Raw genomic sequence first — 72,089 nt, forward strand, 5'->3', positions numbered from 1 at the left:
TGTCACACCGTCACGTGATGTTACAAATTCACTTATATTATAATAGTGTATTTAAGCATTAATAATATACCTTAGATCCAGGAAATATAATCCATGTCGTTTACCCGTGGGTTCCTTTTCATTGATGAGAAGCCTTTGGGCTCATCCATGTAGCTAGAATTCTCTTTTAAAGACCCATTCGATATGTTGTATTCACATTGATTTAATGTAAACATAATGAGCTATTAATATCATAACGATTCTAATTGAGTTATTTGTAGAAACATGTGAGAATGTCTCTTTACAATTGTAGACAAAGAAATTTTGGTGCAATAAATTCCATTGAACAAGAAAATAATTAGGGTTCGGTGGATTAAATCGTGGGCCCCGTAATTCGCCCATGTGGCGTGTGACTCATCAAAATCGGATTAGTTGTTAAAAATGACACATGGCGACATCCGACGGAGTGCATCAAACGGTTCAAGATGAAGACAAAATTAAAGGAAAGAATCTTCCGTGATTGACTTTGATTTAAATCAAATATTAATCAGGTCAATCAATTGAAGATAATCTGGTTAAATCGCCAGATTATGGGAATTGATTTAAATCAAATCAAAATCCCACAAAATAAGGTTTTAAATAGGGAAAGTTATTTAGGTCAAGCATCCTACAAAAGCCTATAAATAGGAGGCCTCAAGACGGGGGTCAGGGTCAGAAAAAACCTAGCACTCAGAAGAAACAGAAAACTCTCTGCATTCTTCACCCTACTTTGGAAGAGCCACCAAGCACAACAAACACGTGCCGGTTCCTTCACCATAGAAAAATCCCAAACACCAAACAAGCTTCGTGCTACCCGTTTGATCAAGATCAAGTCTCTACGACCCTTGTATCAAACACAGATTTTCTTTAAACACTTTGGAGATCGAATCAGAGGATTCAATACAGAGATTGTAACTCTAAATTTCATTAATACAATATTATTTTGTACACGTGTTCTTGTCTCATTTGTCACAGGAATTTCGTGTTTACAACAATAACTTCCTTATTTATGAGTGAGATCATTGTTCACTAGTCTCGCATATTGTATTTCTATATTGCCATTAGAGTTGTACATAGTTCGGGCAGCGAGCTTGTTGCATGCATGCGTTCTCAAAGGCAACCTCCACGGGCAAATCCAACCCTACCCCCAGCCTCGAACGTCTTCTGCTGAACATTTCCAAGTACTGCAAATTTATTATTAGCATCATTTCCAGCAAAGGCCAAGCAAACCTGGGAAGCACTGGATGAGTAAAATATACCCGTAGCATCCAACTTCAACTTCAGCCCTCCCTGAAAGTAAAATGCTATGTGTGGATACTTCACTGTCACATAACTACTAAGATCATAGCATTTATCCAGTACCGAAAGTGCCCGAGTTAACGGATATTTTGTCAACGCTTGACGAAACACATCCCGCAAAGCGCTGTAAGCCGCCGCAGGCAAGCGGGTTATGACAGTCCCCGTGTCAATGATGGTCCCAGAAGATAAGAAAACCGAAGGTGAAATCCACAATTTATGTCCACCAACACTGATACCGACCAGGTTGAGGCCATAAAAAGATGGGTCTTGAGAGACAGTGGTGAGGGGCGTGAACTTTACGGGCTTAAAAGCTCTGCGGTGTTTGCCAAAACCAAGGTAACCGGTGGAGCTTGAAGTGGAGGGTAGACAATAAGAGAAAATGCGGCCATACTTGTTGGCTGTTTGTTGGACGAACGAGATGTTATGGCGCCCAAGTCCAAGAAACCGGCGGAGCTCCCAAAGTTGCCTTGGTTGATTTGGCCGCATCCAAAGAGGAACTCATCGAACACCTCAGTTGAAGTTAAGGTGAGTCTTTCTTTGCTGAAAAATCCAACAGAGAATGATTTGTCTCCATATTGCATGTCGTATATACACGTAGAGTTGTCAATTGAGCAACGAGGTATTTTGTGTGTGACTGGAGTGAGCTGAGAGCAGACATTGGATTTACAGGAAATATTGACATATGAAGTGGAGATGGAAGGGTCAAAGAGGGGCTCCATTTGTTTGTAGCAAGATCGAATGCATGGCCGACATCGAGTCCAGGAGAGATCGCTTCCTGTGTCAAATATGAGCGAAAGTTGCTTCTGAGGTGTGCCTAGGCCCACAGTCACAATGTAGTCCCCAGAACTCACTAAGTCACCGGAATTGACTGGCATTGTGGTGGCATCGTCGCTGTTCATTTTCTTTGAACCAAGCCGAGAGTGGATTGATATGACCCCGGCTTGGTCTCGGTCGAGGATTTTGAGTATGATTGGGAGTATTTTCTTTCTGTATTTGGTTGAGTTCGGAGCAAGGGCCATGTTTGTGTACCACTTTTAGTGCTGATGCTTTATTCTCCTCACCTGGATTGAAATAGGTGATTCTGAATTCAAATGGTCAAATATTCATAATTAATTTCACATATATAACATTACTCATGAGGTCCTCAAGGAAATTAATTAATTTTTTTTCTTTCAAGCTTTTAACAGTTTATGATTTAGATTAAATTTAGCACATATTTCATGAACCAAAATATATAAGATTATGACTTTTTTTTTCTGAAGCTTTTATCAATTGTAGTTTAAAAAAAAATATATATAAAAGCAATAATTTAAATTACTCTAATCTACCTCTACCACATGAAGGAAGTTGAGGTTCTACCCCAAAACCAATTGGCAATGGGGGGAGTAGCCCAACTCCTTATAAACCCTTGCTAGGTTTCTCAACTTTCCAATGTGGGACTTTTTACCTTCACATTCTCACACCACCAATTACTAGTTAGTTGTTATCTTTAAATAAAACCCATGTCGCAATAAATTAAAAAGTCATTTCATCGAGTATATGCTAGTAAAAATCAACGGAAAAAGAAAAAGAAATTTTTAAAAAAATTTTGTCATCTGGAAAGATTGCCTTTTCGTTATGGAAAGATGACAATCTACTTTTCCATTACTTCTAACGACTACATGCACATAGAGGTAAGGGCATTTCATAGTTATGTGAATAACCTTTGGTGGAGGGGCTGCAGGTGGTTTCGGGTAGCAGAGACTTGACTTCAACTCTATGAATATGTTGAACAGCAAGGTCAGTTTCCATGTCTCTTTCTGCCAAGGAAATGCCAGGTTCCGAAGGGAATAGATTCAGGCATAGAAGAAGAAAGCAACGAATGAAATACTTGAGGAAGCAGGAGGTGGAAATATTAAGAGTTTTCATGACTGATAAGCTTTCCCTCAAAATTAGCTATGTTGGTCCTGGAATAATTAAGCATACTCTTTGGCTTTTATAAGATAATTGGACAGAGTGGGTAATTATTAGTTCTTACATTTCACTCATTATGCACCTTGACCAAGAGTTAACATAGCATATTCCCACTAATCATGCAACATGACTAGCAACATTAACAACTGTGGGTGCATATTCCCACTGGCGGAGGTAGAGTTTGATATTTTGGGGGGCCACAAGCTTAAAACTGTGGGATTTTTTTTATGTAATCTATACTATACTCTTTATACAGCCAAAGAGGTGAGAAGATGGTAGGGGGGCCAGGCCATCTTAGGTTTATGAATAGCTTCGCCCCTGTGTGGGTGTATGGTAAGCATTGTACACAACTATGTTTTTGATAATATTGTATTATCATGAGCATCTCCATCCATTATCAAATCAATTTTTAGTTGAACATGTTAGCCTTACGGTTTTTAATATTGTTGTGCATATTTTGATGATAACAAATTGTTCTTTTATGTAATGTATTTCAAGTGTGATAAATTGTAAGGAGCAGGTATTCCCAAATGGATCAAAATTACTGTACACACTGGAAGACATTTGGAACATTGAGCAAGAAGCCGACATTCTGTAAGTGTATGCATTTTGAGTTTTTCTTTTGGCTTCCCTTGACAATATTGTAATAGGACATACATTGTAATTACCCAAGCTCAAGTTTAGATTAAGAATAGTTGCAATAAGTGTTCTTATCTCTGGCTGCTATCTTATGGAAGATCAATCATATTGGCAAAGGTAATTTGTGCATTGTATCATATTGCATTCATTAGAGTTCTTAAGATTATGACTAGTCATCTTGTTTTCGTATGACTAGTCATCTTTTGCATCAGTAAGTTTTCCAGTTGGATCCTACCAAACTTTTTTGTCTTATTCTACGAAATTTCTCAGCTGCCATGTGTACTATTCTGACCTATGAATTTTTGGGTAAAAATCAAATGATTCCTCATTGGGTAGCTGTCGATTTTGAGGTGAGGTTTTGAAAAGGTTTCTCTATCCTTTTGCTTCTTCTTCTTCTTCTTCCTCAAGAGAAAACCCCTATTTTTATCTATGAGTCTTCTAAATTGATTTTCAAAAACTGCTTTTGAAATGTGAAATCTGCATCTAGCTAGAACAAACACATTCTCATATACATCTATGTCAGATTCAAGATTGATTTCTTCAAGAGTATGGTTTCTTGAAGAAATTGGTCACTTTTCCTTTGAATCCAAATTTTTGGTTTCCGTTTGAGTTTGAGTTGGCTTCTTGGTGCCATGGGATGAAAGAGCTATAGAAGGAGCTGCCATTGCCATGAAGGATTAAGCTGCTAGAGAAGAAGATTGCACAAAGGAGGTATAGCTCATCTTCCTAAATAGATCTAGGATTTCTTGAGCTTGCTTGTGTTTCTTTGTAAGAATCTTCTTTACTTAGTGGATTGCCTGGTCAGTTGATGATCCGCAGTTTTTCCTAGTGGTGAGTTTTTGGGTGAACAATTTCTGTTTTGCAGAATTGTTATTTTCTGGGTTTGTGTTCTTGATAGTTGACTAGTCATCGCATGATGTTCATATATTTCTGGGTTTGTGTCTTGTGGTTGACTAGTCATCATTATCTGCTGGTTGTTGCTTACTTGATTATAATGCTTTCACACACTTTCACCATAGTTGTTGTTAGCACATAAGATGCTTAGATTGACGGGTCATTCTGAGTGCCTAGGTTGTCACTGGTAATCTTCTAGGCTTGCAGGTACAGATTGGTATGCTCTGTGTATGTGTTCTTGGTTATGATTTTACATGAATAGCAGTTGACTAGTCATAAGTACATTTGGTCAAGGTTTAAAGTGTGAGAAGATTGCTGTGTCTACTTATAGTTTGTAATTTTACCTTTCGTCACCTCAGTACCAATTAGACACTTAAGCAAATATTTCTTCAATACAGAAGAGTTAGGTTATTCTTGTAAAACTCTTTGTGGATTGAACATCTAAGGCTCTTTACCTAGATTGACTTTAGGTCCCTTCATGCATTCATATCCTACATGAAAAATTGTTTTATAAAATATTGGCTAAGTATGAAAAATGGTTTTTTAGAATAATCATTTTCTCAAGATAATTTTTGGCGGCTTTTATTCCGTACACATCAAATAAGAAAACTTGATTTTATGAGATTTTTATATGAAGTATATATTGACTTAATAAGCCATCATTTTTAGTCTAAATCGTATGTTGAACTAAAATCGATTTTTCATATTTTGATTTGGTGGGAATTTGATTTTCTAGTATTTTTGAATCCAAATAGGACTACTTCCTTATTTACATAGTAAACTTAAATAAATGTCTTTGTCCTTTTGGAAATGGAAATAAGATAACATGTACACTATTCCAACGGAAATAGCTAACTGTTCCAATGGGTCTATTTCATAACATCTATTTTTCTAACGGCTCACATATTTCTCAAACGGCTACATTCCTAATGGCTCTATTTTTCCAACATCTATATTTCTATACTTATAAATATGTATTTAGATTAATCAACATATTCATCTATGCTTACAAGCATTCATCATACTCTGAATATCTTTTTCTCTTGAGCCAATCATGTTTAAATTCATACAAGAGTTCTATTGTTTGAATTTCTTCTGCATTACCTACTTAGGAAGGAGAGTTATCTTTGTGTGAGATTCAATTGTATATCCCTCTCAAATAGGAGAGATTTTTTGTTCTGAGAGTTATTTCAAACTTGTAAAAGGGGTTGGTTTGACCTTGTGAGGTGAGAAGGGTGTCTTCCACCTTGTGTGTTAGAGTGGTGTGCTCTACTTGTGAAAGAGTGGTGTGCTCTAACTGTGAAGGAGTGGTGTGCTCTAGCAATGTAAAGGTTTCAACTCCATCTGTAAGAAGTTTTTCCAACATAGTGGATCGAACTCTCAAGTGGCGTGCTTGAGGACTGGATGTAGGTCAGGTGGACTGAAACAGTATAAATCTCTGAGTTTGAATCTCTCTTTCCCTATCTCTTTATTATTGTGCTTGTCAATTTACTCATCCGCATTTAAATTTAAATTTAAATTTGCAATTAACCTTATTCATCCCCCCATCTCTAAGGTTGATTTCTTGGGCAACATAATATGCTTTATATTTGACTTGTATGATATTGAGATAAAAGGTAAAATGCCGTTTACCCCTGAATTATCACGCTAATCTGACTTTATTCCCTTCATTATTTTTTTGTTCACCCAATTAAGACTTAAACTAATAAGAATAGGCAATTTTAAGACTTCATGTTCAGTTTTCACAACTCCATTCAATTTTCCTTCAATCGCAGTTTCAAGTTTATCATTTTACAAGGGAGAACACCAGAGAAACCTAAAATAAAAATATGTATAAAAAAATAAAAAATAAAATAAAATAAGAAGGGAGGGTCGTGGTGGGCCGTTGGTGAGAGAGAGGGAATGACCCAGCAGTTGGTCACCAACAGAGGCATTGGAATCCGTAAGCCGCCATCCCCAGCACCACTCCACAGCAGACAACAATTTATGAATGTTTCATAAATGATAATTAAGATACCAATAAAGTGTTAGTTGGATTGGCCAGATTTTCGATGTGCTCTCAAGTGGTGTGGTGAGTTCAAGTAACTATGATACTCGTGTGTGTGAGTTTACCTCTTCCCCTTCTTAACTATGATACCCTATTATGAAACTTTGCTTCTGAAGTTTTGAGTAAGAATTTTGGTTTGCTTTTTACTTTTATTTTTTATGGTTCCCTTGGTTGCTTTCGAGCTGTTGTGCTTGATTTTTAAAAACGAAATTGAAAAATTGATTGGTTTGAATAAGAACTTGGGAGACTTTGGAAAAACCCAAAGGAGAGAGAAAATTTTTAAAAGAAGCCAAAATGGACAAAATTGCCCTTATTTATTTTTTGATTTCCTAAGGAATCCTTTACATTTGCATGTCTTTGGTTTGAAAGTTGAGAGGTTTTTCTGTCTTTTTTGAAAAAGCTTTGACTTTTTTCAAAAGTGAAAGTTTTTTTATGGGTAAAACCTAAATTTACTTAAGAACTTTAGATTCATAGATCCGAGAGAGAGATAAATGAGTACTACAGATCTAGGTGACAAAACCTAGTGACCCAAATACTCGGTCTCATTGCTAATGGGCTCTGTGGCAGAGCCACTTTAAGGCCAAGGATGGCCTTGGCCTCACTTTTTTAAATTTCATATGTATATATGAGTTCTTTTTTATTCAGGAATTTCTTAAATAATTTTATTTGAAGAACACTCTTTAGGGTATCTTACTGATTTTTTTTCAACGATTCAAACCATTTATTTTTTAAGTCTACATTCATAGATTATTCTTGTAAAAAATTAGACAAATCGAAAAGCGTTTCGATATCCAATTCTATCCTATAAACTCAATGAATACGGTGCTTCAAGAAAGTACTAAAATTTCAATAACATAATTGAGTGGTCAAACGATATCGGATTCAAGTGATTTTTTATAGAGGCGATCTTTGAATGATTATCTAAAACATGGACAGTTTGGATTAGTGAAATACAATGTAAAGTGGGCCCTACAAAGGTGTCCATCAAATAAGCTAATTTGAAGAATTCCTCAATGGAAGCTATATATATATATATATCAGTCCCATTCTATTAAGAGATTCCTCAAATAATTTGAGGGACACCCTTTAGGAAACCGTTTAGATATCTAATTGTGTCTTGCAAAATCAATGAACATGTGCTTTAATATAGTACTAAAATTTCAATAATTTAATTGAGTGGTCAAATTATATCGGATTCAAGTAATTTTATATAAAATAAATTGACACTATATTAATATACTTAAGGAGAAAACGATGTGGCCTTATGTTTGTAGACGTGGTTTAGGATAGTTGGCTAAGATAATGTGCTCGCTCCTTGCATTCGAGTTCGATCCCCCTCTCTGCAGTAATTTAGAATATCGCTTTAGTAAACTTATAAAGTGGCCTTGGGTGCAAGAGACTTATATCTCAAGTGGTTAAGAACGTTAACTCTTGCATTCGAAGTCCTTAGTTCAATCCCCCACCTTCTCCCCCTTTCTCTCCCCAATATTACTTGTATTAACAGAAAAAAAGAAGAAAAAAGAATAGTGGCCTTACGTCTGAGAATTCTAGTTGGTTATGATTTGGAGTTTATTTTCCATAACCATAAAGAAGCACTCGTACTGGTCATTCCAATTACATGTGCTTCGTGAAAGTAAGTTTTTTAAAGCCTTCTTTAAATGGATTATCAATCACAATGTCTGGTCTCGAAAACTATAGTTACGGCAGAAAGTATTCCACTCTTTTCTTCAGGTCAAGGTCAATCACTTGCAATTAACCCATATTTAATTGTCATTACAATTCTATTCATCCGTATCAAGACAATATGCCTGCTCTTTTGCACTAGAATTTGATCCTCCTCTTTGTACATTAGAACAGTTTAGAATATCATTTTATCAAAAGTTAAAAAAAAAGAAAAAAAGAAAAAGGTCTTATGTGCAAAGAGAGCTTATAACTCAGACGGTTAAGAGCATAATATCCCCATTTCTTATTATCGCTTGTATCAACAAAAATAAAAAAAATAAAAGAAAAGAAAAGTGGCCGTAGGTTTGAGAATTCTAGTGGTCATATGTTTCGTCCAAGTGACTTCTTTAAAGCCTTCTTTAAGTAGATTATCAATTATTTATGCTAACAGTCTTTGAGATTTTTAATGTTTTCACAAAACTTCTTTAGATTTCAAAACTTACACGAACAACCTATGAAGTTTCAATTTGTTTAAAAGGAACCCATTTTTATTAATTGTTCATTTAAGCTAACTTTGTAGATGACAAAATTAACGTCAATAAATGTATGTGCAATCTAATCTCAAGGGCTAACTTTGTCATTTGGAGAATTTTTTTATAGAGTTATTTATAACACCCCCTCAAGTTTTTGACTTTTTTACAAATTTTTTACAAAACCCCCTGAGGTTTTGGTAATTACATGAATACCATTTGAGGGTTTAAACAGTTTTCACAAAACCCCTCAACAAAAAAGTGTGTGTAATTTCTGAAACCTCAGGTGGTTTTGTGAAAAAGTTGAAAACTTAAGGGGGTGTTATAGTGTAAATAACTCAATTTTTTTACATATATAAAATCATCAATCTTTGGACGAAAAAAATCAATGTAAAGGGATTTTGTGGAAAAAAGTTAAAACCTCAAAGAGTATTGATGTAATCTCTGAAACCTTAGGTGTGTTTTGTGAAAGAAAAAAAAATAAAATAAAACAGGTGTTAGTGTGAATAACTCTCTAATAAAATACACAGCAAGGGCATCGTAGCAACTTCCAAAATATGAAGGGCTAAAAGGAGAAGAAAATCCAAGGGAAGCAAGTTGGTCAGCAGCACCATTCATTAATTCTCGATAAACATGAGAGATGTTGCAGCTCCAAATCTTTTGCAATTCTCAAGAAATTGCACTTTCCATCTCTCAGTGCTCTATAATCTTTTTTCCAAGCCAATCACAATCCATAATATGTACACAATGCCTACAAATTATTCAGCCTCCATAATAACGATAACACTTGCTTGTCTCTTTTGTTGTTTATTGTCTTATTTAATTTGGGCACATTTGATACAATTAGAATAGAAATGATTAGAAATGAATAATGTTATTTTTATCATATTTGTATGTAATATTTTTATATTATCTTATATGACAGATGAGGTGGATAGCCATATTAATTAAAATTAATTAAATATTTTATTTTCCTTTATGATTTAATGATACTTTTTAATTGATGTGGATGTACACTTCATCTGCTACATAAAGTGATATAAGAATGTGGTATACAAATATAGTAAAAGTGGCAACAGAACCTGTCGGATTAGATGACGTAGTTAGTTGTGTGACATCTTTTCATTCCATTTACTTTGGACGAGGACTTGAGCCAGACATTTAATCAAGCACCAGATAAGATGCTATCTTTGGTGAATTTAATTTAGTGGGATTAAAAGAAAGATTAAATTAATTTAGTGGACGATCACTTTTATCATTAGGGAAATTTTTTAATTACCATTTATTTACATTTCTGTCATTAATTGAGGGGCTAGTGCTCATTCCAATTACGACTCGTGAAAGTGAGTTCTTAAAATAGATTGGACATTGATTCTATATTTTATTTTAATTGTGATTAATTACAGTTCTATTTACTTGTATGTCGGATTGGACGACATTTTAGGTTAGATCCCACCTCACCCAGCGAAAGTAAAAAATGAAAAGAATTTCACTAAGTGCTTGTACACGATGTCCACTCTGGACTTTTTGCTTGTATACCCCAGCTCCTCCATAATCTGCCACTTATTCCTAATTAAGCTTTGTTGGCTATGGAGTTTGTTTGAGTTTAATTTGTCCAACTTGGAAAAGTTAAGAGTGTTCTTAAGGCTCGTTTGGTATATTATATTAGACTCTGGATAGGAGTAAAGAATCCATATAAGTTGTTTGGTGTCAACTTGTATTATTTAATTACATGATTATTTTAAATGGGTTAGGCTTTTAATCCTCTCCTTACCTGAGTAACTAATACAGCCCACAAATCCCGATTTCGATAATACATGCTTAATTATACGGTTAAGGAAAAAAAACACACATGTTCACGTGAAAAATTCTATTTTCATCCTCTTTTCATCATCTTCATCTCTTTCCCTCTCATACTTTCCCTAATTTGCTTCTTCTCTCTTATCCTATCTTCATCATCTCTTTCATTATATATTTCCTCTTTTTGGGTGGGTTATGATTGGGGACACACAAAAAAATACAAATTTTGACACACCTTAACTTTAGATATTTTATTATCCTACGGTTGAAAACATACAGGTGGATTTAAAATTATGTACCCGAAAAACTGACATTAAATATTATTAATTGAAATTATAGCTGCTCACCCTTGATTTAATCCAAAAGTAATTGACCAATAAACTCCTTGGTCCCCAGGGGAATGGGACTGAAAAACACATATGAGATTAAAAGCTCATTTATAATTTTATTAGTACTATAGTGCCATTAACCTATTTTACGCAGTACGAGAACAGTAGAGCATTTTCAATAGCCCTTTCAACCATTTTAGGATGATGAGCCACATCATAAAAAAATCTCTACGTTAAACTTAGTTATCAAAATTGTAATCTCTTTCTCTCTTTTTAGAACTGGTAAGTTGATTTTGGCTTTTCAAAACATTTAATTTTACTTTGGAAAAATAAAACCTACATTAAATATGTTAAAAGCCTGCATTTTTTCTTTTCAAATAATAAATACATAGACAATTTTCACATGTTTTCATTTTTCTTCTTCATGATATTGCATTAATTGAATTGAAGAGTTTGTTGGAGGAAAAATGATTCAAGTAGCAAATAAACTTTTTCAAATTGCCACATAGGTCAACAAACTTCAATTTGAAAAGTTTAATTTGCTACTATAATTGGAGATGCTCATAAGCATTAGCCATATACTCTCCCTTCCCCTCATTTACTAACCATTTTCTCTCCCTAACTATTCAGAGCAGCCCTTTCATATTTCACAATTTTTTCTTCCCCCCCCCGGTTCCTCTCTCTCTAAAAACAAGAATAAGTTGAAGGTAACATAATTTTGTGAAATCCCCTATTTCTTTCTTTAAAACCTCCGTTTCCGTCTCTAACTTGTTATGTCTATCTTGGCTTGTTTTTTTGATACCAGACTATGCTCTGCTTTCTGGAAATTGAAGGAGCTACTGTAGGTTTCTATTGTGAGCATTCAAAACGGCAAAGTTTTTACATATCCTATTCTGTATGTATTTACTATTTGAACCCGTATATATGTTCCACCTTACAGAATGATATAGAATGGTATAAAAATAATTCAAAAGGAATATTCCTCAGCCTCATCATCCATATCCAGAACAGCTTGGCATGTCGTTGGTCTCGCGAGCTGTCCTCTTGCTAAAGCTTGGTCCTTGGTGCCTTGATTGTTTTCCTGGGTATGCTGTTCCTTTTCTCCCCTGTTATTTGTGTTAGACTATATATGAGATGTTGCCATCTGTAATATTTGTAATACCGTATGACTGTGACACATGCCAGTAGATGTTTTGCTGTTTGTACGGAAAATCATATGAACAAAGTTAATCATCGCTTTGAAGTGATATGATTCTGGAGAGGCCAATAATCACTTTTATGAAGAATCAATTCTCCAAATAATCATTTTAAATGAAGAAGCACAAGGGAGGTACTTCTCTCTAGAATCACTTAAAATCACTAAAAGCGATTTTCTGAAGAAAGCACATGGGAGATGTTTCTTCTGCTAGAATCACTCTATTTTATCAGAACTACGATTCTTTTTTTGTTTTGGTTTTTATTTTTATTTTAAATTTGAAAGTTTTTCCTTTTTTTTTTTTTTTTTCTTCTTTCAACATTTCATTTTAAGAAATGTAAATGATTTTTCAGAGGTTAATTGGTGTTCAACGTCTCAAATGGGGTTTCCATTTGTGGGTTGTGGGTTTCTTAGTTGGGTTTTGTTTCACTTTAGTATGTGGTTGTAGAAGAAACGAAAAATGGATTTACCTCTCTCTCTTTTCAGTGCATTGTATCAGTAAAATAATCTTTCTTTTCAGTTCACCTCTCTCTCTCTCTCTCTCTCTCTTTCTCACACAAACACGCGCACTCTCTCTCCACATGTTTTCTTTTTTCCTTTTCATTATCTTTTCGGGCAGTTACGACAAATTGACAGTCTTCAGCTCTAAATTTGGCTCCATGAAGTCGTTTTCTAGGTTAATAGTACTGACTAGTCCATTTCTTTCATGTCCGTGTTTAATCAGGAGGAGCTGAAGGAGTGGGATCAATGCATATTAATGCTTGACGATGCCAAAGTGGATGAACATGGGAATCTGAATGACACAAAGGATTCAAATATCATGTACTTGGATAAAGATGGCGAAGATCATGAGATCAATGTAAGATTCTCTCTCTCTCTCTCTCTCCCTCTCCCTCACCCCTTTGTAAGCATTGCTATATGAAAACTTGGCTGGCAACAGTTTTTAATATTCTACCTTAAGACACTACTATGGGTTTATTGTACTACTATCTTTGTCTCTAAGTTGGTTTCATTGTAGTATTTATCTGCTTAATTCATTTGCCATACTGGGTATCTACAGTTGGAGTCTATGAATATCTGAGTTTTCAATGTTGATGGCATGTTTTAGGCTCTTGAACATTTATGCTTGTATAAGTTTCTAGTCATGAAATGTGTTATTCCTATCTTGCAACAGATATCTTCTGCAATATGCTTTTTACGTGGTAAGGCATATGAAGCATTGGAAAACCGTGTCCAGGCCCGGCATTGGTAAGTTGTTTCTGTGACTTAGCCTTATCATGTAATGTCTTAAGGGGTGCGTGTCTGTTCCAGTGTGTTTTTGGGTAAAATTAATGATATCCTCTGTAGTTTTTAACTTGACGAGTTGTGAAACTTAAACTAAATGTTGATCTTGTGGATAGAGAATAATATGATTTCTGTAGGTGTGACATCTATTGAGAAAAGCATATATTTGGAATGGATACTTTAACGTGTTCTGTTTGCTCTAATTCTTTCAAGGTACAAAGCTGCTATCAAAGCCGATCCCTTATGTTATGAGGTATGTATTCGATCTATTAGCCTACCAAAATAATTTCTTGTCTTCTCTAACATTTATGGCCACCAAAAGCAGGGAGGGGAAATAGCATTCCCTACAAAAGGATTAAAATTTCTAAAGTAACAAATTAAGAAACTGTTTTATCATTCCAAACATGCTTAAAATACATGGAATCTTCTATCGCTTGATTTTTTTAAAGGTTTTGCAGTAGTTCACTTATGGAAGCATTACTCATAAGTTAGATAGAATCATTTTTGTATGGGGAAATAAATTTCATCTGGAAAATAGAGAGACCCACGTGAGAGCGTTAGGCAAAACGTTGAGCTCTATAGCATTTTCATTGTCATCCTTCAAACTTTTTCTAATGTCTTTATTTATTCCTTTTTCAGGCATTGGAATGTCTTATTGAAAATCACATGCTTACATATGAGGAAGGTTAGAATCACCAAAATAATACTTTTCTTTTAATCACGTGTGCTTGTTATTAAAGGAAGTAACATCATGAATTTTGATACTATTTCTATGTAATTGCTGAAATCTAATTTAGGCTTCTGGTACTTTCATATTTTTGTTGATCCATAGATTGGATTGTAGTGTTTCCTCTGCATTTCTTAAAAAAATTATTCCACTAAGGACGGGATGGTTCCCTTCTTAAACCTTTTGATTTGCTGCTGAGTTTCAGAGGCAAGTCTACTTGCGTCATTACAATTTGGTCCTGAAGATGGATGGCTCTCATCATTCTACTCATGCTTAATTAAAAAGGTAAACAGAAAGCCATTTCAATATGTCAGACTTCAAATGTCGAACATAGAGAAGACATCTTACATCTGAATACTTTTAATTAATATAGATCACTGTACAAACATAAAGTAACAATATCTTTTCCTGTGCTCTCATCAGTCTTTCTCCTTTTTGTGTTTTCCAGTACGACAAAGAAAATGTTGTAGAAGCAAAATTCAGAGAACTTGAAAAAGAGAAGTGTAATAGTAACACTTCTGATCCATCCTTCTTTCGTACTCTGAAAACCAACACTGACCTTCTTGCCTGCAAAGCTGAATACTACCATCAGTGTGGTGAATATCAAAAATGCTTTGAGCTAACTTCTGTGTAAGTTCGCAACTGGTTTGGAACAAATTACAATAACAACCCACACATTAGATGCTATTTTCCCCCAATAATTTATGTGTTTCATTTTTGATTTAACAGACTACTTGAAAAAGACCCTTTCCATCTGAAGAGTACATTGGTGCATCTAGCCGCTGCTATGGAACTTGGGCATTCAAATGAGCTCTATCTTATGGCATGCAATTTAGTGAAGGACTATCCTCAAAAGTGAGAGTGGTTGAAACACTTATTAATGGAGTCACTACCGTACAATTTGAAAGTACATCCATAAATGCATACACATATTTTATGGTATGCGGACATGCAATCTGGATTGCAGTTACCAGGGGTTTGGGGGATCTGGTAACTCTGATTTGAGATGCCACTTGAAAGATTGATTTTGGATTTTTTTAAGAATCTATGTTTTGTTGCTTGTGCAATTCATCTAGTTCATTACTTTATCAGGTTTATTCTCTTGCTAGGGCCTTATCATGGTTTGCCGTTGGATGTTACTATTATTGTATAAAAAAGTTTGCTGAGTCACACCGTTATTTCAGGTAACTTCATCACGATTAGTAATGCTGTTAAAAACGAAATGTATACACTTAATTGTATTGCTAGTTGCTCATTTTCTCCGATGTTGAATTGTGATATTTTGGTATTGAGTGGTTTAGAGTTTCTGCATTTACTGGTTTAAGATCCTTTGACTGGGACATATTATTTTTTCTATATACTTGAAGGCTTTGTTATGCAGTTATGTTGTGTATCTGAGAAATTAGGTTATGATCATTCTTTTCCCTCAGCTTCCCCTGATATTCAAATGTTGTTTAAGGTGGAGCTGTTACTAAGTTCAAAACCTTGTTGCCTGATAAATAGCCTTCACGTCATAATGGATGTTTTAGATTACTTAATGTGGATTCTGTTAGACTATATAGGGATTGCATTTAGTTAGGCTCATAAACTCATTTAACCCCGTACCAGTTGTTACCACATTGATTTTTAAATATCTTTATGCTGGTTATCTTACTGCAAATATTTACATTGCTTTGTGTCATTCATCTATTAATAGGCTTTTTATACATTTAGACTATGGACCAAATCCTGGTTTAAATTTGATTTAGTCCTGCCTGAACATGGGCTGCTGCTTGCTCCTTCATTTGGTGACAGACATTTGGAGCAATTATCTGGAACCATAATATACTTAAAAATCATTTGAAATGATAACTGTAGCAAGGATTTTTGTTACTTATGTGCTGCAATATTTTGAATCATTACTGATCTCTTTTGGCTTCATTCTACACTATAGCAAGGCTACCAGTCTAGATGGGACCTTTCCACCTGCTTGGATTGGATATGGGAATGCTTATGCTGCTAAAGAAGAGGGTGATCAAGCAATGTCAGCTTATCGCACTGCTGCTCGTTTGTTTCCAGGGTAATTTATGCGTCTTCGGGGCTCTTATGGTTTTCTGTTACCTTGAATTTTTTTCTTCTTCTTCCACTTGGAAATATAAGGAAGGATATATGATCATGTCGTGTACATTACCTGTGTTTGATTATTTTCTAAAGAGAACCTTTGGATATTTCTTTATCTGTGTCATTCTCTTTTATATTGTTTCTATTCTTGGTTACTTGTGGTATTGTTTGTGTATGCTTTTTCTACCATGCCCACTTCTAGAATTGCTTTGCGAGTAACAATAGAAGTCCACCACCACCCCACACCACCCACCCCCACCACAAAAAAAGAGAGGGAAAGAATGAAACTATGAACCATCACCTAATTTCTATGTTTCTCTCTCGCTCTCTCTCTATCTCTATATATATACCTACCTGTGCACATTTGTTAATGGCATCGGAGTGAAAATGTATTACAAGAAAAAGGTCAAGAGCACAGCAAAGGTATAGGTGTTGAGAGTTCAAAATTTTCAAAATGAATTTCTAATGATCTTAATCAGAATATTTTGAATGAAACTTTTCAAATGTTTTGCAGTTAGATCTGAAACATATTTTGTGTATGTAATATTTAAGCATGTTTTCATTTTTTCATTCAGATATCAGATTTTGCCACAATTTAACTTTTACAAGAGTAAAAAAGAAAAGGTCTTAGCAGTAACTTTTGTGTATTCATTGCCTCTCTGTTAAACTCATTGTCTTATGTTATATGGTCATTATCATGGCTGCAAACCTACCTAGTATAGTATTTCATCTGTCTCTTTTGTCCAATGGTCCATAGTTTAAGTTCTCTTATTATGTATGAATTGTCTTTTACAGGTCTTGATATTCTCTTATTCCAGGTGTCATTTACCAACTTTGTACATTGGGATGGAGTACATGCGAACCAACAGCTTTAAGCTCGCTGAACAGGTAACTTACAGTTCTGTAAACCACTTACTTGTTGCCGTTTGTGATCTTGACTTTGGTCCAGAAATGTGAAATAATCCACATCTATATCATCATACAAGGGAAGCCCTGAATTTTGGTGGCACATTTATTTCATGAGTTTCTACCTTATGTCTTACCCATTAAGTCTCAAAAACAAGTCTTTATATTAAATGATTATACATTTCCCACCCAAAAACAATGGATTCTGTAACTTGGTATTTTGTTTTATCATACTATAAAAGTACTGATATTGCCTTGCTTTTTAGTTTTTTATGCAGGCGAAGACCACTTGCCCATCAGATCCACTAGTATATAATGAACTTGGTGTTGTTGCTTATCATTTGAAGGAGTAAGTACAGCACGCTAAAAAATGCAACCTTAAACATTGAATATTAGATATAAGTTTGTAATGATATTCCAAAAGGCTGACCATGTATTTCTAATTGTTTACAAATAAGGACCATACGGGCAAAATTTTCTTGTGTAACAAATAAAATGTGATATTCTGTTGCGAATTACTATAACTCTACCATGCTATAACAGTGGGATAAGTAATCAAGTGGCCCAAAGTGGTATAGTTATCTGGAGGACTAGTGCTTCGTTTTTCTCAGTGTCATATTTATTCTCTTACGACTCTATGTAAGTTGTAGCTTGCTGAACAGATTGCGGTGATAGTTGGTTGTTTTCTTTTCATACCCACACTGTTAATTTTCGGGTGCGATCCTTAAAATTGCATAAGTGGTCCTATGATGGATCCAGAAAGAAAATTATTGTGAAGGCTAATGAAAACCAAAGGAAAGCTATGCTCAGAATAGGTAAATTAAAGATAGACATATCAAATTCTAATTAGCCCAAACAGGATTTCCAGAAAGGGAAGTATTGTTTATAATTTAAAGAAAGGGAAATAGTGATCACTAACATAGTGTCATTTGACTTGAGAACTTTTAAAATTTGGGGCCCTTATGTTGTATAATCATTGTTTAGCTCATTTATATTACTACAGCATGAAGTTTATGATATTCTGTCATTAATGTGGACTATTAGGTTGTATTATCGAATCTTTTGCATGTTCTTTTACCTCTTTAGACTGTTCTGTTTGCTGACCATTTGTCATAAATATTCCTTTAAGCCATACCTGTCTCATTTGTACTAAGTGATTTTTGATGAATCTCTGTCTTTTCATACAGGTATAACAAAGCTGTGTGGTGGTTTGAGAAAACTTTGGCTCAAATTCCTTCCCCTTTAAGTGAAATGTGGGAACCAACTGTGGTTAATCTAGCTCATGCATACAGAAAACTGAAGTACGTCTTTTATTTGATTATAGTTTCTAGCATTTCTTTTGTTGGTTCCTTTTGAGGGCTTGGGGATATACAGTGTCTTTAATTATTTTCTGCTCCAATTTTTTTTTATTTTTTTACTAGGAGATTATTGTATCTTTGATTTGTGGGGTTGAGAGAATGTTCTATGGTTGCTTTGATTCTTTGTAGCTTTTTAATATAGCTGTCTACTATTTATTTTGGTGCTTTTAATTCCCTACAAAGAATATTTCCTTTGGCCTAATTAGATAAACCTACTCTCTCTCAGGATGTACAATGAAGCTATTTCATACTATGAGAAAGCACTTGCATTGTCAACCAGAAGTGTGAGTACTTATGCAGGTCTTGCATATGCTTACCATTTACAGGTATCTAAAGTTATCAATTACTTTATGTATTATTAGAGAAGAATTCTTTCATTTGAAGTGGATTGTGAAAAACTGATGTGCCACTTTCTGACTCAGCTTATATGCTTGTGTTTAAACACTGAAATGTGAAAAAGAGTGTATATGTGCCTTTCATCCCCGTCCATTATGGTCACAATACTTGATGTTTCTTTTCGTTCTTGTTTTCACTGTTGTGCAGGATAATTTTACGGCAGCGATTACATACTATCATAAAGTGAGTAATTATTCTCTCTCCTAAAAGTTGAATGACTGTGTATCTGGTTAAGTGAATAGGAAATTAGATGTGTTGCTTTAAGAATCTTAAAAGGATTTTTTTGTTGTGTTTTTTTTGTGTGCATAATTTATGATGTTCAAAATATTTATGTGGTTTATGCTCCGTGATAATAAACTTTAAATGCACGGAGCCATTAAAGTTTCTGTAGGATGCTGTCATGCCCAAAGATGCTTTGACGGGCCTGGAGTGCATCTCTTTTCAGATGCTTATAGTATTTGAGTTACATGAAATTCGTCTAATTGCAGGAAGAAAGTATGATAATGGCATAGGTATTAATCTGTTTTCCTTTGTTCATTTTCCTGAGCAGGCTCTATGGCTACAACCAGATGATCATTTTTGCACTGAAATGTTAAGTTTGGCTTTAGCAGATGAAGCCCGTGGACCACAGAACTGATTTTTGATGTAATTAGGCTTAATTATGTTTAGTGATACTCGTACTTAAGCGTGTGTATTGTATGTGCAATAGATACCCCAATGCCTTGGATTAGATTAGGAGATGTAATATCTTTAATTTTATTTCTTGTATCAACGTAATGTCAGCTGGGACCTGTAATTAATCAACGGTTGATAGTTGAAAAATAGGTTCATGGCAGTTTATTCATGATTTTGGCCAAGTCTTAGGTTTATTCATGGAGTTGTATTTGTTGATTGCAAAAGATGGGGCATTGAAATCGCATCCGAAAAAGAAGACATGATTATATCTGAAGACGCTATGCCTTACATCAGAAACACACAGGAAAAAAGAAGAGCAAACTGAAAATCTGAAATAACAAGTATGACAATATATCTAGTTTCTAATCCTTCTTTTCATACTGCTGATATGCAGTGTCGTCATCACACAGGTACTACCTTGTACATTGTCTGGGAATTGGAAATATGCATATCTCTACATCTTCTTAAGAATTAAAGAAGCAAACTCCCCAAAATCCTACAATGAATCCATGGAAGTTGGTGCCCATGGTCCACATCTCGGTTGTTCTTATCTGGATCAATGCCTCTAATTCAGATTGTTCACAGGTTTATATATATATATGAGCAACTAGATTATAGAGAAGAAGGGAATGCTTCATAAATTAATCTACAAATCATCATTGGTTTCATGAGGAATTGGCAAACAACCTAAGCTTCATAAATTAATCGACAAATCATCATTGCTTCATAAATTATGGGGCTCCCTAGTCATAATTAGTTTCCTGATTTTGTGTCTTTTATTTTTCCTCTGATTTTATGTAGCTTCTGTTTGAGGGGTAGGTCATTTTTGTAAATTGGTGTATATCATTCTATACTTTTCCAATAATTTTCTTTCTGAAAAGATATAATTATTAGAAAAGGATTACTGAAAATTGAATGAACTAACATATTGGACTTATGCATGACCATGATAATAATGCTTTGTCATACATGCATGGAGATGGATGGAGCATTAAAAGTTCTGTAGGAAGGCTTCATACCCAAACACTTTTAGAGGTACCTGGAATATATATCTTTTTAGATGGTTATAGGGTTTGAGTTATATAGTCCTGATCTCTTGGACTACAGGAGTCTAAGAAATTTATGGTCACTCACCGTTGAATGTAAATTCAACGGTTCACTCACTCTTGCACTCATTTTAAGAAACTTTTTTGAACCATTGGATTAATATCCAACGATAGGTGACTACACTCTCTTGGACTCCTGTGGTCCAAGAGATCGAGATTGTTGAGTTATATAAAACATGTATGGTTCTAATTGCAGGTATGTTTCCTTTTCCATGCAGACTCTATGGCTAAAACCAGACGATCAATTTTTGCACTAAAATGTTAAGTTTCGCTTTAGTATGAAATCCGTTGCGCTATTGACCCCATAATTGAATTTCGATAGGTTCATGGCAATATTTCATGATTTTGGCCAAATTCAGTAGAGTTTTCCAGTCGCATGCAAAATATATATATGTAGCTGAAGTTGTATTTGTTACTTGCAAAAGGTATCCGAAAAATATAACGCAATAATAACTGTCCCTTATTACATCACGAACACATAAGAAAAGAAGAAAAAGAAGAAGAGAAAAGCGAACAAAAAGTACAGCAATATACATCTAGGCTCGAAGCCTTCTCTTTATCCTGTTCATGCTCACTGTCATCATCACATAGAGCCTATCTTGTACATTGTCTATGAATCCAAAATATGCATACCTCCATCTCTTCTTAATAATTAAAGAACCACAGACTCCCCAAAATCCCACTATGAACCCTAGCACAACAGAAGAAATATAAAACCATGGAAGTTGATGTGGATGCCCATAGCCCGCATGTTTGTTCTTACCATCTGCATCAATGGTGTTATTTGTTTCGCACTTATTTAGACTTGGGGCACCACAAAGCTTTGGGTTCCCCTCAAATGCAGAAGCATCGAAGCTTTGGATCTGAGTGCTTGTTGGCATTGGTCCTTCGAGATTATTGTATGAGACATCAAATTTTTTCAAGAAATTAAGGGCTGTTAATGACCATGGAATTTTCCCAGACAAATGATTCATGGAGAGGGTTAACTCCTCTAAATTTTTAAGGTTAGATATTTGGTTTGGAATGACGCTGGAGAAGCTGTTAGAGTGAAGAAGCAACAAGCAGAGAAGGTGCAATTGGCTGGTCTCATTAGGTATATCACCATCTATGTTATTGCGAGATAGGTCTATCATTGCTGGATTGAAAGACAATCTGCGCGGTAGAAAAGTTGGATTTGCGGGTTTGTGGCCGAGGGGAGGCAATTCAAGTTCGTAAGTGTCTTCTTCAAAAGGTTCATAAAGCAATCTTGGTAGTCCACAAAGTTCCTTTGGAAATTCACCTGAAATTCGGTTACCTGCCAAGTTTAGAGAAAAAAGTCTAGGAAGAGTCCCCAACCAACTTGGAATTGGCCCTGTGATTTGATTATTCTCCAGATGCAAGATCTCTAGATTCTTGAGCTTTGATAACCATACAGGTATTTGACCAGTGAGCTGACAATTGGCCAAACTCAAGTACCGAAGATTTTGGAACCCATCAAAATCAACCATGTCATCATAACCTGGCATTACCTCACCTTCAAAGGAATTCGTAAGGAAGAGTACATGGAGACTTTTGCAACTCATTAGTATCTTCATTGCTTCTGTGACATTGGTTAATCGGTCAAAACCAAGAGAGAGGAAAGACAAGGATTTCAATGAAAGAATCTCAGCCTGTATTTGTCCCTCTATATAATTTCCAGACAATCGAATGGCTTTTAAAGACCGACACGAGTAAAGGCTTATTGGCAAGATACCAATGAATTCGTTAATAAATATATCAATTTTACTAAGTTGACTAAGTTTGGAGAAATTAAGTGTGGAGATATCTCCTTCCAAGTTGTTGGATGCTAGATGTATTTCAATAAGGTTTGTGCAATTCATCAAAGATGGGGGCAAGGCACCTTCTAAATGGTTGAAATCAAGGTTCAGTAGTTTCAACTTGGACAGCTTCCCAAAATTGAGAGGGAGGACACCACTCAATTGATTATAATAGAGGTCAAGGATTGCAAGGTTTGTGAGGTTGACAATTCTATCACTAATGGCTCCATAGAGTGAATTGAGAGCTAATGCTAGTTCTTCTAGTTTGGTAGCATTATAGATATCTTCTGGAAGAAACCCTGAGAGGTTATTATGACTGGCACGAAAAACCCTTAGTTCAGAACACTCCCCTAGTCCTTGTGAAATGCTGCCATTAAATTTATTGGAAGAAAAATTCAAAACCCTAGTCAAGCGCGAAGAATGTTTGAGACAAATAGAGGATGGGAAGGGCCCTGACAAAATATTGTTGCTGACATTAAAACTAATCAAATTCCTAGTTTGTTGGAAGAAAGAAGATGGAATTGCACCCTGAAACTGATTGCTTGACAAATCCAGTTTCTTGATACTGCTGGATGGTAGATAAAGTGGTAGTTCTCTAGAAAGAAGGTTATAACTCAAATCAAGGATCTCAAGATGTTTCAGGGATGAGAAGAATTCAGTTTGAAGTGATCCGTAAAGTGAATTGTTTGAGAGATTCAAGTGGGTGAGATGTGTGAGATTTCCAAGTGGGGGAAACATACCTCCTTTGAGCCCCTTGGAGGGTAAGTGCAAATGGGTAACCCAACCATCCTGATCACAAGTGATGCCTTTCCAATGACAACAGTTAACCGAAGTCCAGTTTAAAGTAGGAGAAGCTAATGTGAGGGTGAAGGACAAGAGGGAGCTGCGCTCAATTTGGTTGCATGCATGAATATATGTAGAGATAGTCGAAGAGAAAAAGAGGATGAGAAGGAAGTATGAACCATTGGGTTATAAGGTTGTATGGCTAGCTTTTGCTTCTTCTTGTATTTATATTGCTCACAGCACATAACTTACGTACTCGCGCGCACACACACAGGAGCAACGAAGGGCAACTTATTTTCTTTTCATCATGTTAATCTTCCAAGTTCCTTCCCCAAATGAAGGCACCTACCTGTGAAATATCACATGGCAGACATGTAGCAGTCATTAAAATAGAAGCCTTCTCTATAGGGCGTTTGAAAAGAAAATAGAAAGCTTTGAATTGTGGTGAGCAGAACGTCGAAATTGGGGGGTTAAAGTGCTTAATATTTTTAAAATTTTCTATTTATTCATTCCATCCGTCAACTAAATGACCCCACATCAAGAAATAGATAAAATGTAGATTGATGTTAGACTAATAGATAAACGTTTCTGATCGACAACACACGATGCAGCTTGAAACGCCACGCGCCTCATGCGATGAAGAGAACGCGCCTCACGCGGCGATCTTTTCCAGCGACTTCTCTCGACTACCTCCTGTTACGGCGACGACTACTCCACCTAAATTTGTGTTCAGTGCTCTCCAACCTGAGAACAAACTGGAATCAGTGGGAACGAAGCGGATTCGAACTACGGAGCCAGATCCCAACTCGTCTGGTGATATGGCGACTGATGTGGGCTTCGGCTCTCCTCCCCCTGTAACCTTGAATTTTAGGGATTCGGTCTTGAAACAAGGTGGACATGGCTCTACCCGAACTGGGCTTGGGGGGATGGCGGATGATAAATTCACGATTGAGGCTGATGACTTTATCGTCTCAGAAGGTGAAAAGGGACCGAGCATCATATTTTCTGAACAGGTTAAAGAGCGCCTCTACAGACCTTGGCGAACCTCAATCATCATCAAGCTGATGGGTAAGTCTCACACTTACAATTTTGTTCTTGCCAGGCAGCATAGATGGGGTATGATTAAGGGCCCTTGGAAACTAATTGATTTAGAGAATGGATTCTTTATTGTGAGATTTGTGCTTGAAGAGGATATGAAAGCTATTCTATGCGGTGGCCCTTGGGTTATTGCTGGCCAATACCTGGTTATGCAGCGCTGGAAGCCTAGGTTTGATCCCCTTGTGGAGCAAGTGACAAGGATGACCGTTTGGGTCCGGATTATTGGTCTCCACGTTGAATGGTTCCGCCCTGAAGCCATGCTACGCATTGGAGATTTACTGGGCACCACATTCAAGGTTGACTCCAATACTGTTGCCCAGGTTCGAGGGAAATATGCCCGAGTGTGTGTGGAGATTGATCTTACCCAACCCCTACAAGCCTTCGTGCAGGTGGAGGATAACTGGTATGGTTTGGAATATGAAGGCATCCATTTGGTATGCTTTGCCTGTGGGTGCTATGGCCACAACAGAAACGTTTGCCCCTCAGTGATTAAAAAACCGCATACTGAGAATGTTCAGAATACCACCCAACCCATGGATGAAGGGACACCGAGCGCCTCTCCCCTCCCTGTCAATAAGGCAAGCTCTGATGCCATGCCTCAGGATGACCCCCACGAGTCTTCAGGTACTTTAATAGGACCTTGGAGCCTGGTCCAGAATAGGAAGGGTAAAAAGCCCTTTAAGGCCAATGCTGACCTGAAGGCCAAGATGCTTGCCCCCAAGCTTAAGGAGCCTAATGTTGACCGTGGTGCTTCCCCTGCTGGATCAAGATTTGAAGCCTTGGATAATGATAAAAACAGAGTTGATTCTCATGCTGCTATTGGGAATGTTGTTGTTGAGGAGGTGTCCCAAATACAAACTGAGACAAATGCTGGGCCTGCTAAACCTTCCAAGGCTAAGGGTCGGTCTAAGTTGAAAGGTAAAGCTCGCCAAGCCCTGGGAGATATCTCAAACGATGGTGTTGTTGATAAGCCCCAGATGGGTATTGAAAATAATATATCTTGTGCCTCCACTACCAAAGTTGGCCCCGAGTCCCGTTCTGAACCTAAAAGGAAACTTAAAGGTGTTGTGGCTGGTAAATCTTCGGGCTTCCAAGTCAGAAGTATTGACTTCCATGAAGCCACCCTGGGAGACGTTGTGGCAAGCTTGAAATCTAAGCTCCCCAACGCTGGTAAATCTCCGCCTCCTATTTTAGCTGGGGTTGAGCCGCCTGATCCTGGTCCGACTGAAGATAAGTTGGAGGATATCCCAGGAGATAAGATGGATGATGACCATGGAGAAAACTCTGCCCCTCAGATTACTATTAATTTGGATGCTGCTAGACTGAAAAAAGCTATGTTAGATGTTAAGAATGGAGTTGTTGGTGCTGCTTCTACTTTGGTAGAAGTGCTGAACGCTTCCAGTCAGTGAGGTTTTTTCCTCAGGTTCTTGCTGCCACCTTCCTTCCCCATCATCATGATTATGGTCTGGAATGTAAGAGGCGCAGGGAGTAAAAATTTCCCTGGTATTATGAAAGATCTAGTTAAAATTCACAAGATTGATATTCTTGTCATTTTGGAGCCTAGAATTAGTGGCAACACTGCCCTAAATGTTATTAAGAAGCTTGAGTTTTCGAAATTTCATGTTGTTGATGCTAATGGATTTTCAGGGGGTATTTGGATGCTCTGGAATGAGCATGTCTCCTGTGTTGATATTGTTGCCTATTCTAGGCAGTCTATAACAGCTCTCATTAAAATGAACCACATTGATTGGCTTTTTACGGCAATCTATGCGCACCCTTGCCCTGGCACCCGTAAAAATCTTTGGAGTTATTTAGATGGGATTGCTTCGGCCACTAACCTCCCTTGGATGATTGCTGGTGACTTCAATGAGTTGGTTGACAATTCTGAAAAATGTGGTGGTAATCCCATTTCTCATGGGAGTGGCCTTGTGGATTGGATTGATAGAAACAATTTGATTGATCTTGGTTTTATTGGTGCTCAGTTTACTTGGTGCAGGAAAAATGAGAATGGTGTCCTCACTTGGGAAAGATTGGATCGCAGTCTGTCCAACATTAACTGGAGACATCAATTTCCCGAGGCCTTTGTCAGACACCTCCCTAGAGTCAAGTCTGACCATTGCCCCTTACTCATTAGCCTCCAGTCTGCTTACCTCCCCTGTGCTACTGCCAAACCTTTCAGGTTCCAAGCCATGTGGCTCCTGCACCCTACCTTTCGCAGCTTTGTGGTTGATAAATGGGCTAACTTTACTGGAAGTATCCTCCAAAAAACTCAAGCCCTTTCCTATGCTCTCACTACTTGGAATATGGAAGTGTTTGGGAGTTTATTTCGAAACAAGAAGAAGCTGCTGGCTAGAATTGGCGGGATTCAAAAAGCCCACTGCAGAAGACACTCCCCTTTTCTGGCTGATTTGGAAAAAGAGCTCACCAATGAATACCAAGCCTTGCTTGACCAAGAAGAACTTTTTTGGTTACAGAAGTCAAGGAACACTTGGCTTAAAGAAGGGGACCGTAATACCAAGTTTTTCCACCTGTCTACCATTATTCGCAGAAGAAGGAACAAGCTGGAGGGCCTCACTAATGCTCAAGGTACGTGGACTAACAATAAAAATGAAATGGAGTCTATCATTGTGAACTACTTCAAGAATCTCTTTGCTGCCCAAACGATGAGATACTCTAATGCTGATCTCCCCCAGCTTTTTCCTAGCTTGGAGGACTCTGAGTTGGCGACCCTCAATTGTGACGTTAATCCTCAAATCATTAAGGATTGTTTGTTCAGTATTGGCAGTCTTAAAGCTCCAGGCCCGGATGGATACCCTGCTAAGTTCTACCATGATTTTTGGGATCTTTGTCAGGGAACCTTTGTTGAGTTAGTTGCTGGTTGTTTCTGCTCTGCAAGCATCCCGGATGATCTAAATGACACGCTGATTACCCTTGTTCCTAAAGTGGCTAGTCCTAGCTCTGTTGCCCAGTTAAGGCTTATCAGCCTTTGCAATACGTTGTACAAAGTGGTGTCTATGATCATTGTTCAGAAGCTCAGGCCTCTCATGCAAAAGATTGTCAGTCCTGCGCAAGCTAGCTTCATCCCTGGCAGGCAGATTGTTGACAACATTATTGTTGCCCAAGAGGTCCTTCATAAATTCAGAAATTCTAAAGGCAAGAAGGGGTTCATCGCTTGGAAAATTGACCTCTCCAAAGCCTATGACAGGATTAACTGGGATTTCATCTATTATGTGCTATGGGAAATTGGGATTAGAGGCAAACTCCTGGTTCTTATCATGCAGTGCATCAAGTCGGTCAGATACCAAGCCATTCTCAATGGTGAGCTTACTGGAAGGTTCTCTCCGAATGCTAGGATCAGACAAGGTGACCCCCTCTTCCCTTACATTTTTGTCCTATGCATGGAAAAACTTTCCCATATTATCATTGAACATATCTCCTCTGGAACCTGGAAACCTGTTAAGGTTGCTAGAAATGGCCCTGCTATATCCCACCTTTTCTTTGAGGATGACCTCATTTTATTCGGGGAAGCCTCTATCCACCAAGCTAAGCTTATGAAGCATTGCTTGGACCTCTTTTGTGGTGCCTCGGGTCAGCAAGTTAGCTTTGAGAAATCTAGAATCTGCTGTTCCCCTAATACTGAACCTGGAATTGCTGCTTCTATAGCCAATATTTGCGGGTCTCCCCTCATGGATTGCCTTGGGAATTATCTTGGTGTTCCCTTGATCCAATCTAGAATTACCAAGGATACTTACTTTGGGATTGTTGACAAAGTGCAGCGCAGATTAGCCTCCCGGAAGAGCCACACTTTATCTATGGCAGGGAGACTCACTTACTTGCAAGCTGTCACCTCTGCTATTCCAATCTATACGATGCAATCGGTTGAGCTTCCTATATCTACTTGTAACCAGCTTGATAAGATTAACAAGGATTTCTTGTGGGGTTATTCGGTGACCAAACTAAAATCCACCTTGTCAACTGGGACACTGTTTGCCATCCTAAGAGCTGTGGTGGGCTAGGTCTAAAAAAGACCCATTTTATGAACCAGGCCCTTCTTGCCAAGACTGGTTGGAAACTTATTCAAAAAAAGCAGGGTCTTTGGTCCGAAGTTCTCAATGGCAAGTACCTAAAAGACCAAAATTTGCTTGCTGCGCCTAATCTTAAATTCCTAAATTGCTCTAGTACTTGGCGAGGTATTCTTTTTGGGACTCAACTCGCCTCCAAAGGTCTTAAATGGAGAGTTGGGAATGGTGACAATATGTTGTTTTGGAAGGATAATTGGGCTGGCTGTGGTCCTCTGGAGAACTTCACCACAGTCCCCCTTACTGCTGATATGCTGGACTGGACCGTGAGTGTTTTTCTCACGGAGCAAGGGTGGAACACAGACTGGCTTATGGGCTGCCTCCCCTTGCATGTGGTGCAAAAAATCCATTGCATTTTTGCAGGGTTTAATCACACTGAGGCGGACTCTTGTATATGGAAGCTCACCTCCAATGGTGAATTTTCTGTGAAAACGGCTTACCTCTCCTTGTTTACTGAGGAGACCAACTATACTTGGAATTGGGATATTATTTGGAAGCTGCAGGTCCCCCCCAAGATCAAAACCTTTCTCTGGCTGTTGATTCATGGTAAGCTCCTAACCAATGTCCAACGTGTGAGAAGAAACTTAGCTTCCAACTCCAACTGCCCTTGTTGCAATGGCTCCATGGAGTCCTTGGATCATCTCTTTCGCAGGTGCAGTCATGCGGCTAAAATGTGGAACTCCATTGGCATTCCCAATCAAGTTGCTCACTCCTTCTCTATGGATTTTAAGGACTGGCTCTTCACCAATATTAAAGCTAGTTTCAGCTACATTTCACTCATTATGCACCTTGACCAAGAGTTAACATAGCATATTCCCACTAATCATGCAACATGACTAGCAACATTAACAACTGTGGGTGCATATTCCCACTGGCGGAGGTAGAGTTTGATATTTTGGGGGGCCACAAGCTTAAAACTGTGGGATTTTTTTTATGTAATCTATACTATACTCTTTATACAGCCAAAGAGGTGAGAAGATGGTAGGGGGGCCAGGCCATCTTAGGTTTATGAATAGCTTCGCCCCTGTGTGGGTGTATGGTAAGCATTGTACACAACTATGTTTTTGATAATATTGTATTATCATGAGCATCTCCATCCATTATCAAATCAATTTTTAGTTGAACATGTTAGCCTTACGGTTTTTAATATTGTTGTGCATATTTTGATGATAACAAATTGTTCTTTTATGTAATGTATTTCAAGTGTGATAAATTGTAAGGAGCAGGTATTCCCAAATGGATCAAAATTACTGTACACACTGGAAGACATTTGGAACATTGAGCAAGAAGCCGACATTCTGTAAGTGTATGCATTTTGAGTTTTTCTTTTGGCTTCCCTTGACAATATTGTAATAGGACATACATTGTAATTACCCAAGCTCAAGTTTAGATTAAGAATAGTTGCAATAAGTGTTCTTATCTCTGGCTGCTATCTTATGGAAGATCAATCATATTGGCAAAGGTAATTTGTGCATTGTATCATATTGCATTCATTAGAGTTCTTAAGATTATGACTAGTCATCTTGTTTTCGTATGACTAGTCATCTTTTGCATCAGTAAGTTTTCCAGTTGGATCCTACCAAACTTTTTTGTCTTATTCTACGAAATTTCTCAGCTGCCATGTGTACTATTCTGACCTATGAATTTTTGGGTAAAAATCAAATGATTCCTCATTGGGTAGCTGTCGATTTTGAGGTGAGGTTTTGAAAAGGTTTCTCTATCCTTTTGCTTCTTCTTCTTCTTCTTCCTCAAGAGAAAACCCCTATTTTTATCTATGAGTCTTCTAAATTGATTTTCAAAAACTGCTTTTGAAATGTGAAATCTGCATCTAGCTAGAACAAACACATTCTCATATACATCTATGTCAGATTCAAGATTGATTTCTTCAAGAGTATGGTTTCTTGAAGAAATTGGTCACTTTTCCTTTGAATCCAAATTTTTGGTTTCCGTTTGAGTTTGAGTTGGCTTCTTGGTGCCATGGGATGAAAGAGCTATAGAAGGAGCTGCCATTGCCATGAAGGATTAAGCTGCTAGAGAAGAAGATTGCACAAAGGAGGTATAGCTCATCTTCCTAAATAGATCTAGGATTTCTTGAGCTTGCTTGTGTTTCTTTGTAAGAATCTTCTTTACTTAGTGGATTGCCTGGTCAGTTGATGATCCGCAGTTTTTCCTAGTGGTGAGTTTTTGGGTGAACAATTTCTGTTTTGCAGAATTGTTATTTTCTGGGTTTGTGTTCTTGATAGTTGACTAGTCATCGCATGATGTTCATATATTTCTGGGTTTGTGTCTTGTGGTTGACTAGTCATCATTATCTGCTGGTTGTTGCTTACTTGATTATAATGCTTTCACACACTTTCACCATAGTTGTTGTTAGCACATAAGATGCTTAGATTGACGGGTCATTCTGAGTGCCTAGGTTGTCACTGGTAATCTTCTAGGCTTGCAGGTACAGATTGGTATGCTCTGTGTATGTGTTCTTGGTTATGATTTTACATGAATAGCAGTTGACTAGTCATAAGTACATTTGGTCAAGGTTTAAAGTGTGAGAAGATTGCTGTGTCTACTTATAGTTTGTAATTTTACCTTTCGTCACCTCAGTACCAATTAGACACTTAAGCAAATATTTCTTCAATACAGAAGAGTTAGGTTATTCTTGTAAAACTCTTTGTGGATTGAACATCTAAGGCTCTTTACCTAGATTGACTTTAGGTCCCTTCATGCATTCATATCCTACATGAAAAATTGTTTTATAAAATATTGGCTAAGTATGAAAAATGGTTTTTTAGAATAATCATTTTCTCAAGATAATTTTTGGCGGCTTTTATTCCGTACACATCAAATAAGAAAACTTGATTTTATGAGATTTTTATATGAAGTATATATTGACTTAATAAGCCATCATTTTTAGTCTAAATCGTATGTTGAACTAAAATCGATTTTTCATATTTTGATTTGGTGGGAATTTGATTTTCTAGTATTTTTGAATCCAAATAGGACTACTTCCTTATTTACATAGTAAACTTAAATAAATGTCTTTGTCCTTTTGGAAATGGAAATAAGATAACATGTACACTATTCCAACGGAAATAGCTAACTGTTCCAATGGGTCTATTTCATAACATCTATTTTTCTAACGGCTCACATATTTCTCAAACGGCTACATTCCTAATGGCTCTATTTTTCCAACATCTATATTTCTATACTTATAAATATGTATTTAGATTAATCAACATATTCATCTATGCTTACAAGCATTCATCATACTCTGAATATCTTTTTCTCTTGAGCCAATCATGTTTAAATTCATACAAGAGTTCTATTGTTTGAATTTCTTCTGCATTACCTACTTAGGAAGGAGAGTTATCTTTGTGTGAGATTCAATTGTATATCCCTCTCAAATAGGAGAGATTTTTTGTTCTGAGAGTTATTTCAAACTTGTAAAAGGGGTTGGTTTGACCTTGTGAGGTGAGAAGGGTGTCTTCCACCTTGTGTGTTAGAGTGGTGTGCTCTACTTGTGAAAGAGTGGTGTGCTCTAACTGTGAAGGAGTGGTGTGCTCTAGCAATGTAAAGGTTTCAACTCCATCTGTAAGAAGTTTTTCCAACATAGTGGATCGAACTCTCAAGTGGCGTGCTTGAGGACTGGATGTAGGTCAGGTGGACTGAAACAGTATAAATCTCTGAGTTTGAATCTCTCTTTCCCTATCTCTTTATTATTGTGCTTGTCAATTTACTCATCCGCATTTAAATTTAAATTTAAATTTGCAATTAACCTTATTCATCCCCCCATCTCTAAGGTTGATTTCTTGGGCAACATAATATGCTTTATATTTGACTTGTATGATATTGAGATAAAAGGTAAAATGCCGTTTACCCCTGAATTATCACGCTAATCTGACTTTATTCCCTTCATTATTTTTTTGTTCACCCAATTAAGACTTAAACTAATAAGAATAGGCAATTTTAAGACTTCATGTTCAGTTTTCACAACTCCATTCAATTTTCCTTCAATCGCAGTTTCAAGTTTATCATTTTACAAGGGAGAACACCAGAGAAACCTAAAATAAAAATATGTATAAAAAAATAAAAAATAAAATAAAATAAGAAGGGAGGGTCGTGGTGGGCCGTTGGTGAGAGAGAGGGAATGACCCAGCAGTTGGTCACCAACAGAGGCATTGGAATCCGTAAGCCGCCATCCCCAGCACCACTCCACAGCAGACAACAATTTATGAATGTTTCATAAATGATAATTAAGATACCAATAAAGTGTTAGTTGGATTGGCCAGATTTTCGATGTGCTCTCAAGTGGTGTGGTGAGTTCAAGTAACTATGATACTCGTGTGTGTGAGTTTACCTCTTCCCCTTCTTAACTATGATACCCTATTATGAAACTTTGCTTCTGAAGTTTTGAGTAAGAATTTTGGTTTGCTTTTTACTTTTATTTTTTATGGTTCCCTTGGTTGCTTTCGAGCTGTTGTGCTTGATTTTTAAAAACGAAATTGAAAAATTGATTGGTTTGAATAAGAACTTGGGAGACTTTGGAAAAACCCAAAGGAGAGAGAAAATTTTTAAAAGAAGCCAAAATGGACAAAATTGCCCTTATTTATTTTTTGATTTCCTAAGGAATCCTTTACATTTGCATGTCTTTGGTTTGAAAGTTGAGAGGTTTTTCTGTCTTTTTTGAAAAAGCTTTGACTTTTTTCAAAAGTGAAAGTTTTTTTATGGGTAAAACCTAAATTTACTTAAGAACTTTAGATTCATAGATCCGAGAGAGAGATAAATGAGTACTACAGATCTAGGTGACAAAACCTAGTGACCCAAATACTCGGTCTCATTGCTAATGGGCTCTGTGGCAGAGCCACTTTAAGGCCAAGGATGGCCTTGGCCTCACTTTTTTAAATTTCATATGTATATATGAGTTCTTTTTTATTCAGGAATTTCTTAAATAATTTTATTTGAAGAACACTCTTTAGGGTATCTTACTGATTTTTTTTCAACGATTCAAACCATTTATTTTTTAAGTCTACATTCATAGATTATTCTTGTAAAAAATTAGACAAATCGAAAAGCGTTTCGATATCCAATTCTATCCTATAAACTCAATGAATACGGTGCTTCAAGAAAGTACTAAAATTTCAATAACATAATTGAGTGGTCAAACGATATCGGATTCAAGTGATTTTTTATAGAGGCGATCTTTGAATGATTATCTAAAACATGGACAGTTTGGATTAGTGAAATACAATGTAAAGTGGGCCCTACAAAGGTGTCCATCAAATAAGCTAATTTGAAGAATTCCTCAATGGAAGCTATATATATATATATATATCAGTCCCATTCTATTAAGAGATTCCTCAAATAATTTGAGGGACACCCTTTAGGAAACCGTTTAGATATCTAATTGTGTCTTGCAAAATCAATGAACATGTGCTTTAATATAGTACTAAAATTTCAATAATTTAATTGAGTGGTCAAATTATATCGGATTCAAGTAATTTTATATAAAATAAATTGACACTATATTAATATACTTAAGGAGAAAACGATGTGGCCTTATGTTTGTAGACGTGGTTTAGGATAGTTGGCTAAGATAATGTGCTCGCTCCTTGCATTCGAGTTCGATCCCCCTCTCTGCAGTAATTTAGAATATCGCTTTAGTAAACTTATAAAGTGACCTTGGGTGCAAGAGACTTATATCTCAAGTGGTTAAGAACGTTAACTCTTGCATTCGAAGTCCTTAGTTCAATCCCCCACCTTCTCCCCCTTTCTCTCCCCAATATTACTTGTATTAACAGAAAAAAAGAAGAAAAAAGAATAGTGGCCTTACGTCTGAGAATTCTAGTTGGTTATGATTTGGAGTTTATTTTCCATAACCATAAAGAAGCACTCGTACTGGTCATTCCAATTACATGTGCTTCGTGAAAGTAAGTTTTTTAAAGCCTTCTTTAAATGGATTATCAATCACAATGTCTGGTCTCGAAAACTATAGTTACGGCAGAAAGTATTCCACTCTTTTCTTCAGGTCAAGGTCAATCACTTGCAATTAACCCATATTTAATTGTCATTACAATTCTATTCATCCGTATCAAGACAATATGCCTGCTCTTTTGCACTAGAATTTGATCCTCCTCTTTGTACATTAGAACAGTTTAGAATATCATTTTATCAAAAGTTAAAAAAAAAGAAAAAGGTCTTATGTGCAAAGAGAGCTTATAACTCAGACGGTTAAGAGCATAATATCCCCATTTCTTATTATCGCTTGTATCAACAAAAATAAAAAAAATAAAAGAAAAGAAAAGTGGCCGTAGGTTTGAGAATTCTAGTGGTCATATGTTTCGTCCAAGTGACTTCTTTAAAGCCTTCTTTAAGTAGATTATCAATTATTTATGCTAACAGTCTTTGAGATTTTTAATGTTTTCACAAAACTTCTTTAGATTTCAAAACTTACACGAACAACCTATGAAGTTTCAATTTGTTTAAAAGGAACCCATTTTTATTAATTGTTCATTTAAGCTAACTTTGTAGATGACAAAATTAACGTCAATAAATGTATGTGCAATCTAATCTCAAGGGCTAACTTTGTCATTTGGAGAATTTTTTTATAGAGTTATTTATAACACCCCCTCAAGTTTTTGACTTTTTTACAAATTTTTTACAAAACCCCCTGAGGTTTTGGTAATTACATGAATACCATTTGAGGGTTTAAACAGTTTTCACAAAACCCCTCAACAAAAAAGTGTGTGTAATTTCTGAAACCTCAGGTGGTTTTGTGAAAAAGTTGAAAACTTAAGGGGGTGTTATAGTGTAAATAACTCAATTTTTTTACATATATAAAATCATCAATCTTTGGACGAAAAAAATCAATGTAAAGGGATTTTGTGGAAAAAAGTTAAAACCTCAAAGAGTATTGATGTAATCTCTGAAACCTTAGGTGTGTTTTGTGAAAGAAAAAAAAATAAAATAAAACAGGTGTTAGTGTGAATAACTCTCTAATAAAATACACAGCAAGGGCATCGTAGCAACTTCCAAAATATGAAGGGCTAAAAGGAGAAGAAAATCCAAGGGAAGCAAGTTGGTCAGCAGCACCATTCATTAATTCTCGATAAACATGAGAGATGTTGCAGCTCCAAATCTTTTGCAATTCTCAAGAAATTGCACTTTCCATCTCTCAGTGCTCTATAATCTTTTTTCCAAGCCAATCACAATCCATAATATGTACACAATGCCTACAAATTATTCAGCCTCCATAATAACGATAACACTTGCTTGTCTCTTTTGTTGTTTATTGTCTTATTTAATTTGGGCACATTTGATACAATTAGAATAGAAATGATTAGAAATGAATAATGTTATTTTTATCATATTTGTATGTAATATTTTTATATTATCTTATATGACAGATGAGGTGGATAGCCATATTAATTAAAATTAATTAAATATTTTATTTTCCTTTATGATTTAATGATACTTTTTAATTGATGTGGATGTACACTTCATCTGCTACATAAAGTGATATAAGAATGTGGTATACAAATATAGTAAAAGTGGCAACAGAACCTGTCGGATTAGATGACGTAGTTAGTTGTGTGACATCTTTTCATTCCATTTACTTTGGACGAGGACTTGAGCCAGACATTTAATCAAGCACCAGATAAGATGCTATCTTTGGTGAATTTAATTTAGTGGGATTAAAAGAAAGATTAAATTAATTTAGTGGACGATCACTTTTATCATTAGGGAAATTTTTTAATTACCATTTATTTACATTTCTGTCATTAATTGAGGGGCTAGTGCTCATTCCAATTACGACTCGTGAAAGTGAGTTCTTAAAATAGATTGGACATTGATTCTATATTTTATTTTAATTGTGATTAATTACAGTTCTATTTACTTGTATGTCGGATTGGACGACATTTTAGGTTAGATCCCACCTCACCCAGCGAAAGTAAAAAATGAAAAGAATTTCACTAAGTGCTTGTACACGATGTCCACTCTGGACTTTTTGCTTGTATACCCCAGCTCCTCCATAATCTGCCACTTATTCCTAATTAAGCTTTGTTGGCTATGGAGTTTGTTTGAGTTTAATTTGTCCAACTTGGAAAAGTTAAGAGTGTTCTTAAGGCTCGTTTGGTATATTATATTAGACTCTGGATAGGAGTAAAGAATCCATATAAGTTGTTTGGTGTCAACTTGTATTATTTAATTACATGATTATTTTAAATGGGTTAGGCTTTTAATCCTCTCCTTACCTGAGTAACTAATACAGCCCACAAATCCCGATTTCGATAATACATGCTTAATTATACGGTTAAGGAAAAAAAACACACATGTTCACGTGAAAAATTCTATTTTCATCCTCTTTTCATCATCTTCATCTCTTTCCCTCTCATACTTTCCCTAATTTGCTTCTTCTCTCTTATCCTATCTTCATCATCTCTTTCATTATATATTTCCTCTTTTTGGGTGGGTTATGATTGGGGACACACAAAAAAATACAAATTTTGACACACCTTAACTTTAGATATTTTATTATCCTACGGTTGAAAACATACAGGTGGATTTAAAATTATGTACCCGAAAAACTGACATTAAATATTATTAATTGAAATTATAGCTGCTCACCCTTGATTTAATCCAAAAGTAATTGACCAATAAACTCCTTGGTCCCCAGGGGAATGGGACTGAAAAACACATATGAGATTAAAAGCTCATTTATAATTTTATTAGTACTATAGTGCCATTAACCTATTTTACGCAGTACGAGAACAGTAGAGCATTTTCAATAGCCCTTTCAACCATTTTAGGATGATGAGCCACATCATAAAAAAATCTCTACGTTAAACTTAGTTATCAAAATTGTAATCTCTTTCTCTCTTTTTAGAACTGGTAAGTTGATTTTGGCTTTTCAAAACATTTAATTTTACTTTGGAAAAATAAAACCTACATTAAATATGTTAAAAGCCTGCATTTTTTCTTTTCAAATAATAAATACATAGACAATTTTCACATGTTTTCATTTTTCTTCTTCATGATATTGCATTAATTGAATTGAAGAGTTTGTTGGAGGAAAAATGATTCAAGTAGCAAATAAACTTTTTCAAATTGCCACATAGGTCAACAAACTTCAATTTGAAAAGTTTAATTTGCTACTATAATTGGAGATGCTCATAAGCATTAGCCATATACTCTCCCTTCCCCTCATTTACTAACCATTTTCTCTCCCTAACTATTCAGAGCAGCCCTTTCATATTTCACAATTTTTTCTTCCCCCCCCCGGTTCCTCTCTCTCTAAAAACAAGAATAAGTTGAAGGTAACATAATTTTGTGAAATCCCCTATTTCTTTCTTTAAAACCTCCGTTTCCGTCTCTAACTTGTTATGTCTATCTTGGCTTGTTTTTTTGATACCAGACTATGCTCTGCTTTCTGGAAATTGAAGGAGCTACTGTAGGTTTCTATTGTGAGCATTCAAAACGGCAAAGTTTTTACATATCCTATTCTGTATGTATTTACTATTTGAACCCGTATATATGTTCCACCTTACAGAATGATATAGAATGGTATAAAAATAATTCAAAAGGAATATTCCTCAGCCTCATCATCCATATCCAGAACAGCTTGGCATGTCGTTGGTCTCGCGAGCTGTCCTCTTGCTAAAGCTTGGTCCTTGGTGCCTTGATTGTTTTCCTGGGTATGCTGTTCCTTTTCTCCCCTGTTATTTGTGTTAGACTATATATGAGATGTTGCCATCTGTAATATTTGTAATACCGTATGACTGTGACACATGCCAGTAGATGTTTTGCTGTTTGTACGGAAAATCATATGAACAAAGTTAATCATCGCTTTGAAGTGATATGATTCTGGAGAGGCCAATAATCACTTTTATGAAGAATCAATTCTCCAAATAATCATTTTAAATGAAGAAGCACAAGGGAGGTACTTCTCTCTAGAATCACTTAAAATCACTAAAAGCGATTTTCTGAAGAAAGCACATGGGAGATGTTTCTTCTGCTAGAATCACTCTATTTTATCAGAACTACGATTCTTTTTTTGTTTTGGTTTTTATTTTTATTTTAAATTTGAAAGTTTTTCCTTTTTTTTTTTTTTTTTTCTTCTTTCAACATTTCATTTTAAGAAATGTAAATGATTTTTCAGAGGTTAATTGGTGTTCAACGTCTCAAATTTTGTAGGGCACATTGTGTGATTAAATGTAATATATATATATATATAATATAATATAAAATATATAGTCTAAATTATTCTAAATTAATCTAATGTACGAAAAGGCATTCAAACTTAGATACAGGGGACGCCCTGACCAACGTACATATGCAATTGAATAATTTTTAAATTGAAATATTAGTCTCTAAACCTTACTCGCAATGGTGGCATTGGTTCTCTCATCTTTTACCCACTTCAGACATTAGAGATAAACTATGGGAGCAAATATTCCGGCTTCCACAAAGTGCCACGTGGATAAAAAGAATATCCTCCTAAGTCAGTAATTGAGCCCATTTATATGGCCAATTAATTGATACCAAAAATAGGGATTTATCTTAAATATGGGATATTATCTTTATTTGGGAACATGATCACCCATTAAAAGATAATATCATCAATTTAGGATATTATCTTATTTTGGAGATATTATCATCAATTAGTGATTTGATCTTAATTAATATCTACATTTTGGAGAAAGAATATCTTCCTTCCAAATAAGAAGATATTCTTTGACAAACCTTAGATGGCTAGAGCCCTATAAATACATAGCCACATTCAACACATAAGGTAATCTGAAACCTAGCTCTAAAACCTCCGAAGCCTCTCTCTCCCTAGTCGTTAGCCACCTCTATTGCAACCAGCCATTCCCTTTCTCATTTCTCCTACATAGCTAACTGCCACCACACAAAGCTCAGCCATCCGGCTCTCCTCCTGAGAGAAAACTTTGACTAGTTTAGTTATTGTCACATCTTTTCTCAAAGATCCAATTGAAGTAACTTAGGCATCAAAGGGCCTTTGGCCAACAACCCCCTAGTGTGGTCTTTTACTCTTATTTGGTTTATAGGAATCGGGGAAGAGAGAGAATGAAGCTCAAAAGGTAAAGGATCTACACTCGAATATTCTCCCGTGAGAAATTTGGACGAACATTTTGGTGCTTTCATTGAGAGTATGAATTATACTAAATGCGTGTTCTTGAATCAAAAGAATCCGTTTCTTCCTATTCATCACTTAACCGAAGCCGTCCAAATAACCATGGTTGGAAGCAAGTGCACGAGAAACAAAACCACTGTGACAATGCAATCCGCCATAAATCCAAACCACCAAGGAAAAACTTAAGAAGGTGCCAAGGTCACTAGCCTGATGGATATGGTCAACCAGCATTGTAACACCCCAACTCCAAATTTAATTCCTTACTTAATTTATTTAAGTGAATTTACGAATTTACCCTTGGGGTAGGAGTAATTTGGTCATTTCTTATCCAGAAGGATTTTGGGACAACGAGTAGTACGGTTACGTAGGGTGTACTGAGACGAGTTCGTAGACACACGGTAGACTTGAATCAGAGTTGTAACGAAGATTTGGAGACCAAAAGTAGTTTTGTGGCAAACTTGTAAATATTTTGAAAAAAGTTAGGGTAAAAATATGATTTTTTTTCACTTTCTACCTCTCTCTCTCTCTCTCTCTCTCTCTCTCTCTCTCCCGAGTCTCCCTCTGCGTGCAAAACACCCCACCCCCCCGCGTGCCTATTTCCTACCTATCAAGGAGACCTATTCTTTGTCAAAGTTGGCGAAACTCTTTGTGGATGAGATTGTGAGGTTGCATGGAGCACCTGTGTCCATTGTATCGGACAGGGATGCTAGGTTTACTTCTTGATTCTGGAGGTGTTTACAGGAAGCTATGGGTACTAAGTTGTAGTTCAGTACAGCTTTTCACCCACAGACTGATGGGCAGTCGGAAAGGACTATCCAGACTCTGGAGGACATGTTAAGGTCCTGTGTGTTGTAGATGAAGGATGCGTGGGATAGTCATCTTGCCTTGATGGAATTTGCTTATAATAACAGTTATCATTCGAGTATTGAGATGACTCCATATGAGGCGTTGTATGGGAGGCAATGTAGAACTCTTATTTGTTGGAATGAGGTGGGTGACAAGAAATTGGAAAAAGTGGATAGTATCCGAGCAATAACTGAGAAGGTGAAGATGATCAGAGAGAAGTTGAAAATCGCACAAGATCGACAGAAGAGTTATGCGGATAATAGGTCCAAGGATCTTGAGTTTGCAGTTGGGGATTGGGTGTTCTTGAAGCTATCTCCTTGGAAGGGTGTGATGAGATTTGGGAAACGTGGGAAGTTAAGCCCTCTTTACATTGGACCTTATGAGATTACAGAGCGCATTGGAGTTGTTGCTTACAGACTTGCATTACCCCCATAACTATCTCGGGTCTATGACGTGTTTCATGTAACCATGTTGCGGAAGTACATGACAGATCCTTCCCATGTTTTGGAGCATCAACTTATGGAGTTGAGAGAAGATTTTTCATATGAGGAGCAACCTGTGCAGATCTTGGACAGGAAAGAACAAATGTTGAGCTCCAGATCCATTTCTATAGTAAAAGTTTTGTGGAGAAGTCAAACTGTTGAAGAAGCTACTTGGGAGCCCAAGGCGCAGATGTAGGCCAAGTACCCTTATCTCTTCTATTAACAGGTACGTGAATTTCGGGGATGAAATTTTTATAAAGGGGGGTAGATTATAACACCCTGACTCCAAATTTAATTCTTTATTTAATTTATTTAAGTGAATTTACGAATTTACCCTTGGGGTAGGGATAATTTGGTCATTTCTTATCTGGAAGGATTTTGGGACAACGAGTAGTACGGTTACGTAGGTTGTACTAAGACGAGTTCGTAGACACACAGTAGGCTTGAATTGGAGTTGTAACGAAGATTTGGCGACCAAAAGTAGTTCAGTGGCAAACTTGTAAATATTTTGAAAAGAGTTAGGGTAAAAATATGATTTTTTCACTTTCTACCTCACTCTCTCACACACACTCTCTCTCTCTCCCGAGTCTCCCTCTGCACGCAAACTCCCCCTCCCCCCGCGTGCTACTGTTCACCGAGAGCAGACACCACTACACCGCAGCCACTTCCGGCCACCCATCCGACGAGACTGGACTCGATCGACTCGCCTTGACCTCGCCGCCTCAACCCACCCAGTTTCCCTCGGAAACCTCGAATCCCAGCCACTGCATCGACTTGTTTTTCTCCGATTCTTCCTGTCGTTGTGCCGCCACCTCCGCTGTCCAATCCCGGTGGAACAGGTGGGGTTTCTTCCTCTTTTTATCTGTTTTAGCTGTCTGCTAAATAGGATTGTATCGATTTTGAGTTTGGGAAACCGATTTGAAAACCTAGGTTTTGGCCGGATTTCAAAGTGAAATTCCAACCGGTTGCCGTCCAAATTGGACCTCCCCGTAGTTGAATAAAGTGATCCTTGCTTCGAGTAGTAGCTAGGGTAGAAAGGGTGGATCATGGTGTGGATTTTTTCCGTTGTCGAAAATTACTCTACACACCCATGTGCTGCCGGCGCTTGTGGCGGCGCGTGGGGAATGGTGGTGAAGTCATGTTTTGCTCTATTGTAATCCTCACGTTGTCACGAGCGCGTAGGCGTGCTCGGATTTCAATTCGGATGTCGTTTGACTATCGAACGGATTTCGCATATTATTTGTTATCTGGGTTCAATGGGTTCTGACCGTTAGATCGTTTCCAAATTAAAGTAAGTTGATATAGGCACTCTTAGAAATGTGTAGGAGTTCATGGATTGTGAATTGGAGCCCCGGATGTTCCGATTCAATAATTCGAAGTTGTGGTTTTCGATCACCGTCTTTTCCAAATCAAACTCTTAAGACGTATTTCTTAAAACGTAGATGGATCTTAGAATACCTCGTTCAACGTACACACACTGGGAACTTGGGGATTTAAGTATTTAATTTGTGATTTCCGTTTCAAAGTTTCTATTTTAATAAAGGGTTCGTATCTCGAAATAGGTGCTCTGACCGCACGTAGTCATCAGGCGGGACCCTCTCAAGGTCAGGCAGCTTGTGACTATTTGTGAATGGACTTTGTTTTCAAATCATACACATGGTTTTATTGATGAAAGATTTATGTATAATGTTTTAAATGGTATATTGGGTTTATTATATATTGGATTGTTGAATTTGATGTTCTTATAAAGCTTTGGCAATATGTTTTGGGTTTCGATATATTTGAGTATCTAGAGTATGTTTATATGGATTTTGGGAAATTCTAACTATATTGTCTATGTGTGGGGTACTTGGGTTGTTGAGGTGAGATTGTGGAAGAATTTGAGTACGAGGGGTTGTTGAGAAAAGATGTATGATTACACTATGTAAGTACCATCCCTTGATTGTTAGTCTCACATGTGGCGTTGGTAGTTCCGGCGTATGGGAAGACTATGTACATTGCTTGGAATCATCACACATGGCGTTGGTAGTTCCGGTGTGTGATGATGTAGTCTGCGCGCGTAGGACTTAGTATTGGAGCTACACGTGGCGTTGGTATTTCCGGCGTGTGAGCTATGAAGTTTCGTCCCCCTTGTTGGACCGCTTATCCGTAGACGCAGGATATATAGCACCAGGAAATCCTGAGGGCTAGCCAAACAATCCCCCAGTTGGATTGTTTCCCCGGTACCTAGGTAGTGTGAGAAGTATATGATATATATATTTATATATATATATATATAGGTGTGAGTGTAATTCAATTAGAGTATATGTAGTGGGTTGGTAAAAGCAGTATAAATATTGGGGATAAAGTTTATGGTTTGAGTGATTTTTGAGTTCAATGGGTTTCTGAGAATAATGTTTTTGAGTATTTGATTATGAATTATGAACCTGCATGTCTTGAGCATTATTTTTATACGGTGGGGTTATTATGTTGTTTTAGATGCAAACTTTGTTTTTGCCCACTCACATGTTTTTTATTTTTGCGCCTCCCTGACAGTAGTCGCTCCAGGAAGGTTGTAAGCGGTGTTCGAAGGCCGAACCGTTTACATCAGTAGATTAGGCTTCGAGTAATTTCTTTTTACTTATTGGATATTCTTGTAAACTAAATTCAGTAGATGCTCTGTTATTGCCCATGTTAGGTTCTTACTTGAGGCCGAAGGCCATTTTGTGTGGATGGTTGTATGTTGAAGGCATGCTGCTTTTTAAGATTATTTTTGTGATTGTTATGCAGGTTGATTTTTTTTTTGTTGGGATTGTTCAATTTACAAGGGAGACTCTGCAAAAATTTTGGTAGAGAGTTTCAGTTTTTAGTAAGTGGCCCCTGCATCGGGGTTATGTCGGTAACAAGACGGGATTCGTCTTGATTTCCAAGGAATTCCGGGGCGGGTCCTGTCAAGCATGACGTAAGTAGAGGGACTTGACAGGAAGTTCATCTTGAGCAAATCAGACACACATGCATCTCATGCGGAGCTAGACTTGTCAACCTATGGACCAGCTATTTGCATTTCCGAAGGACCCTTTGCCCGAGCAGATGACTTTCTGGCCTTCTTAGCCACCGCCATTCTGGCTTCTAAAAGAGTCAACGACACAGAATTAGCTCTATGTTTGACTGCTCGTGGCTCGACAGCTAGATCGCAATGGTTAGGTGGAGGAGTAGTTCTCCCAGTTCGATCCTCGTCCCTTAACCGGTGCAGGAGACTTGAACTTCGGGGAGGAATATCAATATCTTTTTGCCTCTCGGCAAGTGAACTGGTTCGGGAGCGGACTTCTGTACAAGGCAGATTGCAGTTTTTGAGCTTTTTAGTAGGATACTTGAGTGGAGTGTCTCGAACATTTCACATGCCACCAATTTTCTTGCTATCCTCACCAACAAGGTGCTTGACCTTGACAGATAATGAAGAACCTCTTTCGAAGAAGACTTGATCACAGCAGAAGGAAGTCTTAGCTTTTTTCTCAGTGGAGAGACATCTTTTGCCCGCGAAGTTGCAACTACATCTTTAGAGGACTTAGTGTTGACCTTCCTCTTTGATGGGGGGTTTGGCCGAGTCTAGACCATATTGTTTTCATCTCTCAACATCCTGGGTAGGGGCAGGTAACCAGCTTTCTCCCGATACTTGCTCAATAGCTATCTCTATTCAGGAAACCTCGATGGGTTGTTCAAGTCCCGGTGGACCTTAGACATGTCCGGCTCGAGATCCAATCTCTTGCAAATGTCATTCTCTACAAGCAGAAGACACAAGTCAATTAATCACACATCAAATAATTCAGAAAAAATTGAAGCGGATGAACAGAAGAATAACGTACCATTGTAGTAGGTGATGGGAACAAGTGGAACATCGCCGATTTCGCCTTCCCACTATCTGTTGACCTCTAATACATCGGCATGCGATACATGATCTCCTTGGTTAAGACTATCAAACAGCTTGGCTCTACATATACGGACTTGGGCATACTTCTCATGACGCCTCACTTCGAAGAAGTAGAAGAACTCTTACACTATTAGATCCAGCTTGAAGTAACAGCTCAGATTCTCAAAGCACATGATCGCCCGGTAGACGTTCAGAGTACATTGACTTGGGGCACACTCTATAACGTAAAGCACCTTCCTGAAGAACTTTGACAAACTGAAACGTCATTAGGTATTTCAAAAGCACATGTGGTCCACCACTTCTGGAAGTGAGCTTCAAACGTAACGCGGTGCAGATTAGCCACGAATCTCTTCTTGTGCACTTTGGAACCACCTCACAGGTACAAAGGCACTTGTGAGCTTAGTGATCAACTACCTTTTTCACAATACATGATGATTAGACAATTGCAAGAGAAAAAGAAATTTTTGCAATTCAGATTACATGTTAGGTTTGCAATTGAAAAGAAAAAGAACTAGCAACACAAAAAGAAAAGGCAAAGGAGAATTGGTCTTGTGGTCTGAGCCTGAAGACAAGCCATGGAGCAGCTTGAAAGGAAGGCCCAAGCTGTGGAGCCACAGCAGCGAAGCCATGGTGCATCCTAGTGAAGAAAAAAAGAAAAGAAAAGCCCGCACATCCCAAACTACGCGAGATGGAACAGCTCCTCCGCGCTAGGCAAGGCCCAAGCCCCAACTAAGCCTAGGCACTTCCCCATTTACCTTGGCCGCAGCCTATGTTGCGAGGCTAAATGGCATCGCACCTGCAACCGTCCTATGCCATCACGACGACTACTCTCTTCAACATACCTTGGTGTGCACGTCTACTTCTCTCTTCGACAAGCAGTACAATTCTTTAAGATCTCTCTCGTGCTAGAAAGTAGAGAAAACAAGTTTGCAATTTGAAGATGAGTGAAAAGAAGCCTTATATATATATATATAAAGATTGGGCATCCTAAGTCAAGGAGGAATCACAAATCTATTCCGATTGGGAGCCCAAGTCTAAGAAAAAGTCAAAAGTTTGCTCCAATCAGGAGCCCAATTTGCAAAATGAGTCCAACTCAAAGAAGAAAGCCCATATGTAGTTGGAAAGCCAGAAAAGTATTTCTCATCTCCTTCATGTCTCACAAACGCCATGCAGAAGATGGGGCATTTATGGGAGCAAATATTCCAGCTTCCAATCACAAGGTGCCACGTGGATAAAAAGAATATCTCCTAGGTAAGTAATTGAACCCATTTATTTGGCCAATTAATTGATACCAAAAATAAGGATATTATCTTAAATATGATAAATTATCTTTATTTGGGAATATAATCACCAATTAAAAGATAATATCATCAATTTAGGATATTATCTTATTTTGGAGATATTAACATCAGTTAGTGATTGGATCCTAATAAAATTCCCTAATAGATTCAATCTTTACATTTTAGGGAAAGAATATCTTCCTTTCAAATACAAGGATATTCTTTGAAAAACCCTAGATGGCTAGAGCCCTATAAATACATAATTACATTCAACACATTCCCTAGCCATCGGCCGCCTCCATTTTCGCCGGCTACTCCCTCTCTCATCTCTCCCACACGGCTAAGTGCCACCACACACGGCTCTCCACGTGGGAGAAAACTTCGACTAGTTTAGCTATTGCCGCATCTTTTCTCAAAGATCCAATTGAACTAACTTAAGCATCGGAGGGCCTTTGGCCAACAACCCCCAGATGTAGTCTTTTACTCATGTTTGTTCTACATGAATCAAAGAAGAGAAAGAAGAAAGCTTAAAAGATGAAGAATCTACACACAAATATTCTCCTGTAAGAAATTTGCACAAACATAAACCATATATATGATAACCTACGTGGAAAATATAGAAGCAGAGGAGACATTATGATATTGACACTAGTGCCTTGTTAATAACATAGTTTTGAAAAGAAGTATTTTGGAAATTCACATATAGCCAGCATCACCTGAAGATCAAGCTTCGAACATATCATCTATCTTTATTATTTACAATTTTATAAAGCAGTACCGTATATAACACTTATGAAATTAAGTATAACTGAGGCTAACCAAATATATATTAGTGATTTTAACGTCCCTCCAAATCCGAATTAGACAAGCCATTTATTGATATAATAAGTTCCAAATCATTTCCACCCACGCCACCCCGGCCGACAAGCCTTCTTTTTGTGAAAAATGCTGGCTTTGTTGGTATAGGTAATGGCACACCTTCATTGGTCAACATAGATATGACATCTGACATGGTGGGTCGATCGACGGCATTTTCCTCCACGCATAATAGACTAACATGAACGCATCTCAACAATTGATCCGCAACACATGACTCGCCTAGTGTTGGATCCATAAGTTCTAGCCCTGCCCCTTCTTTCCATAGCTCCCATGCCTGATGTAATAAGATCATCAAATTAATTCATTTAGGATATCATAATCTCACACCTGAAAATTTTATCAAACATGGTATATATGTGTTTGACGTACATAACCTACTATACTGATCACATGATCATCATTGTAGAAGCTGCTGTTTTTTCTACCACATATGATTTCAAGCATTAGTACTCCAAAACTGTAGACATCGGATTTTGGGGAGAAAATTCCCTCCATGGCGTACTCTGGAGACATGTAACCTCTATTTCAAATGAGAAAAATAAAATAAAATAAGTACGTATAAATATACATGAATGCATGATTAACAACCAAAAGTGAAATTATATATATGCATGTTAATTAAGAATATGTACTGTTTACTTACAATGTCCCAACGATCCTATCAGTACTTGCTTCCAGTTCATTATGGACAAATGCCCTTGCCATACCAAAATCAGAGATTTTAGGGTCCATATTTTCATCAAGTAGTATATTACTAGCTTTTAGATCTCTATGAATTACTCTCAATCTTGAGTATTTGTGAAGGTAAAGCAATCCTTGAGCGATTCCTTCAATTATGCCAAAACGCGCCTTCCAATCTAGTAACAGGCCTCTGGTTGGATCAGTACCTAAAATAGAGTTAGAAGGATGAGTAATATATATCACAATACTTACGTACTTCAGAATAAATAACAAATAGATGTTTGTGTATAAGATTAAAGTAATAGTATGTGTTCTCAACCAAATAAAAGGTAGTCCAAACTTTTGTTTGGCATATTCTCATATATTAACATCCTCTCTTCGTTATGAATGCAAAATCCAAACAGACGAACAAGATTCGTATGTTGAAGTTCAGATATGAGTATCAATTCATTCTTAAACTCAGAGGTTCCTTGCCCCGAACATCTTGAAAGCGTTTTCACCGCTATTTCTTGTCCTGATTCCAGTTTTCCCTGAATTAATGGTACAAAAATCTATCAGGTATTTCTTGGAAATCGATATAAAAATGCTTTCAATAGTAATCATAGACTTACCTTATAAACAGGTCCAAATCCCCCCTCACCAAGCTTGTTTTCAATGGAGAAGTTGTCAGTGGCAGCCATGACAGATGCATAGCTAAATACTCTTAAATCATGTTCCATCACTCCATCATTTTGAAGCCCGTTGACATTAGTGTCCTTCAAGTCGACCAATACATTCTCAATCACTGTCCCTTTTTGTTTGTCAGAGATGAGAATCATTCTATCAATATTATGTTTCAAGGTTAATATATGTACATGTTCTGTATAAACGGCTGCACATTAAGTTTAAAGAATTTATACCGGAACGTAGTAATTTTCTTCTCCTTCGTAAATAGCACACGATCCAAAGCACCGCTACCAATAGAGCAGCAGTACTGCCAGAGCCAATCCATAACCACTTATCATGTGCTGCATCTAGTATCGCAACATTTAATTAGCTATATATGTATTTTGTTATGATACAAAATTAGAACACATTTGTTGTCCCTCATCCCAACTTTCAAATTACAGTCTGCCATACAAATGACCAAAAAAAGAAAAGACTATGGAAAAGAAAACAAAGAAAAATTCTTGCATATAAGCATACACACTGTGATTTGTGATAAGAAGGAATAAATCCTCATTATATGTAATGAGTCAAGTATTTTTCTGCCTGAAATTCATATATCTGGAATACTTCGAATTGTTGTGATCACTTACATGGAAACCCAAAGTGAACTTCCCGTTCGCAGAAACTAAGAAGCTGGAGTAATCTAGTGTCTCACCTGTTTTAAGTGTGTCCGTGCCTCTTGCACCACAAGCACAAGTACTCCATATTAAGATTGAGAAAATGATGAAGACAGTTAAGGTGAGACTGCACCTAGCCATGATTCAGTACCGCAGTCACAAGGTGTACTTTCTGATCCAAATAAAGACTAAAAGCCGGCTGAAAAACTCAAATGGGCTTCTGGTGGTGTACTTCTGCAAATTATCCTGACCAAGGTACCTGTGTGCAATGGAAACGATAACCATCGTCTGTAAGACAGGTTTCTATTTCAACCCTTCATACATATCAGGAGATGTATTGTAATTTGTATCATTTAAAAAAAATTCAGGCAATAATTAAGGGCTCTAAGGTCGCAAGAGATCGCTGCTTAAAAGGATATATGGAATCTAGTATTATTTCTATAGTTTAAGATTCAGAACAAGAAAATAAAAAAAAAATTTAAAAGTTTTAATATGAAAGTTAAGAGCACTCGTCCATTGTAATTCAGACTTATACTGTTGTATATATAAACGACATCAACTTCATTTTGAACAGTATCATGGCAATAATTGCACAGTTAGGGTTAGAAGACTTGATTGTTTGGTTGTTTCAATAACCCCACAAAGAAAACTGAGGAACTTTGCCCAGCCAAGTGTATGGACGTTGACAGCTTTTCTGAGAAAGGTCAAGCCTTAAGAATGTTACATACAAAAATCAAATAGAAGCATGCAAACCAAAATCTGAAAACTTGAGAAGGGTCTGTGAGCCTCAAATGATTCAAATGAACAGAACCTACCTTACCTTAAAGCATATGCATGGGAGTTCTGTACAATTACTGTTTGAGGCTCTGAAAGCAAATTAATGAACCTCTAACAAAGAGGGAAAACGATGAGATTTATTGTAATTAGTCTCTAATTGGATGGGATTAAGTAGTCCAACTCCAGTGAGATCCCACATATATTTTGATAAGATTAATTAATTAAGTAGTCTGTGGGCGGATCACCCTGCACTGAGAACTGCGTGGTTTCTTTCCCTGACTTTTAACCATCAAAACCTCCTCAAGAAACCAGTCAAACCGGAGCCAACAAAATTACTTAAGAAAAAAGGGTTCAAGACCTCATCCTTCAACTAATCTTCTGCGTAACTACGTTCGGACTGCAGATGTAAACTTTGCTTAGCATGTGTAAACGCCTCCAAGTATTTCGGCTTCTTATTTTAGTACGTTGATGAGCTGAAATAGACCATTTTTTCCCGTTAATTGAAAAGACTTAGCCAATTAATGGACTTGTTCGTTAAGCAAACTGACAATCACAATGACTAATTGTGGTATGACTTTTAACCATCAAAACCTCGTCAAGTTGTGTCAAGCCGATGCCCAACAAAATAACTTTGGAAAAAAGGGTTCTAAGCCTCAACCTTTCTTTCCATAGTAATTTTCTACGTAATTACGTGCAGACTGCAGATGTAAACGTTGGTTAGATTTCGGCTCCTAACTTTAATTAGTAATGTTGAATGGAGTGCAAGAAAGTCATGGGGCGCGTGCCAAAATATAGTTAAATTGGACTATGTACAACTAAAGTCTAAATTGCTCAACACCCATGTTTCATGAGCTTTCTCTTTTCTTCCCCTCCAAATGCTGTCTGTGGTTTGAGTGCAGATGCTGTCGGGGGGTTGGGCACGTTCGGTTATACCTAGGATCGATGTTGTCAATAATTTTAAATTTTATTTTTGAGTTTTGTTGGTAATATATATAAACCTTAATTACCGTACGTTGGCTTGGCAGCAGCCTGTTAAACCTTATGTTACTTTTGATCTCGAATGTCTCCCCGCACCATTCTTGACTCTGCAATGTTTCCTTTGTGCCCACATATATAAAAAATACTCTGTCTTTTACTTTTCTTCAAAAAAAGAACATTATAGGCAGTTGTAAGACCAGAACCCAGTAGCGAAAGGGAAGCCACAACACTTGTTCTGTTCATCATATCTGTAGTTTCTGGAGCCGGCCTGAGCTTTATCATCCCCACCTCTGTCCAAGAACGAAAGGAAAACCCTAATTATTGAGTACAAGTATGAACATATGATAAGCTAAAATACAAGCCTCAGCATGTTTTTTCCTTTGCGGTCCAGCAAGACCTCTGGACCAAATATAGCATAAATTAGAAAAAGTAAATTATCTATATATCTATATATCTATATATATATATCAGTCCCCTTCTATTGAGGGATAATGGATCCTATTTTTATAGAACACAACTACCCATTATCTTTTTTATTTTTAAAATAAATTTAAAAATTTTAAAAAAAAGCCTCTCGTAGGTACGGAAGCGCGTGCGGAAAGGCTAGTATAAATGTATGTCTTAGATGACTTTTGAACATTCCAAAGGTCCAATAAACCACCCCACGACGTTCAGCTAGCGTCCATTGGGGTCCCAATCATTTCAAGAGTGCACCGTACGCGGTTAACCATGAATCATGATGAACGAGACCAAATTTGGTCGTTTATTCTAATAAATTAATTTCCTGCCACCAGGCACGTAGCCACAACACTACTGTTACTATTTGGTAATTTTACTAGCAGAGTAGAGATGCAGAAGGTCACCTCCTTCACCTTGGTGCGCCATTTTCAATGTTTTCTTCTTGGTAATTTTACTGGAGTTGGTTCTGTAAAAATGAATGATTATTGATTCCAATCCCTCAGCTTATATATATATATATATATAGAGTTGATGCCATTGCTGGCGTGATTGGAGTGGGGTATGTTGAGAAATTTTGGGTGGCAGAAGGGGTAAGTCCGGTGGGAACGGCTGGAGGGGAGGGGAGGAAAGAGATTTTTAAAATTTTTTTTAATTAATTTGATTTAATTATACTTTTTTATAATACAGAATTGTTTATTATTTGCTTTGTCTACATAGGATCCACGAGTAGAAAAATTGGGGCCACGTTTGCCATATCAATAAACGATCTGGGTAATAAAGGGTCTCATTTCTGTAGTTTTTGTAAGTTGGTGTACCAATTTGTAGGGTATTAGAAGTTCAGGTATTAATTTGAAAAGATCACCAAAATTGAGGGGATTTTATTTTAGCCAACGCAAATAAATATTTGCAGCCTTGATCTCTTGGACTACAGGGGCCCAAGAGATTGTAGTCACCTACCGTTGGATGTTAATCCAATAGTTAAAAAAAGTTTCTTAAAAAGAATGCAAGAGCGAGTGAACCATTGAATTTACATCCAACGGTGAGTGATCACAAATCTCTTGGACCCCTATAGTCTAAGAGATCGGGACTGTAAATATTTGATCATGAATTAAATTTGCTTTCCAGAGGTAAGTCATGATGAAACTAAATCCAACTCTACTAATTAACAAAAGTATAAATAAATGGACCCATTATTTAAAAAAATGTGTGTTATAATGTGTGTCTTTAAAAAAAATGTGTGTTATAATGTGTGTCTCATGATTCTAACCCTATATATAGAACACCTTGTAGGATCCAATACAAATTTTATTTCAACGATTCAAACCGTTCATTTTTTATGCCTTCATTTAAATATTATCCTTCCAAAAAATTAGAAAAGTCAGAAACCATTAAGGCATCTAGTTGTGATCAACAAATCGACGATCCCGGTGGTTCAAGAAAATGCTAAGACTACAAACAATCGATTGACCTGTCACAAGGGCATAACTAGAAATTTTTCAGTGGGTGGGCTAGCTAAAGTTATTAGCTTAAAATCTAATGATAGTTTTTTTTATACTTACATTTTCTACAATAAAATACTTCTCTTTTGGAGACAAATTAATAGAAAATTTTTAAAATTGATATTGGGACAAACTTTGACAACAAATACAAATGTGGAAGACCTCTTACTATGCCTATTGGTGTTGAAATTGTATATATTTTTATTTATTTTTAGTTAAAATATTATGCTATATGTATATTTAAATTTTTTTTTTTTTCCAAACCTTCCTTGGGCAACAGCCAAGGGCAGCCCTTGCCTTGGTTCCGCCCGTGACTAGTCAAATAAATTTTTGAAGGAATACCTAAAAAATAAATGTTTTGAATTTTGAAAATACAATGTGGATGGATCCCACAAGCTTATTTGAGGGATCCCTTAACTTAAGTCTTTGTACATGTATATATATCTCCCAAAAACTACCCATCAAATTTTCTTGTGTAGAAAGAATGAAAGTTGTATTATAGCTTAACTGCAATTGCAATGAACTCTGTAGCTGTTGTAGGATTTTGCCAATCAGTGACTGCTCAGCAACTGAGGTTTGAGACAAAAAGAGAGAAGATAAAGGTTGAAGGTGCTGAATGCGAAATAATGAAAAGTTAGGCTTGAATGTACGTACTAACCATGATACTATATTTTGTGCGCACATAAAATAATACACCATAAACAACAGTGATTACGAAAAAGAAGAAACTGGTGACTAATCGTGTGAACACTGCATTTGGTGTCTTCTAATAATTAAGAATCCTTAGACAATCAAGTTAGCTATGAAGCTAAGATTGTAAGATCCCACATCAACTAACGGAGAGTAGGTGATGTGCCTTATATGTGCACACCCGCATCCATCTAGCACGAGGCCTTTTGGGAGCTCACTGGCTTCGGAGTCGTAGGAACTCCGAAGTTAAGCGAGTTGGGGGCTAGAGCAATCCCAAGATGGGTGACCCACTGGGAAGTTGCTCGTGAGCTCCCAGAAACAAAACCGTGCGGGCAGAGAGGGGGGTCCAAAGCGGACAATATCGTGCTACGGCGGAGCCGATCCCGGGATGTGACAAAGATAGAGCACCAGGAAACTTTAGAAATAATCACAGGAGAACTTTGTTAAGGATGATATAATACTTAAATGAACATAATTACTTGTTTCTGATATTGATCCTTACTGAATAAAATTTTCAGTTTCTGCCTTGTGAGTGTGTAAGCGACTTGCACTCAGAGTTTTGTGTTTAACCTTTATGTCTTTCATCAACAGGGTCTCATCCAGTAAAGAATGGCCTTAACTTACAAATCAGAGGTTTTAGGTTTGAATTTTCGCGGCATTATAGTTGTGTATGTGAGAAATCCCCCTTACTTGTTGTGATTAAAATTTAAACTATCACTTATAATAAATAAATAAATTCTTGTCTTCCATTTCGCTCGAATAAAACAAAACAAAAAAGCCCGGGAGTGTGGCTTAATACTCACGTAGGATTCTACCATTTGTATTAGCATAATATTCAACGATTTCAAGTTTTCCACATAAATTAAAAAAGGTGGAATGACCAGATCAAGTGGAATAGAAGGAAAGTAGCCGCTAACATATAATACTACAATTAGGTTAATTTCTCTTTTTTATTCCAATGATATAAACGTGTAAATAGAAACATTTAATATATGAAACGTGTTATTTCTGACCAGAAGTTTATTATATCATAGAATTAGAAAGAAAACTTTTATGGTCAACAAAAACGATAAGAAAAAAGAAATTCTCTTTCATCTTCATCCGTGTTAGGTAAATCTTTACAGATTGTCAATTTAAAACAAATAAATAAATATAAATTCAGCAAGTCCAAGCTAAAGTGATGTTCCATACGATATAACATCAGATATGATAGGACGTTTGGCTGCATTTTCTTTCACGCACAAAAGACCAACAGAAGAAAAGAATATCATATAAAATATCAGCCAAAAAGAGTTCTTGGGTAAATTTCAGTGTGTTCAAATGGAGGTCTATATAGGGTACAAAGACTTATCTGTAACACCCTGACTTCAAATTTAATTCATATTTTAATTTATTTAAAGTGAAATTACAAATTTATCCTTGGAGTAGGGGTAAATTGATCATTTTCTTATCCGGAAGGAGTTTGGGATTACGACATGTATTTTTGGGTAGGTCATATTGACACGAATTCGTAGAAACGTGGTAGGCTTGAATTGGAGTTGTAATGAAGATTTGGCGATCAAAACACTTTCGGTGGCAAAATCGTAAATATTTCAAAAATTTTGGTAAAATCTGATTTTTCACTTTCTACCCCATACACACACACACACACACACACACACACACTCTCTCTCTCTCTCTCTCTCTCTCTCTCGATTCTCCCCTTGCTCGTGCAAAACCCCCTCCCCCCCTGCGCTACTGTTCACCGAACCAGAAACCACCACCCCGTCACCATTTCCTGCTACCCCGATCGACGGCACCGGTCCCGATCAACGCCTCTCGAAGTCCCGAACCCGAACCACCCAGTTTCTCGATCGAAAAATGATAGAATCGCCAACGACATCGACTTGTTCAAACCCGAGTTTTCCAGACGTCGCGTCGTCGCCTCCACCGCCTGATTCTGATGAAACAGGTGAGGTTTCTTCCTCTTTTTCCTTGGTCTAGCTGACTGTTGTATAGGTTTGGATCGATTTGTTTTCTAGGAACCGATTTGAAAACCTAGGTTTTGGCCGGATTTCAAAGTGAAATTCCTGCCAGTTGCCGTCCGAATTGGACCTCCCTGTAGTTGAATGGTGTGATCCTGACCTTGAGTAGAAGCTAGGGTAGGAAGGGTGAGCTCGGGTGTGGAGTTTTTTCCATCGTCGGAATTTACTCTACATACCCACGCGCTGCCGGCCTGTGTGGTGGCTCGTGGGCGAGGGTGGTGAAATTGCATTTTGTCTCAATGATATCCTTAGGTTGTCACGAGTAAGTAGGATTTCACGGATCTCAATTCGAACGTTGTTTGACTATCGAACGGATTTTCGCATATTGTGCGTTATTCAGATTCAATAGGTTCTGACCGTTGGATCGTTTCCCAATTAAAATAGTTGTTCTAGGTATTCCTAGGATCATGTAGGACTTCACAGATCCTGAATCGGAGCCCCTGATGTTCCGATTCAATAATTCAAAGTTTGTGGGTTAGCGATAACAGTCCAATCTTGAGCGATTCCTAAACTTGTAACCGGACCTTAGGATACTTCATTCAACGTACACATACTGGGAACTTGGGGATTTAAGTATTTAATTTGTGTTTTCCGTTTCGAAGTAATTTTATATTAATTAAGGATTCGTATCTCAAAATAGGTGCTCCGACTGAACGTACTCAGCAGGCAGGACCCTCTCGTGGTCAGGCAGCGTAGGAATACTTGTGAGTGGACTTTGTTTTCAATCATACGCATGGTTTTATTGATGAAAGATTTATGCATAATGTTTTAAAAGGCATATTGGATATATTATATTCAGGTGTTGATTTTGATGTTTGTATAGCGTTTTGGCAATATATTGTGGGTTTGGCATATTTGGGTATCGAGAGTATGTTTTGTATGGATCTTTAGGAAAGTTATATATATTGTCTATAGGTAGGGTACTTGGGTTGTTGAGGTGAGTTTATGGAAGAACTTGAGTATGAGGGGTTGTTGAGAGAAGTTATATGATTACACTATGTAAGTATCTTCCCCAGTTACTAGGCTTCCCACCAATGGCATTGGATGTTCCGGCGTGTGGGAAGAATAGGTTATTATTAGTCTCACACATGGCGTTGGATGTTCCGGCGTGTGAGACACTTTCCATACGCGGCGTTGGATGTTCCGGCTTATGGAAAGATTCTGTATATTGCTTGGGATCATCACACATGGCGTTGGATGTTCCGGTGTGAGCTATGGAGTTTCGTCCCCCGATTGCACCACTCATCCCTAGACGCAGGATAGCACCTGGAAATCCTACGGACTTGTCAAACGATCCCCCGGTTGGATTGTTTTCCCAGTACCTAGTTAGTGTTATGAGTATATTGTATAGTTGTGAGTGTGAAGAAATTAGAGTCTATACAGTGGGTAGGTAGGAGCGGTAAAATTATGAGCATGAGGTTTGTGGATGGAGTGATTTGTGGTTTTAAAGAACTTTAAATGAAATTTGTTTTTGAATATTTAATTATGAATTGTAAACCTGCATGTCTTAAGCATTATTTTTACTCGGTGGGGTTACTATGTTGTTTTAACTGCAAATCTTATTTTTGTCCACTCACATGTTTTCTGTTTTGCGCCCCCTAGCCAGTAGTCGCTTCAGGAAGGTTGCAAGCAGTGTTCGAAGGCCGAATCGTTAACATCAGTAGATTAGGCTTTGAGTAATTTCCTTCTACAATAGCAGAACAACTAAATTCAGTAAATGCTCTGTTATCACCCATGTTAGATTTTACTTGTGAGGCCGGAGGCCATTTAGTACGTTTTGTTGTATGTTGTAAGCATGCTGCTGGTTGGGATTATTTTTATGTATGTTGCAAGTTGAAATTTTTGTTGGGATTGCTCAATTTACAGGGAAGACTCTGTCAAAATTTTGGTAGAAAATCTCGGGTTTTAGTAAGTGGGCCCGGCATCGGAGTGATGTCGGAACAAAGACGGAGTCCACTCCGATTTCCGAAAAATTCCAGGGCGGGTCATGTCATTATCTTGCAAGAAAAGAACTATACAATAAAACCTAATTATAATTAGTAATTAACTACAAATTAGTCAATGCATCAATCCTATCCTAAATAAGACTAATGTCAATACTCCCCTTCAAATTGGTACATCGATATCTCTAATGCTCAACTTGCCAAGTGCGTCATAAACACCTTACTTGAATATGCTTTACTAAGAATATCCGCCAGTTAGTTCTCAAAATTCACAAAAGGCATGGTCACTAATTCAACCTTTAACTTGTCCTTAATAAAGTGTTGATCTAGTTCGTTTGACATTTTCAATTCATTCGGTCATTTCAGTCGATTCGACCTCAACTTTGTCGATTAGTATGGTCAATCAACTTCAGCAGTCATCCCGCTTAGCTCTTCAAAAATTTTCATCTCCTCCTAAAGACTATGTTGGGATACTGCTCCACCAAAATACATTTTAGTCTCTAGAAAAGTCATCTGCATAGTGACATAGGTGTCAGAAGTGAGAGGATGATAACACCGCGGATATCCCTTTTGGTTAAGGGCATAGCACACATCATAAAGCTCATGGTTCCAACTTAGTCCATTGGTTCTTCTTAAGATATGAATACATGTGTAGATAATACATCCAAATGGGTTCGAAAGTCAAGAGCTCGAGATGGCAAGTGATTCATTATATAAATTGCAAATGTCACAATATCAGTCCAATAAATCTGTGGAACTTGTCTGTGTAAGACCTGTCAGTTTGGTAAGAAGCAAGATAGGTGAGCTGTAATGACCCAAAGCTCAGTTTTCGAATTGGAAATTCGGCCGGTTTTCGGTCTCCGTGTTCGGCCAATTCCGGTTAGTTTTGGGGTTGGTCCAAGAACAAAAGTTGTTCCAAATATGGTGTTATACCTAGGATAGGAGTTTGGAGCCTTGGTTTTGCGATTTTCCGGCGATGCGTTATCGCTTTGGACACCCATCACTGCCGGGGCGTGCAGCGGTGCGTGGCGATGGTGGTGCCATGACACTATGTTCTGATGCGATCCTTAGGTCATCACGAGCGCATAGGAATTCGCGGATCTCAATTTGGATACCGTTTGAGCCTCGAACGGATTTTCCATATTGTGCGATTGTCAGGTTCAATACTGTTGAGCCTTTTGATCGTAATCAATTTAGATATGTTATTCTAGATAATTTTAGAAACGTGTAGGATTCGACGGATTGTGAATCGGAGTCCCGGATACTCCGAAACCGCGAACCCTGGTGCGAGGGCATAGGGATCACTTTAAATTGACGCACGTACGTTTAGGAGCCGGGGGTAGGGTTTTTCATTTAATACTATATTGTATTAATAGAATATTATGGTCATTGAATCAGGCACCCGGGCACCAGTTGACCCGCAGGAGGGACCTTCAAGATGTCCAGCGAGTTCGGACTATCAGTGAGTGGACTCTTTGTTTTAATAAATGAATTTAAGCAGTTCAGTTTCAGTTATAAGCTATTTTATGCTGTTAAATATTTTATGTTGCATGCTGTCGAGTGAAATTTCCTTTAAAGAATACAGGAAAAGATATTCTCATTAATTATCAGATAAATGGCAGCAGAATTTTAAAAGTTACAGAAAGTTAATTATTCAACAGATTTTCTTCAGAAACTTTATATTTTCTTAAACCACCTGGTACCCAGATATTAAATGTTGCTTTCGGATTATATTTGTTGCCTTCGGTTTAGTCAGCATGCTTAATAGTTGCCCCACGAGTTCCTTGGTACTCGAACTCGTGTGGAGCGAGTAATGCGGATAAAGGTGGACTATGGTTCCCTGAATCCTGCGAGTTGCGGTTCGGACTGACCTCGTGTCAGTGAGACCTGCGAGTATGTGTCACCCATGGTGATGCAAGGAATTGACAGATATAAGGATTTGACGGAAATAGGGTACACCTAGGTGATGGTTTTCAACTGTTTTCAAATGTATATATTTATATACATGCATTGATTCCAGAAATAAAGAAAATAAGCTAGTTTGTATAACTGTTTTTACAGTGGGGTTAGTATGTTCATATGATATTTTCTAAGCTTTGTTTTTGGGTCCACTCACCTTTTTTGTTGTTTTGCGCCCCCAGGCAGTAGACGTGCACAGGAATCCACCACCGGGCCACTTCCCATCTTCCGCGCCTTTCTTCTGATGTAGGATTTTGTTTTGTAAACAGATTCACTCTTTTGTACATTTAGTAGTCGCTTTGATGTTTTGCCCTAGATTGACATTTGAACTGTTGGAATGTATATATACATATGCTGGCAGTTGGTTGTATATATGTATACTTGTTTGGCAGGTGAAAATGTTTTGGTATTGAGCCAGTTATAAGGGAAACTCTGCCGGTTTTTCGGTAGAAGTCAACCTTGTTATTTTATCTTGTTTTGTATAGAAGGGCAAATAGGTTATTTGTGCCCAACATTTGCCAAGTGTCGGACACGCACAGGGTCTGACTCAGATTCCAAAGCGGAATTTAGATCGGGTCTTGTCATGAGCAATCCCATATCGGTTGGGGAGGGAAATGTGATGTGCCTTATAAGAGTAGTTGCCATATCACTTGGTAATATTTGTAGTTATAAATTGACAGGTCGTATACATGACCATGATAAATTGACAATGAACTTTAAAAGTGCTTTATCATGCATGCAGGCATTAAATTTTTGCAGGATATGCCTTCATGCCCAAGCAAACTTAAAGGTACTTAAAATAATATCTGACTTTAAATGCTTATATGGTTTGTTATATAAAATGCTTCTAATTGCAGGAAGATAATATGATAATGGCAGAGGTACGAGAATGTCTTTCCTTTGTTCTTATTCCATGCAGGCTCTATGAGTAAAACCAGATGATCAAATTCGCACTAAAATATTAGTTTGGCTTTAATACATGAAATTCGTCGTAATGTAGACTCCATAACTGAATTTTGAAAAAAGAGAGGTTCGTGGCAATACTTCTTGAATTTGGCCAAATCTGTTGTTTTTGCCAATCGCATATGCATAATATGTAGCTCTAGCTGTGTTTGGGCCAGAACTGATTTGCCCCAATGTCATGGGATTAAAAAGAAATAAAGACAATTGGGCTCAGACTTTTGTCGATCTCCAGATTGAAGAATTGAACCACAAATTAACTTAATACCCAAAAGCTCACCATGAACCCCAAGGCGGGGAAGATATAAAATTTCCATAGAACGACTCAACTACATAGATCACGTATTGAGTCATTCTATAGTGAGGGTTTATCTAAGGCCCTTAGATGATGTCATATATGAAATTGGTACTTAGGTGACGAGGGTTAAATTTAAATGATATTCCAACAAGACACAACAAACTGCACACACTTTAGACCTTGACCAAATACTTTTATGACTAGTCAACTGTCAGACATGAATTACCACAACCAAGAACATACACAGAGCATAGCAAGATGTACCTACAAGCCTAGAGAATTACTAGTGACAACCTAGACACTCAGAAAGACCTGTCAATCTAGGCATCTCCTGTCCTAGCAACAACTATGATGAAAGTATGTGAAGACATCATAATCAAGTAAACACCAAATAACATAAAATGATGACTAGTCAACCGCAAGAACACAAACAGCACATAAATACATGAACATCATGCGATGACTAGTCAACTATCAACAACACAAACCCAGAAACTTACACCTAGAAACCATCATTGGGAAAAATTGGGGGTCATCAACGGATCAGGCAATCTACTAAACAAAAATATTCTTACAAAGAAACACTAGCAAGCTCAAGAAATTCTAAGTCTATTTAGGAAGATGAGTTATACCTCCTTTTTGTTTATTCTCATTGATCGATTGAATACTCATATCAAAACATTAATGTAGGGTAGAATATGAAAGAGTAAGAACAAAAAAAGAACAAAATTGATTAAAAAGTTTAAAAAGCAAAAATCAAGTGTGGAGAAAAGAGAAGTGAGAAAATCAGCTCCCCTTCCTTTTTGTTTGAGAACTGAAATGGGTAGTATCTCTGAGAACAAGAAGAACGGAAAAAACAAAAGACTAAAAAAAATAACAGCTCCAATAAGCGATTAAAAATATAAATCAAAATCAAATAGAAACACCTAGCCATGATGAATACCGAAAGACTGGAAGAAAAAAAGCAAACAACCCCACTAATTCAATTGTGTGCGTGCTAACTATATATCAATCATTTTAGAGAGCCTCCCCTCAATCTATTACTCTAGTTACCAAAATTTGCATAAAGTTTTACATACTTTTCTTGTTTCTTGCTTTCAAATATGAAGATAACCTTCTTCAATTGTTTCAGACATTGTTTTCTCATTGCACCCACATAAGTTTTATATAGGTTTGAAAGATTCCTTCTTTCATTTAAATGATTATGTGAAGAATTTCAAGAGGGCCGACTAGATTACTTATTAATCATGTTTAAGATGGCAAGGATGATTTATGAATGAAGATGTGAAAAATAGATGTTTTGGATCGTGGAAATTTTTTTAGTCTAACAGTACTTTTCTTTCCAATATGTTTGAAGATGTGTCAAGTTGGAATCCCTCTACTTGGTTTATTAAAAAGGAAACATAGAACGAGAAAGATACATCTTAAATCAAAACTTCTTAAAAGTCCTGAAGTTGTAGAAATTTACTTATATCATCGATGATTAGAATGAATAATCATTAATTTTTAAGTAAATTTAGGTTTTACCCATAAAAAAACTTTCACTTTTGGAAAAAGCCAAAGCTTTTTGAAAAAAGACAGAATAACCTCTCAACTTTCAAACCAAAGACATGTAAATGTAAAGGATTTCTTAGGAAATCAAAAAATAAATAAGGGCAATTTTGTCCATTTTTGCTTCTTTTAAAAATTTTCTCTCTCCTTTAGGCTTTTCCAAAGTCTCCCTAATTTTTACTGAACCAACTCCAGCTACCTAGCGGCTAGCTATAAGGTGGGAGAATAGTGCATGGATTGCTTGTGGAGTTTTTTCGTTTGCACCATGGTGAAGGAGGTGGCCTTCTGCATCTTTACTCTGCTGTATAATTACCAAATATAGTAACAGTAATGTTGTAGCTACGTACGTATCCTGGTGGCAGTAAAGGGATTGTGTGTAATTTTGATGTTTTTTAATTACATTATTGTAAAATTAATACAACTTTTTGGTCTTTGGCCTTATGCTAATTAGGTGAAATTGTATTCCTATCTTCCAAGTTAGTAAACTATATAGTGTCTTAAAATGAAAGCTCCCATGTTATTAAGCTTAATAATATTACTCCCAAAAAAAAAAAAAAGTGTCTCACCATTAGCTACTTGGCTGTTTCACTCGGTCACAATTTTATACATCTTTGTAGAATCTTAACTCGTCTAATAAAATATCTTAGAAAGACTTCTCTAGATTATGGGCACCGAATTTTCATTTCTATAAATTCTTTATGAAATTCTGTAGAACCTTCTCACAATTAGCATTAACAGCTAGCTACAGTCGAGTAGGAGTTCGACCAAAGAAAAAAAAGGTATGTACGTTGCATACTACGTACTTTAGCTTTCTAATCTGCATGTCAACCAAGAAAAAAAGGGTGTACTGATGAGGAGAAGGAAAACTTGGCTATTCCAGGTTCATACCTCATTCCTCTTTCTTTTCCACTTACTTGCAAAAGGTAGCCCGCAGAAATCACATTCAAGAAAGAAGACATAATTATAAGAACCAACCGTGCTTATTACATCAGGAGCACAAAAGCAAAGAAGGAAAAAAGAAAAGAAAGAAAAGAAAGAAAAGAAAAGCAAACTGAAAATGTAAAACAAAAAGTACATTAATATATCTAGTCTCTAATATTCCTTCTTTTAACCATGTTGATGCGCACTTTTACCATCACATACAGTCTATCTTGTACATTGTCTATGAATCCGAAGTATGCATACCTGCATCTCTTCTTGATAATTAAAGAACCACAAACTCCCCAAAATCCTACTATGAATCCAAATGCAGAGGAAATATAAAACCACGGAAATTGATGTCCATTGTCCACGCCTTTGTTGTTCTTATTATCTTCATCAATGCCCTTATTTAGTCCGCATTTATTTGTTAGTGGGGTACCACAAAGATTTGGATTCCCCTCAAACGCAGAAGCATCGAAGCTTTGGATATGAGTGCTTATTGGTACTGGTCCTTGGAGACTGTTGTACGAGGCATTAAATTGTTTCAAGAAATGAAGGCTCGCCAATGAGGATGGGATTTTTCCAGACAAATGAGTGAGAGAGAGATTCAAGTTCTCTCTACCAACTGAGCTATATCTCCCCGAGCCAAGTGGAGCATGCATGAAGGAGTCAAATGTTTCTTCTATTCTTTTCCTTGGCGCAGCTGGGCCATCCTGGACTTGAACCAGAGACCTCGCCTGTGAAGTAAATCATCGCACCTACGGTCCAACCAATTGGGAGAAAATCAATAGATTCCTTTTCGGGAGCGATTCATCCTTCCCGAACGCCCTTTCAATCAATCTCCGGCCGCTCAATGCTGCTATTGGTGCGAGTTGTAAGGAGTCTTGGTCTCGAGCTGGGTGGGGGGTGATTTCATTCTCAGATCACTAAGGCCGACTTTCGTCCCTGCTCGACGGGTAGGTCTTGCAGTCAAGCTCCCTTCTGCCTTTGCACTCGAGGGCCAATCTCCGTCTGGCCCGAGGAAACCTTTGCACGCCTCCAAGTTCTTGAGGTTAGATATTTGGTTTGGAATGATGCCGGTGAAGTTGTTGGAGTCAAGATGCAACTCGCGGAGAAGCTGCAATTGGCCGATCTCAATAGGTATTTCACCTTCAAGGTTACTGTTGGATAGGTTTATAGATGCTCCAAAAAAAGACAATTTGCGCTGCAGAGAAATTGGACCTATGATAAACGGGCCAAAAGGAGGCAATTCAAATTCATAACTGTCTACTTGAGGTGCAATATTACGTTCATAAACCAACCTTGCAAAGTTGCTTTGGGAATTCACCTGAAAGTCGGTTGTGTGCCAATCTTATATGAAGCAGTCTAGGAAGGGCCCCCAACCAACTTCGAACGGGCCTTGTGATTTGATTACCAACCAAAAACAAGATCTCTAGACTTTTTAGCTTTGATAACCATACAAGGTATTAACCCAGTGAGATGAGAATCGGCAAAACTCAATAATCGAAGATTTTGTAATCCCTAAAAACCAACCTTGTCATCATCAGTAGGCATTCCCTCACCTATGAAAGAACCCGTAAGCATGAGTAAACGAAGACTTTTGCAACTCATCAATATCTTCATTGCCCCAGTGAGGTTGGTAAATAGGTTATAACCAAGCGAGAGAAAAGACAAGGATTTCAATGAAAAAATATCAAGTTGTATTTGTCCCTCTAGATGATTTCCAGCCAATCGAATGGCTTTTAGGGACCGACATGAGTACAGGCTAGTTGGAAAGATACCAATGATTCTTTCGCCAATAGATAAATTTTACTAAGTTGACTAAGTTTGGAGAACTTAAGTGCGGTGATATCTCCTTCCAAGTTGTTGGCTTCGAGATGTATTTCAATAAGGTTTGTGCAATTCATTAAAGATGGGGCCAAAGCACCTTCTAAGTGGTTATAACCGAGGGTCAGAAGTTTCAACTTGGACAACTTCCCAATATTAATAGGGAGCACACCACTCAATTGATTAATGGAGAGGTCAAGGACTTGAAGAATCCAGGTTCAAGTGAACCATAAAGAGAATTGTTTGAGAGGTTCAAGTGGGTGAGATGTGTGAGATTTCCAAGTGATGAAGGAAACATACCTCCTTTGATTCCCTTGGAGGGTAAGAGCAAATGGGTAACCCAACCATCCTTATCACAGGTGATGCCTTCCCAGTGACAATTGTTAACCGAAGTCCAGTTTAAAGTAGGAGAAGATAGAGTGAGGGTGAAGGACAGGAGAGAGGTGCGCTCAAGTTGTTTGCATGCATGAATATTTTGATGGAATAAAAGAATGATATTATTGGTGGTGGGTACGGTTATGTGGAAGTAATAATGGGTAAGAGAAGAAACTTGTTCTCTTGTGATAATCAAAAGCAGAAAGTAGTGGGAAAAGTAGTGGGACACTATTTTAGATATGATAATGTTCCTTCCTTGATTGATGCAAATGAAGAGAAAAGGGTGGCTTTATATAATAGCCACTACCCACCTAACACATTAAAAATACAACTAACACCAAACATAGTTAATTCAACTAACTTCTACCACACCATTAATTTAACACACAACTACTAACAAACTGCCAAATATTTCAAAGTTACCAGCCGACTATTAATGAAGTCTAGATTACTTTAACATCCCCCCTTAAGCTAGACTTCATTTACGCCAATTAATTTTCCCATCTTGATGAGCAGCTCCTTCTTCAACGGTTTGGTGAACAAATCTGCCAGCTGATCTTGGGACTTGCAATACAGAACCTCAACTTCTTTATCTTTGATTAGCTCTCTGATGAAATGGAACTTGATCTTGATATGCTTACTCTTGCTGTGAAACATTGGATTTTTGGAAAGACAAATAGCTGATTTGTTGTCGCAGAACAACTTTGTAGGTCCTTCTTGAACTTGACCCATCTCTTCTAAAATGCTTTTCAGCCACCTAGCTTGACAACCTGCTGATGCAAGAGCAACATACTCAGATTCTGTAGTTGAAAGTGCCACTATAGATTGCTTTTTGGAGGACCATGAAATCGCACTTGAGCCAATGCTAAAGACATAACCAGATGTGCTTTTGCAAGTATCAACATCTCCACCCAAGTCACTGTCACTGTAGCCAGTCAAATTTAGATTCTGAACAGGATAATAATGCAAACCATAATTGATAGTTCCAACCACATATCTTAGGATTCTCTTTCCAAGCTCCCAATGAACATCTTTTGGTGACTCCATGAAACGGCTGAGGAAGCTTACTGCATATGTAAGATCTGGCCTTGTTGTAGTTAAATACAAGAGGCCACCCACTAGACTTCGAAACAAAGTTTGATTTACCATTGTGCTTCCATCATTCTTACCTATCTTAACACCAACCTCCATTGGAGTAGCAATTGACTTTGCATTTTCCAACCTGAACCTTTTCAACAATTCCTTTGCGTATTTCTTTTGAGAAATATAGATACCATTCTCATTTTGTTTGACTTCAATTCCAAGAAAGAAATGAAGCAAACCAAGGTCTGTCATTTCAAATCTTTGTGACATAATCATCTTGAAATTATCACACATTTGAACATTACTTCCAGTAAATATTAAGTCATCCACATATAAGCAGACAATCAAAATATCACCTTGAGAGTTCTTCTTGGTGTAAAGAGTATGCTCATATGGGCATTTGTGAAACCCATACTCTTGGAAGAATGCATCAATCCGACTGTACCAAGCTCTTGGAGCTTGTTTCAAACCATATAAAGCCTTCTTCAATCTACACACTTTTGTTTCTTCATTTCCCTGCACATAACCTGGAGGTTGAGCAACATACACTTCTTCTTCCAAAAAACCTTGCAAGAACGCTGATTTAACGTCCATTTGAAAGACTTTCCAACAATTTTGGGCAGCAAGAGCTAACACCATTCGGATGGTGTCAAAGCGTGCAACTGGAGCAAAAACTTCATTGTAATCAATTCCATAATTTTGCTTGTAGCCTTTAGCTACCAAGCGAGCTTTGTATTTCTCAACTTCTCCTTGAGCATTCAGCTTGGTCTTATACACCCATTTTACTCCTATAGGCTTCTTTCCTTGAGGAAGATCAACCAGCTCCCATGTGTCATTTTTCTTAATGGAATCAATTTCTTGATCCATAGCCTTCACCCATTTTTCATCCTTTGAAGCCTCTTCAAACATAATTGGGTCTGCATCTACAAATAGAGCAAAATTTGTGCCACCATTAGTGATCAAAACATAATCACTAGATGGGTACCTTGTGGATGGTTGATGAGCTCTTGTTGATCTCCTTTGTCCTCTGCAAATTTCTTCTTCCTCACTGCTATCACTAGAAGAAGTTGATGATGACCCTTGTGATGAAGATTCCTGTGATGATGGAGTTGTTGGTGGAGTTAAATCTGGATTTTCAAGGCCAATGTCCAACAGTATTGGACTTTGATTTTTCAGCTTCACTCCAATTCCATGCTTCTTCTTCATTGAACTTGACATCACGACTAACAATAATCTTGTTAGTCAATGGATTAAACAACTTATATGCCTTGGCCTTTTCACTATACCCAACAAGAATGCACTTTTCTGATTTGTCATCCAATTTTCTCCTTGTTTCATCAGGAATATGAGAATAAGCAATGCTGCCAAATATCCTTAAGTGACTAATACATGGCTTGAGGCCACTCCAAGCTTCTTGAGGAGTCTTGCCTTCCACACTATTGGACGATGCACGGTTCAAGAGATATACAGCACATGCCACTGCTTCTGCCCAAAAACGATTAGGCATTGCTTTTGCCTTCAACATGCTTCTTGCCAATTCCATAATGGTCCTATTTTTTCTCTCGGCCACACCATTTTGCTGTGGGGTGTACCGAGCTGTGAACTGATGCTTAATCCCATTTTCTTTTAGAAAATTTTCGAACACATTGGATGAGAATTCTCCACCTTGATCAGACCGCAAGGTTTTCAACGCAAATCCACTTTGCTTCTCAGCCAAAGCTTTGAAAACTTTAAAGTAATCAAACACCTCTGATTTATATTTGAGAAAATAGACCCATGTCTTTCTGCTATAATCATCAATGAATGTAAGAAAGTAGCGGTTACTTCCTGTTGATGTTGTGTTCATGGGCCCGCATACATCTGAGTGCACCAGCTCAAGAGGATGGTATGCTCTCCAAGAATTTCCTGTAAGAAACGAATTTCTCTGATGTTTTCCCAGCACACATGCTTCACAAACTTGTGTTTGATGCTGTATCGTTGGTAGGCCTCGTACCATATGTTGTTTCCCCATCAATGATAGTGTATTGAAACTCAAATGCCCATAGCGTAGATGCCACAACCATGAGGAATCCTTGATAAGTGCACTTAAGCAAGCAAAAGATTCATACTTTATGTTCAGAGAAAACATATTGTCTCGTGACATCTTCACCTTTGTAATTAGAGAGTTGTACTTGTCTCTAATTACACACTGGTCTTCCCTGAACTGAATATTATGGCCTTTACGAAGAAGTTGCCCCACACTAAGGAGATTGTAATTTAAATCTGGAACATATAACACATCAGAGATTCTTTTTTGTTCTCCAGACTTGGACAGAAAAAGAATATCTCCACATCCTTTGGCCACTAGCTTTCCACCATCACCAATCCTTACTTCTGAGTTGTTGGTATGCTTGAAATTGACAAAGGCACTTTTGTTGCCTGTCATGTGATTACTACATCCGCTATCAAGATACCATTTTTCTGCACACACGTTTCCTTCCCTAGCAGCTGCATATGCAAGTAGAACCACATTATCATTTTCCCTTTCAGAAGCTTTTTCATGCACAAAGCTTGATTCGGCTCCTCCATTTGTTTTGTTTTTGCATGTTGACTTGATGTGCCCATATTGCTTGCAATTGTAGCACTGAATATTAGAAAGAGAGGAACCTTGTTCTCTTCCTCTTCCTCTTGAATAACCACCATAATCTCTTCTTCCTCTTGGAACACCATAATCTCCTCTTCCTCTTGGAAAATCATAATCTCCTCTTCCTCTTTGATAACCATAATCCCGTCTTCCATAATCTCCTCTTCCTCTTGAATAACCATAATCTCGTGCAGAGCCTTCATCATTAGTTTCTTTCTGGTCATTTGCATAGCCACGTCCTTGATTATTTCTTTCTCGTCCACGAGCAAAGCCGCCTCCTCCTCTTCTAGAACTTCCTCTGAATGAGACTTGAGATTGAAAAGCTTGCTCAACAGGGCCAGAGTCAAACTGCTTCAGTCCTAACTCATGGGATTGAAGAGAACCCATTAAACTGTCAAGAGACAAAGTAGACAGATCTTTGGATTCTTCAATTGCCACCACAATATATTCAAACTTTCGGGACATAATTCGAAGAATTTTTTCAGCAACTCTCTGATCTTCAATTTTTTCTCCATTAATTCTCAGTTAGTTGACTAGAGAAATGACACGATTGAAATAGTCTTCAACAGATTCTGACTCCTTCATACGTAACATATCAAACTCACCTCTTAGAGTTTGCAGTCTTGCCATCTTCACTTTATCTTCTCCTTTATATGATGCAAAGAGAGTGTCCCACGCCTGTTTTGATGTAGTGCATGATGAGATTCTTTCAAAGATAGCTTCATCCACTGCTTGAAAGATAAAGAATAAAGCTTTTTTGTCCTTCTTACGTGTCTCCTTCAGCTCTGTGAGTTGTTGTTGAGTGAGGACTGCTTGATCATTTGGCTCCACAAAGCCATTTTCAAACACCTCCCACAAATCTTGAGCAGCATACAACACCTTCATTTGGATGCTCCATTGACTATAATTCTTCCCTGTAAACTTTGGAAGCTGGGGCTGTAACAAGTTGTTGTTTGAAGCCATATGATTCTGAGTTTCCAGCTCTGATACCACTTTGATGGAATAAAAGAATGATATTATTGGTGGTGGGTACGGTTATGTGGAAGTAATAATGGGTAAGAGAAGAAACTTGTTCTCTTGTGATAATCAAAAGCAGAAAGTAGTGGGAAAAGTAGTGGGACACTATTTGAGATATGATAATGTTCCGTCCTTGATTGATGCAAATGAAGAGAAAAGGGTGGCTTTATATAATAGCCACTACCCACCTAACACATTAAAAATACAACTAACACCAAACATAGTTAATTCAACTAACTTCTACCACACCATTAATTTAACACACAACTACTAACAAACTGCCAAATATTTCAAAGTTACCAGCCGACTATTAATGAAGTCTAGATTACTTTAACATATTTGTGGTTATGATGGAAGAGAATAAAAGGATGAGAAGTAAGACATGAGCCATTGGGTTCTGCGGCTGCATATCTAGCTTTTGTTTCTTCTTGTATTTACATTGCTCACAAGTTTGGATATATATAGACATAGGGGCAATTAAAAAAATGTAACTAGTTTCCTTTCTTTCTAGCATGTAGCTGATATGTGATACCAGCGCATCTTTCACGTGAATCAAAGTCCAAGTTCCAAGTTGTTTTCTTGTTGATGATTTTCTTGGAAAAATTGGAGCTAGGATAGTCATTCTTTCCAAGTCAACTACATTATAATATAACGCACGACTCATTCAAAAAGAACCTAGCCTCTTTTACGCGGGATTTTATTATAAAACCAAAAAAAAAAAAAAAGAAAAGAAAATCATTAGGTCTAAAGAGGAGGCGGAGTTGAGAGGACAAGACCTCCCTATTATTTTAAAGTCTCCGACGACCCCAAGCACTTTGCCGCAACGGAAGGAAGGCAACCACATTGAAAATGTTGGAAGATTTTCATAAGTGTTATTTAATACTATCAAGTGTCGCATACTAAATCATGTTCCTGACAACTAAATCATGGACCGGATAATAAACTTTTCTTGCTCGAAGAAGACGTAACTGAACAACTGAACCACTAATTTCAAATTTAAGTGCATGGATGCCAGTGAAATGAACCCTCCAGAAACATGATTAATCCAACATTTTCCCTCGACAACATATTATTTAAGTCACCTAAAAAAAAGGTATGTACGTTGCATACTACTTTAGCTTTCTAATCTGCATGTCAACCAAGAAAAAAAGGGTGTACTGATGAGGAGGAAAACTTGGCTATTCGAGGTTCATACCTCATTCCTCTTTCTTTTCCACTTACTTGCAAAAGGTAGCCCGCAGAAATCACATTCAAGAAAGAAGACATAATTATAAGAACCAACTGTGCTTATTACATCAGGAACACAAAAGCAAAGAAGGAAAAAAGAAAAGAAAGAAAAGAAAAGCAAACTGAAAATGTAAAACAAAAAGTACATTAATATATCTAGTCTCTAATATTCCTTCTTTTAACCATGTTGATGCGCACTTTTACCATCACATACAGTCTATCTTGTACATTGTCTATGAATTTGAAGTATGCATACTTGCATCTCTTCTTGATAATTAAAGAAGAACAAACTCCCCAAAATCATACTATGAATCCAAATGCGGAGGAAATATAAAACCACGGAAATTGATGTCCATTGTCCACGTCTTTGTTGTTCTTATTATCTTCATCAATGCCCTTATTTAGTCCGCATTTATTTGTTAGTGGGGTACCACAAAGATTTGGATTCCCCTCAAACGCAGAAGCATCGAAGCTTTGGATATGAGTGCTTATTGGTACTGGTCCTTGGAGACTATTGTACGAGACATTAAATTGTTTCAAGAAATGAAGGCTCGCCAATGAGGATGGGATTTTTCCAGACAAATAAGTGAGAGAGAGATTCAAGTTCTCTAAGTTCTTGAGGTTAGATATTTGGTTTGGAATGATGCCGGTGAAGTTG

At 37.3% G+C, this 72,089-nt stretch overlaps 3 protein-coding genes, 1 long non-coding RNA gene and 1 pseudogene across 8 annotated transcripts; 2 read left to right on the forward strand and 3 right to left on the reverse strand.

Moving 5' to 3' along the window:
* On the reverse strand, positions 1,129-3,225 carry LOC18778611 (annotated as a pseudogene).
* On the forward strand, positions 11,745-19,994 carry LOC109949024 (anaphase-promoting complex subunit 6-like). 3 transcript variants are annotated; one of them, XM_020563240.1, is made up of 18 exons: positions 11,745-11,878; positions 11,977-12,066; positions 12,159-12,256; positions 13,091-13,225; positions 13,541-13,614; positions 13,864-13,903; positions 14,290-14,335; positions 14,583-14,662; positions 14,826-15,007; positions 15,107-15,232; positions 15,487-15,561; positions 16,311-16,436; positions 17,296-17,365; positions 17,650-17,732; positions 18,571-18,684; positions 18,968-19,067; positions 19,285-19,320; positions 19,688-19,994. In XM_020563240.1, the coding sequence occupies exons 4-18, from the start codon at positions 13,124-13,126 to the stop codon at positions 19,772-19,774; spliced, it is 1,341 nt and encodes a 446-aa protein (XP_020418829.1). In that variant the 5' UTR covers positions 11,745-11,878; positions 11,977-12,066; positions 12,159-12,256; positions 13,091-13,123; the 3' UTR covers positions 19,775-19,994. The 3 variants fall into 3 exon arrangements, with proteins under 3 accessions (XP_020418829.1, XP_020418830.1, XP_020418831.1); XM_020563241.1 differs by having other exon boundaries at positions 12,178-12,256; XM_020563242.1 differs by having other exon boundaries at positions 11,977-12,012; positions 12,112-12,256.
* On the reverse strand, positions 21,455-23,467 carry LOC18779549 (receptor-like protein 2). Its single transcript, XM_020562241.1, has one exon. It carries the CDS (start codon positions 23,450-23,452, stop codon positions 21,455-21,457), a length of 1,998 nt encoding a protein of 665 aa, XP_020417830.1. The 5' UTR covers positions 23,453-23,467.
* LOC109948465 lies at positions 37,786-43,894 on the forward strand. 3 transcript variants are annotated; one of them, XR_002271095.1, is made up of 3 exons: positions 37,788-37,982; positions 38,081-38,360; positions 38,464-39,191. It is a non-coding gene; the product is annotated as an uncharacterized LOC109948465 (long non-coding RNA). The 3 variants fall into 3 exon arrangements; XR_002271093.1 differs by lacking the exon at positions 38,464-39,191 and adding an exon at positions 43,684-43,894 and having other exon boundaries at positions 37,789-37,982; XR_002271092.1 differs by having other exon boundaries at positions 37,786-37,982; positions 38,081-38,508.
* LOC18779166 (G-type lectin S-receptor-like serine/threonine-protein kinase CES101) lies at positions 47,174-48,713 on the reverse strand. Its single transcript, XM_020562242.1, has 5 exons — positions 48,507-48,713; positions 48,215-48,425; positions 47,858-48,101; positions 47,584-47,734; positions 47,174-47,488 (listed from the first exon to the last, which is right to left on the reverse strand). The coding sequence occupies exons 1-5, from the start codon at positions 48,711-48,713 to the stop codon at positions 47,174-47,176; spliced, it is 1,128 nt and encodes a 375-aa protein (XP_020417831.1).

Source organism: Prunus persica, chromosome G4 (genome assembly GCF_000346465.2).
Source record: "Prunus persica cultivar Lovell chromosome G4, Prunus_persica_NCBIv2, whole genome shotgun sequence".
NCBI classification, from domain to species: domain Eukaryota; kingdom Viridiplantae; phylum Streptophyta; class Magnoliopsida; order Rosales; family Rosaceae; genus Prunus; species Prunus persica.

Excerpts from the sequence above, each read along its gene's own strand:
- LOC109949024 (XM_020563240.1), top strand. The coding sequence starts at position 13,124 with ATGCTTGACGATGCCAAAGTGGATGAACATGGGAATCTGAATGACACA. Across the intron at positions 14,663-14,825 it reads ACTCATGCTTAATTAAAAAG|TACGACAAAGAAAATGTTGT; the intron begins GTAAACAGAAAG and ends TGTGTTTTCCAG. Across the intron at positions 15,008-15,106 it reads TGCTTTGAGCTAACTTCTGT|ACTACTTGAAAAAGACCCTT; the intron begins GTAAGTTCGCAA and ends TTGATTTAACAG.
- LOC18779549 (XM_020562241.1), bottom strand. The coding sequence starts at position 23,452 with ATGTTTCCCCCACTTGGAAATCTCACACATCTCACCCACTTGAATCTC.
- LOC18779166 (XM_020562242.1), bottom strand. The coding sequence starts at position 48,713 with ATGATTCTCATCTCTGACAAACAAAAAGGGACAGTGATTGAGAATGTA. Across the intron at positions 48,426-48,506 it reads GATTTGGACCTGTTTATAAG|GGAAAACTGGAATCAGGACA; the intron begins GTAAGTCTATGA and ends CCATTAATTCAG. Across the intron at positions 47,735-47,857 it reads GATAGGATCGTTGGGACATT|AGGTTACATGTCTCCAGAGT; the intron begins GTAAGTAAACAG and ends CATTTGAAATAG.